The sequence below is a fragment of the Triticum urartu genome, chromosome 7A (assembly GCF_056163025.1).
Source record: "Triticum urartu cultivar PI428250 chromosome 7A, HENAU_Tu73, whole genome shotgun sequence".
In the NCBI taxonomy this organism is placed as follows: domain Eukaryota; kingdom Viridiplantae; phylum Streptophyta; class Magnoliopsida; order Poales; family Poaceae; genus Triticum; species Triticum urartu.
In genome coordinates, this window is record NC_141879.1 from 529,107,700 (window position 1) to 529,178,992 (window position 71,293).

General features: G+C 45.2%; 5 protein-coding genes, 1 non-coding gene and 1 pseudogene across 7 annotated transcripts in view; 3 read left to right on the forward strand and 4 right to left on the reverse strand.

Moving 5' to 3' along the window:
• The first annotated feature begins 4,428 nt into the window (after positions 1-4,428).
• LOC125520689 (uncharacterized) lies at positions 4,429-5,983 on the forward strand. Its single transcript, XM_048685653.2, has 2 exons — positions 4,429-5,593; positions 5,686-5,983. Exons 1-2 carry the CDS (start codon positions 5,282-5,284, stop codon positions 5,704-5,706), a joined length of 333 nt encoding a protein of 110 aa, XP_048541610.1. The 5' UTR covers positions 4,429-5,281; the 3' UTR covers positions 5,707-5,983.
• A 3,893-nt stretch (positions 5,984-9,876) lies between these two features.
• LOC125520687 (Cytochrome c oxidase, subunit Vib family protein) lies at positions 9,877-10,794 on the reverse strand. Its single transcript, XM_048685652.2, has 3 exons — positions 10,635-10,794; positions 10,382-10,519; positions 9,877-10,273 (listed from the first exon to the last, which is right to left on the reverse strand). Exons 1-3 carry the CDS (start codon positions 10,719-10,721, stop codon positions 10,157-10,159), a joined length of 342 nt encoding a protein of 113 aa, XP_048541609.1. The 5' UTR covers positions 10,722-10,794; the 3' UTR covers positions 9,877-10,156.
• A 6,078-nt stretch (positions 10,795-16,872) lies between these two features.
• TRNAQ-CUG (transfer RNA glutamine (anticodon CUG)) lies at positions 16,873-16,944 on the reverse strand. The gene has a single exon. It is a non-coding gene; the product is annotated as a tRNA-Gln (tRNA).
• An 84-nt stretch (positions 16,945-17,028) lies between these two features.
• LOC125520686 (G-type lectin S-receptor-like serine/threonine-protein kinase SD2-5) lies at positions 17,029-22,540 on the forward strand. Of its 2 annotated transcripts, XM_048685651.2 has the most exons (2): positions 17,029-17,251; positions 19,994-22,540. In XM_048685651.2, the coding sequence occupies exons 1-2, from the start codon at positions 17,203-17,205 to the stop codon at positions 22,255-22,257; spliced, it is 2,313 nt and encodes a 770-aa protein (XP_048541608.2). In that variant the 5' UTR covers positions 17,029-17,202; the 3' UTR covers positions 22,258-22,540. The 2 variants fall into 2 exon arrangements, with proteins under 2 accessions (XP_048541608.2, XP_048541607.2); XM_048685650.2 differs by having other exon boundaries at positions 17,029-22,540.
• Positions 22,541-28,491: 5,951 nt separating this feature from the next.
• LOC147960284 (uncharacterized) lies at positions 28,492-29,349 on the reverse strand (annotated as a pseudogene).
• A 7,029-nt stretch (positions 29,350-36,378) lies between these two features.
• Positions 36,379-39,969, forward strand: LOC125520755 (protein BZR1 homolog 3-like). The gene is made up of 2 exons (XM_048685770.2): positions 36,379-36,861; positions 38,605-39,969. Exons 1-2 carry the CDS (start codon positions 36,601-36,603, stop codon positions 39,421-39,423), a joined length of 1,080 nt encoding a protein of 359 aa, XP_048541727.1. The 5' UTR covers positions 36,379-36,600; the 3' UTR covers positions 39,424-39,969.
• A 27,016-nt stretch (positions 39,970-66,985) lies between these two features.
• The window catches only part of LOC125518863 (RING/FYVE/PHD-type zinc finger family protein), a 4,872-nt gene continuing 564 nt past the window's right edge, over positions 66,986-71,293 (reverse strand). The window contains exons 2-5 of the mRNA XM_048683735.2: positions 69,903-70,766; positions 69,492-69,692; positions 69,195-69,390; positions 66,986-67,422 (exon numbers count right to left, since the gene is read on the reverse strand). Of these exons, the coding sequence (XP_048539692.1) occupies positions 67,241-67,422; positions 69,195-69,390; positions 69,492-69,692; positions 69,903-70,766 (1,443 nt within the window). The 3' untranslated portion in view covers positions 66,986-67,240. The remainder of the gene's footprint in view (positions 67,423-69,194; positions 69,391-69,491; positions 69,693-69,902; positions 70,767-71,293) is intronic.

Sequence of the window (71,293 nt, forward strand, 5' to 3'; positions counted from 1 at the left end):
CGCACCGCAAAAGAAGATTACATTGAATAGATCTCCAAGAACATCGAGGAGAACATTGTATTGAAGATCAAAGAGAGAGAAGAATCCATCTAGCTACTAGCTATGGACCCTTAGGTTTGTGGTAAACTACTCATGCTTCATCGGAAGGGCGGCAAGGTTGATGTAGAGGCCCTCCGTGATCAAATCCCCCTCCGGCGGAGTTCCGGAAAAGGCCCCAAGATGGGATCTCACGGGAACAGAAGCTTGCAGCGGCGAAAAAGTACTTTTGGTGTGCCCTCTGGTATAGGGGGAATATTTGAGGATTTATAGTGCAGAGATTAGGTCAAGACGGTCCAGAGGGGCCCACAAGTCAGGGGCACCCCCCTGGGGCGTGCCCCCACGGCTTGTGGCCGCCTCGTGGGTCTTCTGGCCTCCTCTCCAAGTCTCATGGATTTCTTCTGGTCCAAGAAAAATCACCGTAAAGTTTTATTCCGTTTGGACTCCGTTTGATATTCCTTTTCTGAAAAAGTCAAAAACAAGGAAAAAAACAAAAACTGTCACTGGGCTCTAGGTTAATAAGTTAGTCCCCAAAATAATACAAAATAGCATATAATGCATATAAAACATCCAAAACAGATAATATAATAGCATGGAAAAATAAAAAATTATAGGTACATTGGAAATGTATCAGGACGCGGCGGAGGGGCTCAGGGACGGTGGTGGCCGCGGCTACGCCGGCATCGCGTCCATGGCAGCGCTCGGGCTTGGTGGAGAGAGTGAGGCAGAGCGAGGGACAGGGATGTGGGGGAGTCGGGCGAGTGGAGTGGATGAGCGCAGGGGAGAGGACCGAGGCGGCGGGGGCGGGGGCTTATCCACCTCATCGTCTGCGTGGTGGTGCGGTGGAGCCCGCGCTCGCGGTCGCTCGAACAGGGAGGCGACTGGGGGGACAACCTGTTCTGGCTGGGCCGCTCAGGAGGGTTAGGCGGGCCGGCTGAGCCAACCCAGGTGGGTTAGGTCTAGAGGGCAGGGGCATCTTTTTCCCTTTTTTCTACTCTGCATTTTCTTTTCTTTTTAAATAGTTACTATTTTTTCTATTTTCTATTTTTAGTTTTATAAAATATAACACTAGCCCCTAAATTAGTATTTATAATTAGGTTACTGCCAAAATTAATTTGGTACAATAAAAAATAGGTTTGTATTTGTTTATTAATTAAAGGCATTCAATAATTTTTTTTAGCCCCTGTTTTATTCATTTAAAGGCATTTAATTACTTTATAAAAATGTGGGTTTCAACATAACAAATATCCATGGATTATTTGCAACACTTTGAACATTGTAGTTTGCATGTTTGAGAAATTTGAATTTTGAATTTAAACTTGGTTTTGAATTTGAATTGTGATTTGGATCAAATGAAGATTAGCGACAGTAATGTGATGATATGGCACTATTAACATGGGATTATTGTAGCTTAATTATCCGGGCGTTACACAAACCCACGAGAGGATGTGCACTAGGATAAAGGCTATCACAACTCTTTGTTAAGGAATTAAATTCCAATTTTCAACCTGACCTGTAACAACCTTAGGGGTGAAAACAATAGCATGAAAAATATGCATCGGTATGAGGTCTTACTCTCATAACCTTATATTTGTGCTCGGGATCTTAATGATGAATTTGAGCTCTGAAAAACAACTGCTATGATGTGATTGCGACGTGCAACGGATAGGGTCTATGGTTGGACAACTGACTCTTGATGTAGGGCGTGTTCCGGTCAAGACGTAATTTGTACGCATCCCCCACTTAGAGTCATTGTAAGCACATCTTAACGGGTGCCTTCAAGAGAATAAATTAAGATCATGGTGATCCCGATCACAAACATATGGCTGTAAGAATCAAGTCCTCGTACCCATGTCTGTTTTTATTATAAGTGTTTTCAATAGCAAATGTGATAACGATCCGGTCTAAAACTGGAATTGAATTCTCTCACAAAGGCTTAGGTAGAAAACCCTTGTCGTAAGTGCACATCCTCTCATGGGTTCGATAACTCAGGGTCACACATTGGGGAAAGAGGCTGGGAACCTTTATGTTATCCGTTACCGGATTACCAAAGGGACTCATCACCTTCATGGTCATGAATGTTCATGTTTCTCTTCCTCAAGTTGTGTTCCTCGCTTCCCAACGTAGACCAACTCCACTGCGGAAAAATATTAGCAAGAACGCGAACGGAAATCCGCGGAGAAAAGAAAAAGAGCAAGCGAAAGAAAACATTATTTTGGTTTTTTATTTTTTAAATGCGAAAGAAATGCAACCGGCAAAAAGAAAAGTAAAGCAAACAAACAAAAAGCAAAACCAAATAGAAATCAGAGTGTTGGAACAAACCAACACGAGTGTTTGAAGCTCACCGAGCTAAAGTACAACCTTATTACAAATTATTCAAATTATTCATTAGTTAGTAGCCTGCTACTTGTGAGCTGTGTTGGAATGTTTCCTGAAGAGCAAGGAGATGCAGTACAGTAGAGATAAGTATTTCCCTTAATGAGAACTAAGGTTTATTGAATCAATAGAAGAATCATGCAAAGCCTCATGAACAGCACATGCACACACACACAAAATAAAATACTTGTATGGCACTAGAAAAAAAGTCATGTATAGCACTAGAAAATGAAAAAAAAACATTTTATTTATGGTATAGTCCGTTTATCGTTTTTCCCACAAGCAATTGCACATAAGAGGCCTCCATGCAAAAAGATTTTAATTTTTGAGCCTTTTTTATAAAAAAATCATAATTCACAAGTTATTCCAAGTGCATGCAAGCAACTAGATATTAGTCATTCCAAATGATTGGCGCACATAAATCACGAGTCATTCCAACTGCATGCGAAACAACTCGAAATACAATCATTCGAAATGATTTGTGCAAACATATTCAATACGAATTCATACATATTTTATTCAAATAAAACAACAACTTCGAGGCGGCCCTACTCCCAAATCTGAAATTAATCTTCTTCCGCAATCTGCGAGCGGCACACGGCAATGACCTCGTCGAAGCTCGGGCCATTCCACAATGTTAAAGTGCGGCATCGGGTTGGGGTCGTCAAACTGCTGGATCTGAGCGGCACGGTCCTGGCCAAGGATTTGCGGCCAGAATGGGGGCGTTAGGCTCGAAGCCTGGATGCGCCCTCTCCTCCGGCATCAGACGTGCCCAAAACCTACGGACGACACACGCCAAGGCAATCGTACCGAAAGGGAGGGGGGCAAGCGCCACAAGAAGACCCCTCGCACTCAGAACCCATCCCACCGGCAGGCGCGTGTCCAGCGGCACCAGGATGTCGCAGATGGCGAGAAGCTCGGCTTCACGGAGAGTGATGCTGCACAACCACACCATGGAAGCGGAAGGGGTGGAGGGAGAGGAGAGCTAGGGTTTGTGCTGTAGTGGCGCCGGCGGCGGATAAGGTTGTGGAGGCGAGCGGCGAAATGTGACGGGGGCTGTATATATGGCACGGGAAGGGCTGGGTTGCGGCGTTGGCGCGAGTCCCGACATACGAAAGCGCGAGCAGACGCTTACAACAGGCGACTTTGATTTAATTTTGTATGCCAGCGTGAATGCATGCGGCCTTACATATCGGTCCCATGCGTCAGCACCGGCAAAGTAACGGTCAAAGGCTTTGACTAGACGTCAAGGCACTGTTTGGCCTTTTGTGAGGCCCGGGCGAGTGAAAGAGGGCAAAAGTGAGCAAAGTTAGATGGGCTAGAAAAAACTGAGCACAACTAAAAAAGAAGGGACACAGAAATAGAAATCGCTAATACAAACTCATGAAGCAGAATTGCTACTCTTTTTCGAAAGGAAAGAAAGACTATTGGCACTGTAGCCAAGCAAAACAAAATGTCGCACTCATAAGTTGATTTTAAACTACCATATGATCCATTAGTTAGGAAATCAAAGTGGGCTGCAAAGCATCGTGATCGTCATCGGAAAGCAGAAGCTATAACCAGGCTGCCTGAGACTGATTATATGACCCCGTGCCCGCCAAGCCTAATTTACTCAGTCATGCGTTGCGTGTACCGTGTGAGGATAATGAACTAAAACCGCGCTTTCTCCTTCACAGGATGACGTTTGACGCCTACTTTCTAGATTGGAGATTAGGCGACACATTTAACATCCAATTAAGCGCCCGTCACATCTCCCTTTTCGGCAAAAAAGTTAGGGTACTGGCAATTAAACATCTCTTTAAGTAAATTAACTGAAGTGTGCAAATGCAACACACACTCACAAAGTGGCCACATCACTCACTCTCTCGATGCTCCCCACGCCGATTCCTCTTTACTCCATCGAGCGTTGACAGATGGGATTATCCGCTGAAAAGGGCGCACAGAGATTAGCCGGAAGCTCTCTCTTGGCCGTGGCCGTGAGGTGAGGCGTGATCCCCACCCAAACTGATTAGATCTTGGATCTAATCAGCCCCACCACGGATGGACCCGATCAATCCTCAAGGACCAACCTGCCCGAATCGATCCGTTTCGGAAAGGTCGCCCGTCTAATGGTAGGTGGCTCACGATGGTGTCCCGGCGTTGCCTGCCTGCCTGCGGCTGGTAGCATCCCCTTCCCCCACGTTCCATACGGAAAAGCTCGGCTTCATTGCTACTGCTCTGTATATCTCGGCGAACGAACCCGCGGCCGGCCGGGGTACCGGATCAAGATCCGTTCTAATAAAGCCGCCCATAATTGCGGCGAATTATGCAGCAATCGGGTATGGGGTTGCCAATAAAGACCAAGCAGTGGTACTGCGCCCGCCCAGAGAGGTACGTACGAGCACGATCTTTTGGTGCTCGAGTTAACATGGCATGTTGCCACGGAACCTTCTCTGCGTCGCAGCATCGTCCTGGTGCATGAGATGGATGCGAGGCCTATGTTATGTTACGTGGAGGCATCGCCACATGACGGAGAGGTGCGCGGTCGGTTGCCAGAGAGAGACGAGAGAGAGATCAGCTGCGCTGTGCTTGTTGCGAGAGGAGAGGGCCTGCCACCATTAAAGAAAGGGAGGAGGAGGAGATGGCCTAGTCGTGGCCCCCCTCGACGCGGCTGTCTCTTGCGGGCGGCCACGATCCCAACAGGGAGCGGGTCCAAACCGAGTCATTTTCTCCCTCCAACCTCCACAGGATCCGCGGCGAAATTCTTTCTTCTTTCCTGTCCGCGGACAGGGCGATGCTGCAAGTGCAACAGCCCACCAGCCGTTCTCCGGCCGCGTATTTCTCCGCTCGATCATCCTATTCCTAGCTGCTGCCCTGCCCGCGCGCGACAATGCCGGCGTCGCCGCCCTCCCGGTCCCCGGAGATCACCAGCGTTTGCTCTGACTCCGACTCCGAGGAGCCGTCGCCTGTGATCACCAACAGCGGCGGCGGCGGCGGGTTCGTGGTGCAGCTGGTGTCGAGGGACGTCTCGGACGGGCTCCTGGGCAAGTTCGCGGACACCAGCGAGTTCGACTTCGACTACGGGAGGAGCGGGCTCTGGTCGCCGCTGGTGCTGCGGCCTGAGGTCCTGCTCCTCGCCCAGGCGTCGGCGTCGTCGGCCCGGCGCCGGCAGCGGCGGTGGCGGTGGCGGAAGCGGAGGAAGGTGAGCACCGGTTGACGGCCAAACCTTGCATTTCGTGCATGTGATTTGCAATGGGGCAGGCATGGATTTACTTGTCTCTTCTTCCGGTGCAGATGCTCTGCCGCTGCTTCTGACGCGACGTTCGCTTTGGATGCTTCGTCCGAGAAGCAACTGTAGTTCCTCCATGGTTTGCTCTGCAGACCGCTGTACATCCGCATGTAGCATACGATGATGATCGAAGACCAACCAGTAGCAAGAGAGCATGTAAATACGTACGTGGTTACTCTGCACTGTGCACTGCTTTGTGGTTGGTGATGATCCCGGGAAGCACCCCAGGTGCGCTGTAATTGCTACAGGATTCTTCTGATGATTGTACTCTTGGTTGGTAATGTTCCACGCGATGTTTGTTCATGTGCTCTACCTATACCTACTGATTTGAGACCAAATCCATGGGCCATGGCCGTGCCTCGTTGTACTGGTGGAGGAAAGTAAGGTGGACCTTATTATCGATCATGTGCAGCGCGCAACAAAAGTTTCATCTTTTTTTTCTTTTGAGACAGAAAAGTTTCATCTTTGAATAGAGCCGAAAGGAATAATGCATTGTGGGTATGCCCTAAGCATGTTTATTATATATATATAGGGAAGGGAGGTGACTGACAGCACATTGACATGATCGTCTCTACAACTAATTAATTCAGCTGCAAGACAGACAAATTAGATCGTCCTTCATTCCTTGGTGGGTGCTATAATATTGAATAAATCTCCTATTAGCCTAAAGAAGCAGCTAATGCTTTCAAACAACAGCCACCAAGAAATGGAGCACTGGGTTATGCCGACACAGGAGCAGCTTTATAAAACACAGTACGGAAACCTCATTTGATCACGACAGTAAAATCACAGGCTACAGGATCGCCAATTTAGGAGTACACACAACAAGGTCGAATCGTAAAACAAAGGCGGCACGGGCGCGGCCAACAGAATTTAAAAGGAATAGCTGCTATTACTCCCTCCGTTTCATATTACTCGTCACAGAAATGGATGTTTCTGGAACTAAAATACATCTAGATACATCCATACCTGCGACAAGTAATTCGGAACGGAGGGAGTAGAATCAACCATGATAGTACTTACTAAATAGTGCGGTGGCCCCACTTATCAAACAAACCTTACACAGCCTAACCCAGTTCAAAATGTGGCCAGCAGACAACATATATCAAAACCCAGAAGACAGACCACATATACTCCCTCCGTCCGAAAAAGCTAGTCCCTCAAATGGATATATGTAGCACCAAGTTGGTGCTAGATACATCCATTTAAGGGACAAGCTTGGGACAAGTTTTTCCGGACGGAGGGAGTATAAAGTAAAATGGGAACAAAGTAATACCAAAGTCAGAGACTCCCAACATTTTACATAGTGAAAGGCAGACTTTATTTGACTTGATCAACTTGCCACAATCATAGCTTAAGATCAAATTTCTCCCAAGAAAACTAACTATTCTTATACTACCTCAGAAAAGATGTTACCTATATTCATTTACCCAAGGTTTTTTGTATTAAATTTCCATATGGACAGTAAATAATCCACTGTGAGAACACACTATTCATATCAAATATTATCTTTTCTTTTACTAAACTGGGTGATGAATTGCCCCTTGTATGGTTTGAGGAATGAAATGAGTTGCCCAATTACCACCTCCCAACTTCACAAGCATAGGCCTAGTATAAAATGAAGGATTAGCTTATCCCTCAAATCAAACAGCACATAAATACAGCAGGAGCACTTGCAACCCCACCTATTTGAGGTGAATATGACATGATAAATAGCAATTAACAAAGACAGAACAAAAAGCTAAAAATATCCCAGGATTACTCAAAGGGGCCAATGAAGCAGAGATAGAACTTTGATGGGTCATAAAGTGGCCCGTTTATTCTTCTCAAATTATATTTAATGAACCTGGGGAAAATGACCAGAACCCGGTGTTCTCTACTGATGATACATTGAGTGGCTAGCTAGATACATCTAAATCCACGTCGAGAACTTTTTACCATTGTAAAATCCACATCGAATACACAATGACATAAAATAAGGAAGATGATGTTTTCTTATAAGGAAGAGGACCTAGGTTACAGAACGAATCAAAAGAACTTCTAACAATTCATGTTTGGTAGCCTCACTGTGTTAAAACTTTGCTCTGTTTTTTTTAGCATCAAAACTTTGCTCTGTTTACTTGTGCAACTTGCATCAAACATGATAGCTCATTTACAAAAGGAACAAACATGGCAATGATCGCTTAAAAAAAGGTGCTGAACTGTAAAAATGAAAATAAATACTCCCTCTGTAAACTAATATAAGAGTGTTTAGATCACTAGTTTAGTATTCTAAACACTCTTATATTAGTTTACGGAGGGAGTAGAAGAGTATGAAGGAGTCTGAAATGAGCACAATTAGAATCCAGTATGATACTAAGCAGAGTGATGCCACATCATTACCAGGAGAAACCAACAAACCTTTACCCAACCTAACCTAACACAAAAATAAGAACATGCCATCACCGAGTCTATCAGTGTTCACATAGAACCCGCCATAAGAGATAAATACAGACCTCTTATAGAGGATTACAAGATCATCTGAGTTAATTAAATTCCTAGATATGACATAAAATGGCACAAAAGACCCACAAAATTGAAATGAGTAGTTCTTTGTTCTGTGTGAAAGACATACTTCATTCAGAAATAGAGCATTGATCTTCTTGCTGCAAGCATAGCTTCATATCAAACTTATGCAAGGTCCCAAACTCAAGCTCAATTCCCTCAAATAAAATTATCTCAGGCCAAAACTTAACCTAATCATTTTACTTAAGGAAATTTAATTAAGTGCAAGTTGAAAGAATTCTCTATCAAAAGCTACCTATTTGCATCTCATATTATTTTTTATTTCACTGAACTATTTGAACCCCTTTTAGTTAGTCCGTCCATATTTTCTTATCTTTGAAGTCTACCATCATCCCTGCCATCCCCAGTTTTCCAGATGAATATGACAAGGTAAATGATAGTGAAACAACTTTGAAAATTACAGAACGGACCACCTAATAATACAATCATTATCAAAACCAAGCTCAAAATACTACTTGTTCATCAAGTCACACAGAAAGTGAGACAATCATTCATATAACTACTTGTTCGCTGATTCATTCATCACATTCTGATGTTTACATATTCTTATCTACTTACTGATCACAACACCAACTAATTTTAAAAATAAACATGTACACTTGTGTACAAATTAACGCATAAGTTCTTGATAATGGTCTTAAAGCACAATTACCATCCAGAATTACTGGTCACAACACCAACTAATTTTAGAAATAAACATGTACACTTGTGTACAAATTAACACATACGTTCTTATTTTTATCTATCCCATATATCAAAAGACGGTTATCTATAAATAGGTTAAATAATTACAAAGAAAAACAATCATCTAATTCTAGAACATCTGCACACAGAATTACTTAGAGAAAGGGTCAACGAAGGCTCAAACAGAAATCAGATATACCTTTGGACACACACTACTAGATCTTTTACAGACTCACATAAGATGCCCCAAACATTCTAAAATGATATCCTAATAAGGTCCAGGGAAGCTAAGATGGAATTTTGATGGGCTAAAAACTGGCTCATTTCTAATTTAGCGTAATCTGTTCGAATAATCTGATGACAGTCAAAATCACCAAAGCATTCTTCTCTGACAAAATGAAAAACTAGACAGAAATAGCCACACAAGTAAAAGCTACATTGACTCAATGAGTTCATCTGTTTAGCATTGTGATGGTTATTCAAAGAAAAAAAAGGACGCTGAACAAGACAATGACTTCCAAATATAGACAGTTCATAAGGATTAGTTAATGAGGTGTTAATTGAACAATGCTGAAACAGAGATGGGGCAATAGTGACTTCATATACAAACAATGGAAGGTCACCCATAAAGTGAGCACTTAGGAAGTAGGAATTTTCAAATACAGGTCCAAATTTTGGAGTTAAGAATAACATTTTTGTGGATGAACCAGTATAGGCCATTCTATAATAATTCAAATGAAAATTATAGGTTCCACTTTGTAAAGAGAGGAATAACGCATTTTAAAAGTTACAATAAAGAAAATGGCTACCATCGTTTGTCGTGAGTCGTGACACATGGGATGGTACTTTTCTGTTTGGTGGTCACTGTGACGGCACCGAGTAATATTGCCCTTAAATTTATATATGGCAAACTAATTGGTGAAAACTTGCTATGGATGCATTCTAAATGGCACCTGGCAATAACCATCCCTCCGCAATATTATTCCACATCTCAACTTTCATCCATCGAAACAAAGCATGAAAGGCCAGGAGTCACGAGGTCATTAGGATAACAGGAGCACTACAACAACGGTCATGATCGCTACGAAGTCACAGATTCACAGTTTCCTCAACATACTAGGCAGCAGATAAGCATCCATCTCGGCAGGAATGACTAGAGAACAATAAACCAATACCATCTCGGCCAGATTCGGTTCGTACAAAGGACAGGCCCATCGTCAGCGCCACTTATTGCTTGAACGTGTAGGGCTGGGGCAGCGACATGGGACCCCGGCCGTCGTCGTCGCCGTCGAGCAGCCTCTGCACCCGCTTCTTGGCGCAGTGCTGCCGGTCGAAGTGCCTCACCTGGCGAAGGAAACCGAAACCAATTGTTATTAGGAGAAGCAAGCAGAGACGCGAATCATGGAGGGATTGGCGGCTGGCTGCGAGGCGGATGGGGATTAGAATAGTTACCCAGGAGGGGCGGCAGCTGCTGACGTACTGGGCGCGGGACTTCTTGCAATCGGCGGGGAAGAGGAGCCCCATGGTGGCGATCTCGGTGGGCTTCTTGTCCGCGTGCTTCTCCACGCACGCGTAGAAGGCGTCTCGGGCCTTGGGGTGGAGAATCGAAGGGCTTGCGTCAGCAATGGAGAGGAGACGAAGCGGGGGGGGGGGGGGGGGGGGGGGGGGGCGGGCTAGCGGGAGCGGAGATAGGGTTCGGGATTACCTTGTAGCAGGACTCGCGGCCCTTGGAGAGGACGTCGGCCATGATGGTTCCGGCGTCGCAGTGATCGGCGTCGGGGGCGGAGGACATCGTCGGCCGTGGTAGGGGTGGGGAATTTGTTTGCGGAGGTTCCCTTGGGGCAGGGGAAAGGCACTGGGTGGGCCGGCGCAGGCCGCTGGGACGTGTAGGAATCACCTACTGGCGACGACTAGCGGCCCGGCCCATTACGCCGGGACGTGTAGGTTCTCATAGTTTCGGTTTTCTTCCGGTTTTCTTTTTCTTTTTCCGTTTTCTTTCGTTTTTTCTATGGTTTTAATTTATTTTCCACCGGCTCCTTTGGTTTTTTTTTATTTTACTTTCGTATTCTTTATTTTCTTATAAGGTTTTTCGTTATTCTTTCTTGCAACATTATACTTTGTTTTTTTGTTTCTTTCTTTGTTTTCTTTGGGTATTCCTTTTGTTTCTTTATTATCGGTTCTTACCGTTTTAGTTTTTCTCAAACCATGTCTACTTTTTTCCCTAAAGGAAAACACATGTCTACTTTTTTGTCAGTGCACAATGTACATTTTTAGAGCACATGTGCAATACTTTTTTATACAAATTGAGATTTTTCAAATACATGATCTATTTTTTAATACATGTTTTGAAAAAAAATGAATACACGGTAACATTTTCAGAATACACGTATATTTTGTTCTGCTCGGTTTTGGGTGTTATAAAGGCTTTAGGAGTTTCATGGGAGCGGAGATAGGGTTTGGGATTACCTTGTAGCAGGACTCGTGGCTCTTGGAGAGGACGTCGGCCATGATGGTTCCGGCGTCACAGTGATCGGCGTCGGGGGCGGAGGACATCTTCGACCGTGGTAGGGGTGGGGATTTTGTTTGTGGACGTTTCCTTGGGGCAGGGGAAAGGCACTGGGTGGGCCGGCGCAGGCCGCCGGAACATGTAGGAATCACCTACTGGCGACGACTAGCGGCCCGGCCCATTACGCCGGGACGTGTAGGTTCTCATAGTTTCGGTTTTCTTTTTTCTTTTTCCGTTTTCTTTCGTTTTTTCTATGGTTTTAATTTATTTTCCACCGGCTCCTTTGGTTTTTATTTTATTTTACTTTCGTCTTCTTTATTTTCTTATAAGGTTTTTCGTTATTCTTTCTTGCAACATTATACTTTGTTTTTTTGTTTCTTTCTTTGTTTTCTTTGGGTATTCCTTTTGTTTCTTTATCTGTTCTTACCGTTTTAGTTTTTCTCAAATCATGTCTACTTTTTTCCCTAAAAGAAAACACATGTCTACTTTTTTGTCAGTGCACAATGTACATTTTTAGAGCACATGTGCAATATTTTTTTATACAAATTGAGATTTTTCAAATACATGATATATTTTTTAATACATGTTTTGAAAAAAGTTGAATACACGGTAACGTCTTCAGAATACACGTTGTATATTTTGTTCTACTCGGTTTGGGGTGTTATAAAGGCTTTAGGAGTTCCATGGGAGCGGTAGGGTTCGGGATTACCTTGTAGCAGGACTCTCGGCCCTTGGAGAGGACGTCGGCCATGATAGTTCCGGCGTCACAGTGATCGGCGTCGGGGGTGGAGGACATCTTCGACCATGATAGGGGTGGGGATTTTGTTTGTGGACGTTCCCTTGGGGCAGGGGAAAGGCACTGGGTGGGCCGGCGCAGGCCGGCGGGACGTGTTGGAGTCGCCTACTGGCGATGACTAGCGGCCCGGCCCATTGGCCGGGACGTGTAGTTTCGCATAGTTTCGGTTTTCTTTTTCTTTTTTCCGTTTTGTTTTATTTTTTCTATGGTTTTATTTGTTTTTCCACCGGTTCCTTTGGTTTTTATTTTATTCTACTTTCGTCTTCTGTTTTTTCTTACAAGGTTTTTCGTTATTCTTTCTTGCAACATTATACTTTGCTTTTTTTTCTTTCTTTGTTTTCTTTGGGTATTCCTTTTGTTTCTTTATCGGTTCTTACCGTTTTAGTTTTTCTCAAACCATGTCTACTTTTTTCCCTAAAAGAAAACACATGTCTACTTTTTTGTCAGTGCACAATGTACATTTTTAGAGCACACGTGCAATATTTTTTTATACAAATCGAGATTTTTCAAATACATGATATATTTTTTAATACATGTTCTGAAAAAAATCGAATACACGGTAACGTTTTCAGAATACACGTTGTATATTTTGTTCTGCTCGGTTTGGGGTGTTATAAAGGCTTTAGGAGTTCCATGGAAAGAATTTCAATTTCGTTGCTCGTTCCATTCAAATTATTAGGTGCTTCTTGAATAGTTGGATATGATGCTTTTGGATAAGTAGGAGCATACCATTGATTTTTTTATTTCGATTAGGATTATAGTTTTTGTGAGCAATAAAGTTAAGGTTATTAATATCGACATTGATAATGGAGTTTACATTTACTCCCTCCGTCTCAGTTTACAAGTCCTGTGCGTATATCTAGGTTGTCAATTGTATCACCCTAATATAAATTATATAACAAAAAAATTATACCATTTGAAAATAGAACATCTGAAGTTTATATTGATATATTTTTTGTAATATATGACTTATATTAGGTTGGTCAAATTAACAACGACCTAAGAGTACGCGCACGCCCTGTAAACTGTGAGAGAGGTAGTACCTATTCTTTACCACTTATGGTGGTGATTAATTCATCGATCGGCGATCAACTCCTCATTTTTCTCTTCGCAAATAGAATTAGTCTTTATTGTGGGCAGGGTTCTCTTGGATGTCAAGTAATTTCTTAGCCTTCGCAATCGGCCTTCCCATTATGATTTCTCCTACAGCTGTATCAAGCATGATTTTTTACATGGTATTAAGTGCATTATAAATATATGAGGAATTAGCCATTCTTCTATACCATGGTTGGGGAAATTTCTCATAGCCTCCTTCATGTGGTCCCATGCAAGTGTTGGTGGCTTACGTTCTTCCTGCTTAAAACATGTGATCTGAGATCGAAGTTGCATAATTTTTGCATGGGACAAAACTTAGATTAAGACATGCTACAACATATAGTCCATGCAGTTATAATTCCTCTACGCAAAGCTAGAAGCCATTTTGTTTAATTTTTCTCTGAAAAAGAAAGGAAACAAACTCAACTTCAAAATGTTTGGTTCATAGTCTTCGATACGTATCATACAACACAGTTTAGTAAATGTGTATAGATGCATGTCGGCTATACCTCATTTATCCCCCAAGTCACTGCAGAGCCCCCAGTGGGCAAGATATGGCAGCCGCCATACCTTGATTCTGGGGATTTTTTTATACATATGTATGTGTTGTCTATCGTCTCATTCCCTCGTTCAAGTTTTTTCTCGTTCAAGTGTAGAGAGAAAAAGGCCGCTGGCACACAGGCACGCCACACACACAAGTTGGGCCGGCACGCAGGCACACATAAGTTGGGCCTGCTGGCACACACAGAAGCGGTCGAACTCGTCGATTCCATCGAGCGCCAACCCACACGCGCGCGCAAGCGACGAACCCTAGCGCGGTGACGGCGGCTGGTCAGGTCGCGATCCAGGCGGGCAACTGGCGACGGGATAGGCTACGGCGGCAGCGGGCTTGGGGCTTAAAGGGCGGCGGCAGTAAGCTCCAGCGACGGCAGCAAGGTGGCATTTGATGAGCTATGTCCTAAAAATGCCAAAATGACTTCCGCAACAATTCAAAAAGTCCTTGTCATGGCTGATCATTTTTTTAGTGTGGACTCCTTCTATGCTGCTATAGATTCCATCACCATAGAGTTTAATCATCAAAGGCATGTCATGTTTCCTACTGTTTATCACCTCATTGAGTTGGAATTGCTACTACCGATAGTGACGACAACAATTGAAAGGGTCTTCTCATCAATGATAATCATCCAGACTGAGTTGCGCATCAAGATGACAGATGGTTGGCTTAATGACTTAATGGTTTGTTATATTGAGCGAGAGATCTTCAAAAGAACTGATATTGGTAAAATTAAGGAAGATTTCCAGAATGAGCGTAAGCCATTGCCATTGCTTGGGATCTTCTAGACGCCATTGAAAGCTTCATTATTGGTATGTTTTAGGTTGTTTTCCTATTGAAACATGCCTATATTTCCATTGTATTTGGTTTTTTTTGTAATGTGTATTGAATCGTTCGATTTGCATCAAAAGAATTCTTTTCTTAAGACTTCGCCACACCTTAATTTTTTTCGTCCTCCGCCTCTGCCCCAAGTAATTGCTTTCCGCTAACCCCTTCTATCACTATTGTTCAGAATAGTGTTTCATGCAAGGCCTTAGAATGAGAAGAAGACAAAAGACAACTCCGTTGCAGTTGGACACATACAAATAACGTCAAAACGTGCAAAGTGTTGGAAATATGGCCTAGAAGTAATAATGTTGTATTATTTATTTATTATATTTCCATGTTTATAATTAAATTTTTATATTTCATGCTACAACTGCTATGATCTTGAATATGTGATTTGGTGGAAAACTAATATGCACGTGTGAACTGATAAACGATAAAGAATAGGTTCCTAGTATTGCCTCTAAGACTGACTCAAGTGTTGTTGGTGATCATATTTTCCGAATTTTAGGATACCGTTAAGTATAATGATAGTCCTAAAACAACACTAAGAATAAAAATTACAACCAGGTCCATGGACCACCTAGTGACGACTACAAGCACTGAAGCGAGCCGAAGGTGCGTCGTCATCATCGCCCCTCCCTCACCAGAGGTGAGCAAAACTTATTATAGTAGACATTCGAAAAATCGTCGTGCTAAGGTCCCAAAGGACTAGCGTAACAAAGCAGCAACCATCGCTAATGAAAAGAGTTGTAGATTGAAAAGATCAAACCTGTAACCACAAAGACAAACAAAAAAGAATCCAAATAGATCTAGCGGAGACCAGTAGCGACCAAAATCCCGCGAGACGCAACGGACACACACCTCCACATATTCTCCTCCATGCTCTTTCACAAGCTTAGACAAAAGAAACCCAAGAAGATAATGAAGTCTATCACAAATAGCTAGTTCATCGGCTGCCTCATTTTGTTCCATGAGATTGGTTTATAGGCTAAGGCTAACTTTATCATGGGCGGGTGTGAAAAATTTTGTGCCTTTTCAATCTTTTTTTTTCAATTTGTAATTTGTAATAGCTGACCACATTGAGTTGCGCAAACGGGCACCTCATGATTTAGCTTGAGAGCAGAGGAAAGATCAGAAGGTGTCTACGTTTGAAATATGAGATAAAAATTCAATGATGAAGAGCATTACAAATCTGAACTTTCGAAGCATTTATACAAATTAGATAATGCCTCGCGCGTTGCTGCGATACTTAGAAGAATTTCAGTTGAATCGGTGTGTCAACATATTGATTCGAATTGATGAGCTTGACTTTTAAATCTAGCACAAAGTAACATATTGTTTGCTTTGTAGCTGCAGGTGAGGGCACGAACTATAAGTTAGATATTAAACTACTATCAATCCGGCCTGCATGGTAATATTTCTTGTGTGCATTAGAATGATAGGTATGCACAAATAATATTTATGTTTACCCCCAATTTTGGCAAAAAATAAAAATTAAAAATCGAGTAAGATTTATATGAGAGAGAGAGCGCAAACATATAGACTGAATGCATGTGGAACAGTGATGAAAAGATAAGTAAGTAATTATCTTGATGGAGAGAAACTAAGATTTATTTTTGAAAGAGAGCACACCTTCACATGGGAAAGAGGAAATCAACTTGTACGTACCCACGCACCACATCCAGAAGATCCGAGGATAGTAATACCCAAACAACATTGAGTACATGGACCATCAGTATCCAGGTTGCTTAATCAGATCTAACCAAGGTCTTACGAATGATCAACCTGTAGCAAGAGTAGCTTACCTGCTCTAGATTTGCAAATTCAGATCAAAGCTCCAATCTGGGCAGTCTCTAGCTAACTTCAGAGATAACGTAAGGATCTACACACACAAAATCCAACATCGTAATGGTATATATAATGCAAGCTTAATCAAGTAATCGTATGGCGTTGGATTGATACTTAGCGTTGGTGAAGTTCTAGAGGACAATTATATTCATGAGCAACCACATGGAGGTAAATCTCTCCATACCGACGGGGTGGACAACGCATGAAGCAGATGAAGTGGGGACCTGGAACATCAGAGGTAGATTGGAAAGTGGAAAAGTCAATAGCTGGGGAGGAAAGAAGAAGTGAACAAACAGAATAAAATAAACGAAAAATAAAGGTCCCACCGAGACTTGAACTCGGGTTACTGGATTCAGAGTCCAATGTCCTAACCACTAGACCATGGGACCTTCGATGTCTTCAAACTCTTTTTACTTTATTTATCTGATTCCTATATACGGAAATATATTGGCTTCGCCCAGTCCTCTAAACGATCGGAGCTACGGCTGCCCCGCGGTCGCGGGAAGTGCTCGGGTGCCATCCGAGGCTAGCTCCGGCGGCCGGAACACATACCTCTACGTACATACATCGGAGGCAGCGTGCTCTGTTGTTGCCTGCGTCTAGCCGGTATCTAGGAAAACAGTTGCCTCCGCAGCTCCGCCCTAGCCATGCCCGCTAGGAGGTCGGCGCCCACCAGCTGTTCGGCGAAATGCGCAGGTTAGACTGCTGCAGCTTCCTGTTTAATTATCTGCCGCTATGCTCTCCTCATGCCATCTTTTGTTTCATCTGTATCTTTTTTCTTTTTGCGGGGGCTGTTTCCTCTGTATCTAGAGCCATTTGTGATCGTTTTTGTTCTGTTGGTAAAACCACTGGCGAAGCCGCATTGCAATCAGTTTTTGTTCTGTTCTGTTGGTAAAATAGCTTGATAACGTTAGGTGATGAATACTCCATTTTTTTCACATTTGAAATTGGGTGTTTGTTTGTGGTTAGTTAGTAGCAATCAGTTTCAATTGCTTTGATATTTATAAATAAGGGTCATGGAACAATTACACAATACACTAGGTTAGTATAATTAGGCAAACGACTGGCCTATTTTATTTTGATCGTTATTGGCATCGGTATGATGTGCAATCATTTGAGCAAATGCCCAGTTTATCCAAGTGCTCGGGTGCCATCCGAGGCTAGCTCCGGCAGATTATCCAAAACTCGCCCAACAGAAAGGATGGATGAAGCTTCATATGGATAAGGCTCAGGGGATAATAAGAAGTGAAACATCACTTGCTTGGATCACAGCTGTTTCCTGACCTCCAGTAGACATATGTTGCAAAGAATGCGGATGTGAATGAGTCATGCTCCTCAAGTTCTGTCACATCGTTTTTTCAGTCTTTGTGAATGAATAGATGATCTAGTACAGTGATGGCTTTACTGTAGATAGGTGATTTACCCCTTCCAAAATACAGTACTTCCTCCGTTCCTAAATATAAGTCTTTCTAGAGATTTCAATATGGACTACATACGGATGCATATAGACGGAGTTTAGAGTGTAGATTCATTTATTTTGCTCCGTATATAGTCCATATTGGAATCTCTAGAAAGACTTATATTTAGGAACGGAGGGAGTACGTTTTAGACATGGACACTGTCTCAAGGCACTACTTTTACCGATATTTTTCATATGAACATGCTAGTTAAAAAAAGATTATGTAATTATGGATTATACTTCTTGAAAAATGTAATTATTCTTTTACATTCGAATATTTGTTATCTGTATCAATAATCAAGTTAGATAAGTTTGACTAGTGCTCTCTAGGGTGTTGTCTATTTGAACGGAGGTAGCATCTGAAAACATGCTTAGCCTAAAAGTCCATTCAACTGTGGTATGCTCTGCTGTTGCCATCAACTTGCTAGGTGACAGTGTGACACCCTAGACTTCTCTAAGATCTTTAAGTTCATGAATATAATTAATACTATGACATGTGAGCCCGCTAAAATTCATCCAAAAATATGACCAACTGTACCTTGCACACACAAAAAACAAGAGCTAAGTGTTCAGTTTAAAATGTCCAACTCTTGTAATTTGTAAGCTGCAAATGTTCAAAGTTGTTGATGAAAATTGCAGTTTCACATGGTATGCTATTCATTATTACACCCATAGTTCTTTTATAAGTTCTGAAAACTTCGGGGTGCTTCAAACAACATGTTGGGCACGCGCAGTCATGCTCATGTAATCCGTGATAGCTAATAAAACACTAGCAAATTGTCCTTGAAGGCGCTACTTCTACTAGAAGTAGATTGTTGTATCTGTCACTCATTAGCTTGTGGTCAAACAAGTAGAATGGTGCTACAAATGCTGGTCAAGGACAACGCCGGTGCCTGATTGCTTCACTTATTTTTTAACTCGTCTGCCCATTCTTCTTAGAATCATTTGGAAGTTTTATACAAATGGAAGTACAAGTTATTGGCTCCACTCATGAAATTTCCTTTGGCTCAGATCTCTTCTTTTTATTTCCTATTGAAGTACATGCTGCTGAAACTTTCCTAGGGAATTATTATGCCACTATTCAAACGCCCCTTAAATGATTATTCCAGCATTTTTTTATGAAATGTTGTTGATTCAACAGCTGATGTGGTCAACAGAATTTTCACTTTAAGACGTGCTACAGAAAAGTAGTACTAATCATATCCAGAGATTTCAAAGCAATTAAGGAACCTACTTTTGGCTGGTCAATGAAGAAAACTGGCTGGTGCCGGTGGGGCCATTGATTTGAAATGTATCTTTTTATATGTAAATATACTGTAGTGCGCAATCGATAGTTAGGAGAAAATCAAGAGTCTTTGGAGAACCTGCATGGTTCTCATTTTTTTGGTCGTGTGACATTGTTATATCATCTGCTATGCCAGACTGTATACCACTCATCCCCAAGTTCCCAAGTGGCTCTTGTTCACTTCCATTTGCTCCTCACATTCGTTGCTATCTCCCAATCACCTTTTCTTGCTTTAGACCCCCCAAATTTTCTGTTCTTGCTTGCCTCACCTTCATCCTCTTGCAGCTTGCCTATACAAGCTTGCCCACCACAAGCATACCAGCAACACCACGGTGCCCGTGCCAGCATGAGTGGAGAGACTAGCAGGGCCTAAAGGGCAATGTTATTCTGCCATATAGAACCAACCTGTTGAGTTGAATTATTGGTGTAGCCATGTATCCTCCAAAGATCTTGATCCTCCTTCTTGTTCTACCTTTAACTTTTTCTTCTTCCAGATTTGCCATGAGCAAATCCTTTGCTTTGAATGTTGAGCTTGGCACCATATGGCGAAATGATCCCTCCCTCCTCCACAACATTTCTCCAGATGATAACTTCTCTTTGCGCATCATCCTCCCTATGGATGCGTTCACGACTTTTATTAGTGGCTCGTATGATTCTAGCATTCCTTCATTTGCCTGCGGCTTCTTCTGTGCAGGCGCTGTGGCTACCTGTGATGACTACATCTTTTCCATCTTCTTTGTCAGTGTTTACAGCTTCAAAGATGTAGTTTATTTAAATTCGCCTGAGGTGGTCTGGTCTGCCAACCGTGATCGCCCGGTCAAAGAGAATGCTAGTGTTCAACTTACTGAACTTGGGGATTTGGTGCTCTTTGATGCTGATGGAACACTGGTTTGGTCTACCAATACTACGGAGAAGTCTGTTGCTGGCATGAATCTTACCAGCACAGGCAACCTGGTGCTGTTAAATCATGCGAATATGGAGCTCTGGAGGTCTTTTGATCACCCAACTGACACACTTGTCACCGGGCAGGTTCTACAAGAGGGGCAGAAGCTCATGGCAAGCACCTCGATGACAAACTGGGCCAGTGGAAAATTTTATCTCACTGCCCTTCCTGATGGCATGCATGCATTTGCAGGAACTGATACTCCTCTATCATACTATCAGAGCCCCACCGGTGGAACTGTCATGACAAACAGGTCAGCATATGTTGCACTCAAGAATGGCAGCCTGGAGGTGTTCACTTGTTTCCGGGATACAGAGGCACCGGATTACCAGATCCAGCTGCCCAGGGATGACTATGGGCTGGTGTTTGTGAGGCTAGAGTTCGATGGGCACCTGAGGTTATATCAGATGCCAAACAACAGTTGGTTGACTTCAGATGTTTTTGATATAACTGATCCTTGTGCTTATCCTCTAGCTTGTGGCGAATATGGTATTTGTTTGAATGGACAGTGCAGCTGTCCTGATGCTGCCATTGGCCAATCCGGATTGTTTGAACTAATTGATCCAAGGGAGCCTAATCGTGGCTGCTCGCCAATAGATTCAGTATCCTGTGATTCGTCACAGAAGCCTAGGCTTCTTTCCCTTCCCAACATCACTCGCTTCAACGGTGTCTACAATTGGACAACAAGTGAAGAGCGATGCAAATTGTCATGCTTGAATGATTGTTCGTGTAGGGCTTCATTCTTCCAGCAGTTTGACACCTCCACTGGTTACTGTTTTCTTGCATCTGACATATTCTCCATGATAGATGCAAATTCCCCAGGTTACTCAAGCAATTTTAGTTCTCTGGCATTTGTTAAAGTTAACGGAGCTACCCGCAACTTTGTGCTATCTCAAGGAAAATTAACCGTTGCATTGGCCGTTGGTTCTTCAACTTTTATTGCTTTAGTTGTTGTTGCAGTGCTTGTAGTTTTACGAAGAAATAGGGCAGGGCCATTAGAAGATGATGACATTATCGATCAGTTACCAGGGCTACCTGCAAGATTTTCTTTTATGGAGTTGAAGTCGGCAACTGAAGATTTCTCAAAAGTGATTGGGAAAGGAGGATCTGGTTCTGTTTTTGAAGGACAGATTTGTGATAGGCAGGTTGCTGTGAAAAGATTGGATGGCATTAATCAAGGGAAAAGGGAGTTTTTAGCAGAGGTTCAGACTATTGGAAGCATCAACCACATATATTTGGTGAGGCTAATTGGATTTTGTGCTGAAAAGTCGCATAGGCTTCTTGTCTATGAATACATGCCGAATGGATCTTTGGATAGGTGGATTTTCCAAAGGCACCAAGAAGCACCACTTGATTGGAAAACCAGATTGAGGATCATCACTGATGTAGCAAGGGGACTGGCTTATCTTCACAGTGACTGTCGGGAAACAATCGTTCATCTAGACATCAAGCCACAAAATATCCTTTTGGATGAGCAATTCACTGCCAAGGTATCTGACTTTGGTCTTGCCAAGCTAATTGATCGCGAGCAGGGCAGTGTCATGACTAGATTGAGAAGCACGCCAGGTTACTTGGCTCCTGAGTGGCTGACATCTGTGATCAACGAGAAGGTTGATGTGTATAGCTTTGGCATTGTCATCATGGAAATTATTTGCGGTAGAAGTAATTTGGATTACTCACAGCCTGAGGAAAGCTGTCATCTCGTCAGCATGCTGCAGGACAAGGCCAAAAATGACCAGCTGTTGGACCTTATCGATCCGCGCTCCGCTGACATGCAATGCCATTTGGATGAAGTGTCGCGCATGATGAATCTGGCAATGTGGTGCCTGCAGGTTGATAGCCGTCAACGGCCTTCAATGACTGAAGCCGTCAAGATCCTGGATGGTACAATGGATGTTGAAACCGAACTTGATTTGGACCTTGTAAACATAGACCTGATGGTGGCAAATAGAGCAGTTCGCGGGAAGACTGCTGCAACTCTGCAGATAGACTCCGTCCTTTCAGGGCCAAGGTGAGCGCTAGCTCAAGGTTTGGAACATGATTTTACATCTGTCCTGTGCAGCATCATGATTTATTTAGATCCTAAAGTTGTGATATAGATCGCCTCCTGGTATCAATAGTTACACAGTATAATGGGTAAAAACTGTACTTCCCGGGTTACATTATTATTTTTCTTTCTGAACACTGTAATTGCCTGAAGTTTGATATGTATGCATCTGTGGTGAGGTTCTAATCATCTCAGTGAGCTCGGTTTTGCTTAACCAGGCAACTCCTTGTCGTCTACAAATGTTTCGGCAGCATTCTTCGTTATATTAGCTTTCTCGAGGATTCTTTGTTAGCTTTTTTTGGCTAAAAAATGGGTGGAAACACCTTTTTTTCGTGAATTATAAAACCTAATTTCGTGGGATTGACGAGGTGGATCGCCAGCCCGCCAAGCCCGACTTTCAAGAGGTTTCCAGCCCAAAGCAATCAAAGACAGTGCGGAGAGGATCCCTGGAAGATCAGCGCCTCCGCATGAAATTCCGTCCAAAGCAATCAAAGACAGTGCTGTAAAAGGCAAACCCGTTGCGCCTAACAGGCACACGTAAGCCTTTGCTCCTCTGTTACCGCGCGGTGCGCGGTCCAAGCTTTGCATTTTTTCACATACGGGCGTGAAAAGACGTGACCCAACATGCGGGCGAGTAAAACACAGCACCGGCGGTAGGTAAACAGCAGCGGTCGCGAGGCGCGATGCGAACAAGACAGGCGGTAAACGCAGGCAGACATGGGCGCGCGGCCCCCAAAAGGATCCTTCCCAAATCCCGAGGCAGCAGCAGCAGCGATAAATTTGACAATTTTGACCTTGGGACAAAATCAATTCACGAAATGAACTACCCGTGAAACTATTTCACAGCACCGACCCTTTTGTGTAGCGCGTGCCACGCAGGCGCCACACCATACGGTGCAACGCCCAGCTCTGGGGCGTTGCACGTCTGTCCACCGTGGCAGCCCTTGGGCCCGCACCCAGTAGTGCAGCGCCTCCGAGCTAGGCGCCACACATGTAATGTGCAGCGCCCGGCCCGTAGGCGCTGCACTGTGACTTATCCAGCGGCTTGGCCCCCTCCCCCACTCCCCCCACCCCACACACCCCAACCCGAGCTTTGCCACCCTCTCCCCCTCTCAAATCCTCTCCCAAATCTTGCAAATTTGAAGAATTTGTCCGTGGATTTCGAAGTCATACCCTCCCTCAAGGTAATCTTCTCCGATCCCCTTGTTTTGATCCAAGTAATGCTAGTTTGGGGAAACCCTAGTTTTGTTTGGATCTAGAGATTTGCATGGAGATGTGAGATCTTTGTTTGCCAATTTCCTATGATTAGGCTTTGTTAGTATGTTAGGGTTATTCTTATGGGTGTTCTTATGTTGGTGCTAGGGTTATGGTTAGGGTTAGGGTTATTGTTAGGGTTATGGTTATGGTTAGGGTTAGGGTTGTTGTTTGATATATATATTAGGGTTTGTATTCCGTGTTAATCCTTAAATTAGTACTCATGGAAGCAATGTTACGTTGTGTTGTTTGAATGCTTATAGGGATGGGAAGAACATGTGTGTTTGTTCATCATGGGGTAAAGACGCCTTCTTGAAAGGCAATATTGAACCGGATCCAGATGAGCTTGATATGGTGTTTGATAGTAGTCCTAGCTATGCGGAGCTCTTGCAACAAGTGAGGAAAGATTTGAATTGGATGGACCCTAGTGATATTGTTGAGTTGGAGGGAAGGCATAATGTAGGTTTTGGAATGCACATCCGTTGGAAGACAATGCGTATCAACTCGGAGCAACGTTGGGTTGCATACAAGGAAACGGTGGCCGATTCACTTGACAAGGCTCTTGAGTTATTTGCAACGAAGAAGGTTGATTCAAATTTGCATTTGGACTTGAACTGGAAACCCTCCCCTTTGGTTGCTAGTAGCCCCCCACCCTTGAAGCGAGATAAAATTGTTGAACCTCTTTTGACCCAAGAAGTGAGGCCAACATTGAGCCCGTTTACAAACAACGAAGATGAAGCTTTGCAAGAGGACAATGATGAGTATGCGGACGATGACAATGAAGTTGATCTCCATGACAACAATGTGGGTGATCTTGACAAATATCATTTGCAAGAGACAATGGACCATTCCATCCCTTTTTCCCGTGCATATGCATCGGATTCGGATGACGAAGGTCCCGATGAACAAGTTGATGAGGAGGGGTTCACGGTGAAGGAGGCCGAAGCTTTCGAGAAGGTATTCGGTCGGGATCACAAAACACCATTGTTCAAGGATGTTAATCTCGCGGATGAAGCCGTTGTGGATGGTGGCAAATCTATATCTCTTGGGGTTAGGCCAAGCTCTCACCGTGATTTGGGAGACGACAAGAACCGGATTGCTAAAGGGTCTAAGTTCAAAACCTTGTTGGAATTGAAGATGTGGCTCGACAACTACTCGGTTATGCATTATCGTCCACACAAGGTGGTGCACTCGGACGTCAATGTGCGCTACACGGTTGCATGTGCATGTGAAGATGAAATATGTACGTGGATTGTGCGTGTAAGACCATGGAAAGGAGGTCCCGCTTGGCACGTAGTGAGTTGTGTGCCAAATCACATGTGCCGAGGCAAAAGGGTGGATGGCAAGATTGTGTCCCAAGACCACAGACAACTCACGTCCGAGTTCATCGCTTACAGGCTCTCCAACTCAATATCCACACTTCCAACAATGAGCGTCCAACATGTCATTGACCTTGTGAAAGCCATCTTTCATTACAAGGTGAAGTACGGCAAGGCATGGAAGGCGAAGCAAGCCGCATTTAAGATGTTGTATGATACTTGGGAGGAAGCATACAACCGAATCCCTAGGTTGTTGTTAGCCATGGCCGCCACAAACCCGGGCATGGTTCATGTTGTCGAGCCTCATGGGCATCAAACAACGGTTTATGAAGGAAAGAAAGTCCGAGTATTTGGCCGTGCACTTTGGGCGTTCGAGCAATGCGTGAGGGCTTTCGAACACTGTAGGCCGGTCATCGCCATCGATGGCACGTTCTTGACCGGACAATACAAGGGGACCTTGTTGGTTGCGATAGCAAGTGATGCCAATAACCGGGTGTTGCCATTGGCATTTGCTTTGGTTGAGGCAGAGAACAATGACAACTGGGAGTGGTTTTTGCGTCTTTTGAGGACGAAGGTGTTACCCGCTCAAAGAGAAATTTGTGTCATATCGGATCGGCATGCAGGAATTCTTAACGCGGTGGAGATTGACATTCCCGGGCATGCTCCGTTGCACCATCGATGGTGCATGAGGCACTTTTTTTCGAACTTTTATAGGGCATGTGGCCTTAAGGAGTTGGCCGATGATCTTCAAGATTGTTGTCTTGCTTTCTCCGAGAAGCGGTTCGCCACTTTGTTGAACAAATTGCTCGCACACAAAAAACTTGATCACGGGGGTCAAGACTTTATGAATAGGCACGTTCAACACTGGAACAAGTGGGCACGTGCTTTTGATGAAGATGGCCGGAGATACGGTCAAATGACAAGCAATATGGCTGAATGCTTCAATAGGGTGCTTAAAGGTGCACGTGGATTACCCGTGACGGCAATAGTTCAATACACATTTGACAAGATGAATGCGTACTTTCTAAAGTACTCGATGGAAACTGATGCACAGATAGCGGGTGAGAACCCACGTAAGTACAAGTACAAGTTCCCACCCAAGGTTGATGAATGGTTAGAATTTCAATCACCAAAAGCCGGACTCAGAAGAAGCTATATTATATGACAATGAAGAGTGGAAGTATGAAGTGAAAGAGCCAGGAGGAACCACAAACGATGGCCGGCAACATGGAGGTCGGGCTTTCAAGGTGTCTTTAACACAATGTGATTGCTCTTGCGGGAGGCCATTGCTGCTTCATCTCCCATGCTCACATTTGTATACCGCCGGTCGCGTTAGAAATATGGACATCAATCACCCACGCACCGTGAGGGAGTTGGAGTTCTCAATCATGACGGTCAAGAAAACATGGACTCCCCGCTTTCACCCATACTTTGACCAATCACAATGACCGGAGTACCATGGAGTTCAACTATGGCCGGATCCGGAGTTGAAGGTTGTTACACGGGGTAGATGTAAAACAAAGCGTTTTAGAGGCGACATAGACGGATGGGGCCATGGTGGCCGCCGCGAAGCGGGAAACGATCAATTCCAACAGCCTCGTGAGAGCTCCCGTTGTGGGGAATGCAAAGGTCATGGCCACAACAAAAGAAAATGTACGAAACCAAGAAAAAGGTTCAAGAAAAATGATGTAAGCACTAGCCAACAAGGAGCTACACAAGGGAGCCAACTAAGAGGTAGCCAACAAGTGCCAAGCCAACCAAGAGGTAGCCAACAAGTGCGAAGGCAACAACGTGGTAGCCAACAAATGCGAAGGAAACCAAGTGGGAGCCAATTTAGTGGTAGCCAACAAGTGCGAAGGCAACCAAGTGGGAGCCAATCTAGTGGTAACCAACAAGTGCCAAGCCAACCAAGTGGGAGCCAACCTAGTGGTAGCCAACAAGTGCCAAGCCAACCAAGTGTTAGTCAAAGAGGATCTAGGCAACAAAGAGGTCGGCAACTAGGACTTACAAGAGGCCGTGGTGGTGGTACTCTAGGTTGTAACGCTCCGGACACACCCGCCGGTGGCCGTTACTCCTGGCGGGATCTAGACTGGCCCCACAGATCAATACTAGTCTTTTCTACGCACTTTGTCCTCACTCGTGCGCACCCGGGAGCAACTTCCCGATCGGTCACCCATCCTGAAACTACTTCAAGCTGAGCACGCTTAACTTCGGAGTTCTGTCCGAATGGGCTTCCGAAAAATAAGGAATTCCTTACTGATATGAGTAGTCTATCATCCCTATTAAGCCAGGCTATCACATACACCCCCACTCAGAGGAACCGACGTCCTCGTCGGGCCAAAGGAACGTTCCCTCTTTGCACATACGTCTGTGCATCCAGTCCGATACATGTGCCATGTCAGGTGCCACGACGGGTCACAAACGTCATGAACAACATGACCGCGCACCTGTCCGCAAACATCCGTGTGACCGCGAGGGTCGGCTCTGATACCAACTTGTAACGCCCCGGACACACCCGCCGGTGGCCGTTACTCCTGGCGGAATCTAGACTGGCCCCACAGATCAATACTAGTCTTTTCTGCGCACTTTGTCCTCACTCGTGCGCACCCGGGATCAACTTCCCGGTCGGTCACCCATCCTGAAACTACTCCAAGCTGAGCACGGTTAACTTCGGAGTTCTGTCCGAATGGGCTTCCGGAAAAGAAGGAATTCCTTAATGATATGAGTAGTCTATCATCCCTATTAAGCCAGGCTATCACAGTGGTGGTGGTAGAGCTCGTGGTGGTGGTGTTGGCCGTGGTGATGGTCTTGACCGTGGTGATGGACTTGGCCGTGGTGATGGACAAGGGCAAGGTCGTTATAGAGGAATGTTTGGATACCTCGATGGACCATTTCCGTATGTTGCTCACTAACTATAATGTTTCAAATGTTCTTCTTTTACATGTGTTTCCATTTGTTTTTATTGTCTTTACTGAGCTAAAGAGAGGATGCAAAGTGTTTGCAAGCTACAGCCGCTGCAGCGCCTAGCCTGGAGGCGTCACACTGTACAGTGCAACGCCTAGCTCCCGGGCGTTGCACTGTACAGTGTGGCGCCTCCAAGTTAGGCGCTGCAGCGGCTGTAGCTTGCAAGCAAAGTAGTTGCTCTCTGCTTAGCTCAGCCCAGGCGTGCAACGCCTCAGATTTAGGCGCTGCACTATACAGTGTGACGCCCAGCTCTGAGACGTTGCACCCTTGGGCTGAGCTAAGCAGAGAGCAAACACTTTGTTTGCAAGCTACAGCCGCTGCAGCGCCTAGCTTGAAGGCGTCACACTGTACAGTGCAACGCCTAGCCTAGGCGTTGCACTGTACAGTGTGACGCCTTCAAGCTAGGCGCTGCAGCGGCTGTAGCTTGTAAACTTGGTCATTTTCAGGTACATTGCATAATTTCCTAGAATAAGCAGTCAAAAACTTTAAGTTCACATTTCAGTCACAGTTGAACATTATTAAGACAACAAGTGCAACATAGAGGATCAAATTCAACATTGATAAGGCATCAACTCCAAGTTCAACATAACTAAGACATACAAAGAGGATCAAGTTCAACATAGGGCTACCACAACTCCAAGTTCACCGACATAACAACTCCAAGTTCATCGACATAACAACTCCAAGTTCACCGACATTACAAATAAAGGACGATGACTGGTTCCTAAGAAGAGCTAGTTCCTTGAGCGCTTTTTGGCTGCTCCCCCCCTCTTGTTGGCTAACTTCTTCACCTTCCTAGGAAGAGGAACACGCTCCCGCTCCGGCTCCGGTTCCTCCACGTCATCGACATCGTCATCCAAATAGTCATCCAAAGCCGCCATCCGCGAGGTGCCGACCGTCCTTTTGCCTCTTTCGGTCAAGTCTTCAGGTGTGTACTTGTTGATTCTCTTCCTAGGCTTTAGCATGTATGCAGACCTAACCTGGTACGTCCCCAAGGTCATATCATCAGCAGCAACCTATGCATCAACAAAAGATATGGAAAGACCGTGTGTGAGGATATAGTTAGCAATGCATGCTCATGCCATACCTCTTGGGTGACCACACCCACATCCTCATCCTCCAAATGATCACCATGGCTCTGGCCCGAAGCGGGATCTGATGGTGTCGCCGACCTAGACCGTTCTGGTGATACATACTCGGGGTCACGACAACCAAAAAGGTTTGATAGCCGCCTTAACTTTTGGCCCTGGTGCTGCAACATGTACAAGTGAATGAGACATCGAACGTAGCAACACATGTTAAGTGCTAGTTTGAAGGAGATGTGAACCTTGATGAATGCTCGAAGTGCACCTTCTCCATCGCTTTTGCCAGCCGGGGTTGTTTCAAGAATAGTCTCGGTCTCATCAGCTGCTTTCTTGATCTGGGCACGCTATGAACAGAAATGGTATTAACGTATTAGGCAAGCGAAGATGTGAATAGTGTGAATGAAAAGCAAAGAGGGCAAATACCACAAAGTTCATCATTGGAGCTGAAGGGATCACTGAGTTGCCTTTCCTGACTAATGCGTTGTACTAGTGTTGGGCTACCTCGTCAAAAACAGTGGGTTCTTCCAAAATCTCCTCAGCAACGCCGGCTTGCATACCCCCACACGGGTACTTGCAAGAAACCATGTGAGATAGTTGTTGAACGCTACAGGGCAGTGCTCACGAACTGGACTCCTTTTCCAGCCCTAGCTTGCTCCACACTAAGCGCAAACTGTACGACATACTTTCTGTGATGCTTGGCCCAATCCTTAATCTTCCGTTGCCTTTTCCTATCCAACCTGCAAGTTAAAAATATAATATTAGTAGCATCGAAACCACCGAGAAGCTGCTAAGTACTCAAGGTTAATTATATCTTACACGTGTAGCAACTTGTCCGTGTCCCCCCACTCCGGCGGATGTGCCTGTAACAAACCAAACTGACGGCGCACTCGATGTGGGAGGTGAAGCTCAACCGCCCAGTTGCATATGAGTGGGCACCGCATACGCCAGAGATCCCTATCCCTAATGCACATCGGATTCAGCCTGAACTCTAAAGGGTTACCAAAACTATCTCCTGTTTCATACGGCTCCCATATCACCTGCAAAATGGGATAGAATGCAAAATTGATATCGACTTGCAATAGAAGCATCATAATCACTTATGCAATGTCAATTCACCTGCTCAGGCGTGATCACGTCAAGCTCGCTTTGGTACAACTTGTACATGACCGAGGGATCATCTGTCGTCTCATTTATCACAACCCACTTGTAAGCCCAAGTGGGTAGCCGTAGTAGGTCGCCTTTGTCGTCCCAATCATCGTACTTCACCTTCTTCGGACGTCCAACCGGCAAACGCTCCCAGCTCCATATGGAAAGTGCGAGCAAACAACCACCAATACCTCCAGATGACCTACAACAGGCTTCGTCCAACTGCACATAAAAGAGAACATGGTTCAATTAAGAGCAAGATCGCATTCATAATGTAGCAATGAAGTGAAAAGGAAACAACTTCATACCTGTCTATACAAGTAAGCCAGTGTCACCGAACCTCAACTCCAATTGCTATCGAAGACGGTCAACGCCTTCAGCCACATCCATGGAGCATTCTTGCCTGTGCCATCAGCAAACATAGTTCTGGATATCACATACCACATGTAGACACAAGCATATGTCTTGACCGTGTCCTCATCAGCTTCCGGTGGGCAAGTACCAAAGTGCTCAGTAATCCACGTGAAAGTAGCACCGGCTGCGACTCTTTCCTTCTTCTTGTTTTCTGCTGCTGGTTCCGGAGGCTCCGGAGGAACCATACCGATAAGGGCATGCATCTGCGCGCGCCACCCATCGGAATCGGTGCTCATACGTAGAGGATTCCCATCGATAGGAAGATCGGTGATCATAGCAATATCCTGGAGCGCCACTGTCATTTCCCCAGTCCGTAGATGGAAACTATGTGTCTTCGGCCGCCAATGATCAATAAGCGCGGTGAGTGCTCGAGCATTGTTGGGTGGCGTCGACCGTCGACCATATGAATGAAAGGGAGAAGTCCTGTCTCCCTTACATACGGTGTGTATCGCTCATCATATATCATCCACCCAAGGGTGACCCCGTGAGAACGAAGCTTCAAAGGTGCAAGCTCCTACAAACAAACAATTCATAACATTACATATGGGGCATTTGTGTTTGAAATAAATACGAAATTCATAAAACAGGCCACTTTCATTATTACCCGCTGCTCCACCGCCATAGCGTACGACCGATGTTGTTTGTCCCAGTGATCATCAAGAAGCCAAACCATCCTAACAATTTTGAAAGAAAGCTTTTTTGTCAACACGATTATCTTTTGAATACAAATAAACTAAAGTACACCTACTAGATGCAACCGTACCAATCTATGTATCCAACCATATCAAATCAAACAGAACTAATAAACTAGGATTTCACAAATAACTAGGCCTACTTCATAGAAATAACTTTTCCATAAACTATGCCTACTTCATACAAATAACTCTTCCATAAACTAAACTAGGGTTCCACAAATCAAACAAACAAGGGTTGTAATAAATGCAAAGTTTTAATACATGCAAGATTCAAATCTAATCTAATCAAACAAGGATTCCTCAAATCTTCAAAATATCATATTTTCTATGGATAGAAAGAAGGGGATCGGAGGAGAGTACCTTCTAGGATGGATTGGTGAAGAAATGCACGGACCAAATCGTCGGATCTGAAGGATTTGGGAGAGGGGATTGAGAGGGGGAGAGGAGGAAGCCGCCGGCGCGCCTGTTCTGTAACTGCTGGAACGAATGGGTGGGGTGGGGGAGGGGGAGGGGGAGGGGGAGGGGGCGGCTGGCATCTAAGTCACAGTGCAGCGCCTACGGGCCGGGCGCTGCACATTACATGTGTGGCGCCTAGCTCGGAGTCGCTGCACTACTAGGTGCGGGCCCAAGGACTGCCACGGTGGACAGGCGTGCAACGCTCCAGAGCTGGGCGTTGCACCGTATGGTGTGACGCCTGCGTGGCGGGCGCTACACAAAAGGGTCAGTGCTGTGAAATAGTTTCACGGGCAGTTCATTTCGTGAATTGATTTCGTCTTAAGGTTAAAATTGTCAAATTTGCCAGCAGCAGCAGCCTCGCTCTGTCACTCACGACTACGCATACTACTGTGCGTGAACGGGCAGCGGCTTCAGGAGGACGCAGGGACCGAGCGAGGCTGCTTTCCATCGGGCGCCAAAGTCCGTGCCCGCTTTACTTTCTCGGCCCCGTCGCTCGCGTTGCTGCGTCGCGTGGACGGATGCACGCGGTGGGGAGAAGAAGGTGCGGGTGCGAGTGCGACGCGAATCGAATCCGAGGAGGCCCAGAGCTGCTGTTCCCGTGGCGGAGGTGGCCGCGTGCTCGGCCAAGCCGATCATCGCCCCGGGGCGTCGTCGATCGTACTGCTGTTACTGGCGCCTTGCCCTCCGTGTCCGTGGGGCGCACCGCCTGCGTGCTCGCGCTGGGGGCGCCCGGCCGTGTCTGTTGCGCGAGAACGATGCGGCGTGTGGTCGGTTACAACGATCACGTACCGTGGTCGTACGTGTCCTCCAGCTGCCGTGCACTCTCCTTTCCTTTCCTTTCCTTTCCCTTTGGCCCGTGATCTCCCCGGTCCAAGATAAGCTGCGACTCGTCGGCACAGCGTCCTCTTTCCGAAGCTCCTGCACGCCGATGCCATCCTTAATTTCCCAGAAGAGAACAAACGAACCTTGCATTAGTGCAGCAGCAGTGGCATCTGAACCGCATCAGATCAAATCACAGCCCACATCAGGCCTGCTGCTGTTGGTCGCGTGGTGCGCGTTCGATTCGCTTGCGTAATCGCGTACCACTAGCACTGCACTTAATGCGGATCCCTGAACTAACTACACGCAGTGTTATCCGCGGGGACCCCGCCACCGCCATCCACGGAGAAACTCCACGAGAGATGGACCAAAGCCACCAGCAGCATCGCCCTCACCGTGCATCGCCTCGCCACGAACGCCCACATGGGCGTGCCGCCTTTGGACAGGCCAGGACGCGGACAGGTCGGCGGCACCGGCACCCATACGGAGCCCCCCCTCCTCGCTACCGGCCATACGCATGGGGCATCGTCGTAGTCGGACCAGAGGGAACAGTCGGCCGTCAAAGTAAGCAATGCCAGGCTAGGGCTTGCGCTAACCGCCCACTCTCCAGGCAAAGAGCGCCCGATTTGATTAAGCCGGACCGGTCTCCCCAAGCACTCCAGAGACAAATATACATGGCCATGAGGGCAGCAGAGCACGGCGATGCGGCGAGCTGGTGCTACTACGTGCCACCACCTGCCCCTGGCCATGCACACCGGCTCACCCTCACCGGCCTCCAGTTTTGCATGGCTTCCAACTCTGGCCAGGATGACGATGATTGAGGAAAGCTCCTCGCATTTGACCGCCATCATGTCGACCGTCTTGGTAACCTGCCTGCCTGCCCTGATCGTAGTAGCCGTGCATGTGCGCTCTGCCTCTGGGTGGCCTAACATGTCGTGGGGAGAAATGAAATGATGGCTGGCTTTGGCCACCTGCGTCGATCGCTTTGGGCTCGTCATGATTGGGGTCTTCAAAGACCGATGATACATACAGTACCATCCATGCATCCATGCCTTTGGAATATGAGCATTGGGGGGAAATTCTGTTCGGCCGAGGCCCAGTCTCTTTCTCTTTTGCCAAGTTGATCGATCAAACAGCATTTCCGTAGCGGCAGTAGTTATATATATATACTTCTGCTGCCGGTGATCTGCCTTGACTTTCTTTTTAAAGGCAGACGATGTTGACCCGTCTGCAAGTATAAACGAGATGTACATCCTCCTGTTCAAGAATCTGATCCTATTGACAGTTAAGCGCAATCTGATCCGATACCAGTGTCCGGACATTGTTTCGGTTAGACGACATGACAGATGAGAGAGAGAGAGAGAAACACGGAGAATTGCGGCATCAGCGTGCATGATAAACATGTACTACCACAGAGTACGTACTGCAACCGCACATCGCAGGCACTGTTATTTTTTTAGGGAACCTCGGTCTTTATTAATCAAGCAAACAGGTTACACAGAGTCTCCCGAATACATCGCAGGCACTTCCCACCTCGTGATCCGTTCACCTGTGATCCTGGCACTGTTACTGTTACCAGATGGAGCTGGCGGCAGGGGCGACCGAAAAAGAGGAGTGGCCATGAAAGACAGGCCCGGAGTGGGGCGCCTTGAGAGCGGAGGAAAAAAAAAGGAGCGGCGTGATGTTCCATTCCATCCATGGGCTGGAATCCGAAGGAGGAGCAGGGCGCGTACAGTGTGCGGGCGGACATGGACCATCGGCGGTCGGAGAAGGAGAACGACGGCGACGGCTCACTGCGCGCTTGAATGTGCGCGCGGGAGGTGGTACCGAAAGCTCGCTCGTGGATCGGTTCACGCACAGGTTCGATGTACCTGCATGCGGCTTTGCCTTTCACGGCGTGTCGTGCTCCATCCATGCATATGCATGCATGCCTCGAAGTGTGCTAGCATGATTTTGGCTTGGCAATAGGATAGGAGAGGATGCATGGTGCCGGTGCACGAGCACGATGGCTTAGCTAAAACGGGCAGAATTGGTCTGCCCAAACATCAGAAGAAACAAGTAGTACTACTCTTAACTTTTGCTAGGGAGAAAACAAGCACACGTAGGTTGATTATAGTCTCAACTAGCACTAGTGAGGATCGGAGCAGGCTGGCTGGCATTTTATGTGTTTGTCATGTTTTGCTTGTCAGCACCTGCATGCCACCGAGCCTTGACAAATGGACACGGGGCTAGCTAGCTAGGCGGCGGCTACACCCACACACACGTAGAGATTATTCTATGGTGTATGTATAGACGAGATGGTGTAAGTAGAGGAGCACCAGAGTGGATTACATGGGAACAATAGACCATTGAATTCATCAACCTGTCGGAACCATCATCACGTAACTGCTTGTCTTGTTTAATCCAGTGCACATGCAGTGTTTTGCAAACTTTTGTTAATTTGATGGACGGGGGGAGCCTACGTCTACATGGTTGGTCAACCTCACTCATTGCCATCGGGGTTCATAATTCAGAAACACAACTTTTGATCCAGAAACAAAGCAACCAAAGCCTCTGTTCAGAAGTTGCTAGTACTAGGGCAGATACTCGATCGCCGACTGGTGCAACGTCGACCATCATGTCACAATGTCGTTCTTCACTTGGCTGCTAGGGTAAATCAAGCAAACGGCCCGGTCAAACCGCCACGGCACCTCCACTCCACCCAAAGATACTCCACCTTGGTGCGTACATAAGGAGGATCTTCCCTTTGCGCTTCTATATATCTAAGATAATATTGTTCTTGTTCAGTGGCTCTGCCTTAGCAGTAGCAGCATCTGAAAACACCGTCCGAGCGAAAAGAGAAAATCCCACGAGACGTTCGTCACCGCGGAAAGCGAGCGAGCGCAAAACAAAAGCGTGCAAGGAAACCTCACCCGGCAGCACAGCACGTACGTACGTGCTTTCGTGCTCCGTCACGGTGCCGACCGAAAAAGTCCGGGCTAGCTAGGGGCCAGGGCCAGGCCGCGACATTTCCGCTCCGAGTTCCAACAGAGGCCCGAGCAGTACGCTAGTAGAGTAAAACTAGAAACCGCAGGCGCCCGCGCCAGAAACCCCGCGCAAAACGCCCCGGGATCCAAGGCGACGTCGCCGGCGCCGACGCCGAGCAAAGCGCCACCGCACTGCCACTGCCACTGCCACGGCGTCAGCGGGCAGCCCGTAGCCTCGCTCTCGTCGTCGTCGTCGTAGGCTAGGCCTGCCGCCGTGGATCCCGAGGCCGGCCGGCCGGCCGGACGCCGCGCGGGCGGTCCCCACGGCCATGCACGCCGAGGCCCCGCCAAAGAAAGGGGGGCAAAGATTCGGCCGCCGCGCGATCCCCGTCCGGTCCGGGCAACGGCTCGTGTCTGCGGCCGCCCCACCCCACGTCCTGCCCCTTTCCCCCCTTCCGTTTTGACCGCGAAAGCAAGCGCGATGGCGCCTGGGCCCGGCTCGTCAGAGATGTTTTTTTTTACTTTTTGCGTCGTTGTGATGATGACGACCGTGCTGTGCTGGGATGTCGTTACGGCGCGTAACGGGCCGTGGGGAATACCGTGTCTGCCCCTCGAGCCGTCCGTGCCACGCCGGGTAAAGGGTAGTACGGGCGACGCCAGGGTTAATTTATGGCCGGATTTGGTCCTTTCATTCTGATCGTATCTACGCTTTGTACACTACCAGAGGACGCGGTACAATGTTTGAACGTAGCATGTTTGGACGGGAAAGCAAAAACTAAGTACGTACTCCCCTAAAAAAAACTAAGTACGTACTAAATGGCTTCCAAAACCACACAATATATTTATTTTATGCTCCCATGAACGGCGGAGGGCATCCCGCGGAAAAGAAGGGTAAATGCGGGGGGTAAAACGGGAAGGTGGTAAGAGCCGAGCGTAAGATAATAATGGAAGAAAAGGTGGCGATTCCCACTCGTTTAAGCCAGCGGGACAGCGGCATGAGGCAGCAGCTGCGTTCAGACTTCTCCTGCCACTTCCTCCTTCTTCCTCCCCACAAATACTAAACAAAGCAGCCCACAATCGAGCGAGAGATTGAGAGAGCTGCGGCCGCAAGAAACAGCGAGGCAGCAGCGCGGCGAGCCCTTGGCCCTTCCTCGCAGATCCAGCGGCGGCGGGTGCTCCCAGCGGGCGCGCCGATGATGCACGGCCCCGCGGGAGGGAGCGGCGGCGGCGGCGGGCACGGGCTGGGCGGCACGAGGGTGCCCACGTGGAGGGAGCGGGAGAACAACCGGCGGAGGGAGCGGCGGCGCCGGGCGATCGCCGCCAAGATCTACACCGGCCTCAGGGCCTACGGCAACTACAACCTCCCCAAGCACTGCGACAACAATGAGGTCCTCAAGGCGCTCTGCAACGAGGCCGGCTGGGTCGTCGAGCCCGACGGCACCACCTACCGCAGGGTAATCCATCCCTCCGTCCGTCCAATCTTTGCTTGCTCTTGCTCTTGCTCTTGCTCGCTCGCTCCTCCTCGCAATGGCCTCCTCTGCCCCGCCGCCCGATCTCTCCGCGAGACCATGTGGTTCCTGACACCCAGCCTAAGCCAGAGGTGGCGGCGGCGGCTTCGATTTGCGCATTTCTTGAGCGTGCTCGTGTGTTTGCTCTGACCAGCTCTGCTACTTGGGGCGTTCGCGCTCGGTTTTTGCTTGGATTCGGTTGGTTCTCGAGGGAAGTCAGGGATTCTGCTGTGGTCATTTTGTTGCTTTTAGAGGATTGTTCTTGGATGCGCCAAGTGCAATTCCTCCTTTGCTTTTACTTGGAAATTTTCTTGCTTGCTTTTGATTCAAAATTTTAATTGGACTTTCTCCTTTGGTTTCTGCTGTGCTGCTGGGGTTGGATTTAGGCTGCTTCTGGGTCATGTCAGGGGAGCTGGAGCTAGATGCAAGAACTGGGAATCGCAATGTCGCTTCCTCCTCAGTTTTAGCATCCTCTGGAGTTATGATTCGTCAAAAAGGAATACAAACAAGTTTCGAACTGTTTTGCTGCCTTGGGAGATGCTTGTTTTTCTTGCGATTTAGGCAGTTCGGTTGCCATGTAAGGCCAATGGGGTCTAGCTAGATTTGGGAATGGGGAATGCGACGCGGCCTCCTCAGTTTTAGCAAACTCCTGATTTTGGATTTCAATAATAAATACAATGAAGTTTCATAATTACCTACTTAAAAATAGAGAAATTTCTATACTACCTCTCTCACAGTTTACAGGACGTGCGCGTAATCTTAGGTCGTTAATTTGACTAACATAATATAAGTCATATATTACAAAAAATATATCAATATAAACTTCAGATGTTCTATTTCAAATGGTATAATCTTTTGTTATATAGTTTATATTAGGATGATAAAATTGGTAACCTAGATATACGCACAGGACTTGTAAACTGAGACGGAGGGAGTAGTTAGGGGGCAGAAAATATTAATTGTGTTTGCCCGGAACATTTCAATTGCCTGTATATTTCTCTTGCATAAGCTTTTTCTCAAGAACCTGCAGTAGTCTTACTAGTTTCTTTTTTTACATGATCAAACTGTGATATTTCCTTCTGTACAAGTGTTTCACTGGAGATCGCCACATTTCTATTGGTCAATTTATATAGTTGGAAGCTGCTGCGTGAATTATTTAGGTAAATTTTTAGTGGTGTGATAGACTACATTTTTTCCGGAGGTGTCGTAGACAAACATGACCATGCCAGAGTAAAATGCTGCGTCAAACATGACCTACATCCGGGTAAAATGATGTAAATTAATGGTTCATATTAGAATCTACACGCTTACATCCAGGTAAAATGATGTAAAAGGAAGATTCACATTGGAAATTCATGAATCACACTACAATATGGCACCCTTAATGTCCATGTTAATCTGAAAACAACGCTCTTGCTATGATCTTCCTGCCTTCTGCACATGCTACCATTTGCTTTCAGCAACAGAAGTAGATAGTACTTTACTATGCATTTCTTGGTTTCTAATTCCATTAGTAACATATCAGAGTTTCTTTGACGTTAGTAAAAAAAGGCTAATATCTGATAACCATGAAAGCATCTAATTCCATAGCAGAGTTTCTTTGACGTTGTTGCTGTCTACAATAGCTTACAGAGTTTTCTTTGCATGGAATAAACCAGATTGTTGATTGTTCTGCTCTCCATGTTTCAGGGATGCAAACCTCCTCCACAGGCGCGTCCTGATCCAATGAGGTCTGCTTCGGCAAGCCCCTGCTCTTCATACCAGCCGAGTCCACGGGCCTCGTACAACCCGAGCCCTGCGTCCTCCTCCTTCCCGAGCTCCGGATCCTCTTCCCACATCACTCTCGGTGGCGGGAACAACTTCATTGGTGGCGTCGAGGGAAGCTCCCTCATCCCGTGGCTGAAGAACCTCTCGTCGAACCCGTCATTCGCCTCCTCCTCCAAGCTCCCACAGCTCCACCACCTCTACTTCAACGGAGGCTCCATCAGCGCCCCGGTGACGCCCCCGTCCAGCTCCCCGACGCACACGCCTCGCATGAAGACCGACTGGGAGAGCCAGTGCGTTCTGCCGCCATGGGCCGGGGCGAACTACACCTCCCTGCCCAACTCCACGCCGCCGAGCCCCGGCCACCACGTCGCGCCAGACCCGGCGTGGCTGGCCGGGTTCCAGATATCGTCCGCCGGGCCCTCGTCGCCGACGTACAACCTTGTCTCGCACAACCCCTTTGGGATCGCGCTTGCGAGCTCGTCGAGGGCGTGCACCCCTGGGCAGAGCGGGACCTGCTCCCCGGTGATGGGCGACCACGCGCCGGCTCACCACGACGTCCAGATGGAGATGGCCGACGGGGCGCCGGATGACTTCGCGTTCGGCAGCAACAGCAACGGCAACAATGGGTCGCCTGGGCTGGTGAAGGCGTGGGAAGGGGAGCGGATACACGAGGAATGCGCGTCGGACGAGCTGGAGCTCACCCTCGGGAGCTCGAGGACCCGTGGAGAGCAGCCCTTCTGATCATGGCATCGTGCTGCTGCTGCAGTGTCCGTCTCTTCTTCGCCTGGGCTTATCCTTCATCATACCTACTTTGGGCTGCGTTCTGATGTTCTACAAGCCCTGCGTTCTGATGTTCTACAAGTCGGGTGTTCGTCGAAAGAGAGAAGGGAGTTGAGGGATCGTTTCGACGGTCCTCTGCAGATGATATCCATCCTCTTTCGGGGGTCTGGTCTGGACTTATTTTAGCTACATTATGCAACTTTGTTAGCTTATTTCTTCTTTTTTTTCTTACTTAAGCAAAAAAAAAATGAAAGATGGAAAAACGGCAAGGAATGCTGGCAGGACACCCTGGGCATGTTGAAGAAGTGGAATGGCGGAGGCCATTTGTCATCAGTAAGCAAAGCAGTAGATGCAAGTCTTGTGGCATTTGCAATGAAAACCAAGCTTCAGTTGTCCTTGATATGACTGTTGTCTCCGCACTCTGTCAGAAGTGTGTAGTACTGCTACTACATTGTATGTGGTGGACCATTCTCTTCATTCATTGATTCTTTGTGTCTTTGCTGGTTAGAGCTGTTAGAAATTTCCTTGTGTTCATCTTCTTGTTGGATCCTTTCAGCGGTAGCTGGTAGGGAAGCTCAGCAGTTAACCCTTTGGTGCAATGGTTTTACCGATGTGGTGATCACTGGTATCCCCTTTTCCTCAGGGAAGGTGAGCTCCGTTGGTAGCTCAGTGGCTGAAACAAGATGTTTCCAGGTAGAGATTTTGCTTGGATCTTGGAGGTGTTCAAGCAAGAAAACTGCTGTCTTTCTTTCCCTTGCAAACAAAGCTAATCACAGGATCTCTTTCGGCTGCCGCCGTCACTCCTGTTATTGTTGGATTAGGAGTTGTATTGTGTTTAGATAGGATATGGAGTTGTGTCCTAATAGGACACTTGTATCCTAGGCCTCTCTTATATAGCGGGAATAGACACACGATGTAATCTATACCAACATAATAGCACAGGCGCGCAAGGGGGAGCCGACGGCGTGTGCCGGCGCCCGGGTGGTCGGTGTGCGGTATTGTGACGGTGTCACAGAGAGGAGCGCCCGTAGTCAGGTCTCGGGGATGTAGCCATATCGGTGAATCTCGTTAACAAATCTCAGTGTCGTGCTTGTGTGATTGCTTTGTTCTTGGATGATCGACGGTATGCCTCGAATTTATTCTAAAAAATGGTATCATGAACTAGGTTGTTCGGAGGCTGCGGATTGTTGATCTGGAGGAAGAATCGAGTTTGAGATGCAGCCGGTGCGGCGTGGTTCTCGGCAAGATTGAAGAAAGCATATCAGTAAAAGGCACGTGTACGTGCAGCAAGCTTGACGTGTGGCGATGGATTAAAAGGATCAATCAGGCGAGCTTACAGCGGTCACAAACGCGGAAGCGGCGGCAGCGAAAGTGCGCTTCAGAAGGCGGCAGCGATGCATCGATTGGGATTGTGCAGCTACGCCAGGTCGTGGAGCGGCCAGATGATGGCAGCGCTCAGTGTTGAGTATGGTGATTATTAGGAAAGCTAGAATAGCGTAGGATACTATTCTATCTTGCTTTGTACTTCAAAATGATAATGTATTTCTATATATATGTTCATGAGGCTCAAGCAATACAACAACAATTTCATCAAAATCCTTTCTCCCTTTTAACATGGTATCTATCGCAAGTTGATCCTAAACCCTAACCGCCGCCGCTTCTGCACCCGCGCGCCGCCCCCGGGGCGGTCGGCCTCCATGACCGCCGCCGGGGGCCGCGCCGCCCGTACTTAGGGTTCGTCCGCCGGCCCTGTTGGCCGTCTGCCCTAGAGAGTCTTTTTCCCCGATCCTTTGATCTGAGTTTTCTCTCTCTCGCCGGTCACTTTGATCGGCGTCTCTTTTTTGTTTTTTCGGTCTATGTGATCCGGTTTGCGTCGCCCATCGCCGCCGTTGATCCTGTGCGCCTCTACTCCAACACCGGCGCGATCGGCCGGCTTCTTCACCGACCCGACGGCCTCGCGCGTCGTCCGCGCGTCTGCCCGTCGGTCGCCCCGACCGGGCGGCCTCGCGCGGCGTCCTTGCGTTGTCCCGCCGGTCGCCTCGACCCGGCGGCCTCGCGTCATGCGGCGGCTCTACACCGCCGCCCTTCGTGCGACGGCTCGTGCCGGGGTTTCTGATCCACGGGCACCTATGGGACCGGCGGACCGGGTCCCTTTTGGTTCGGCGGGGGGCGGAGGTTGCGCAAAGAGCAGATCGAGGCGAAGCAAGCGGGCGGTTGGTCGTGCGAGGAGTAAATCGAGGTGAAGCACGCGAGCGATTTACCCAGGTTCGGGCCGCAAGGATGCGTAAAACCCTACTCCTGCTTTGTGGATTGGTATTGATTTCTAGCTCGGGAGCGAGCGTGAGTGTGTGGAATTGCTGATCCTCGCGAGAGCTCTCGAGGTGGCCGACCCCTTCTACGTTGCACACGGGCCTCCTTTTATATTCAAGGGGTTACCGATATAGAGCAACGGGGGCCAAGGGCAAAAATGAAAAGGGTGCCGTGGGTAGGCACAGCTAGGTGCTGTAGTAGGCACAGCTAGCTGCTATAGTGTTATCATACCTAACCCTGACGGCAGGGGACAAGGGCATTAAATGCCCGTCTGTGTCGCCTAGACAGCACCGAAAGGGACCGCTAGGGACGCCACCGTCTTGCCACGATGGTTATCTTGTCAGCGCCTGCGTGCCACCGCACGCCCCTAGCTGCACAGCCTCCTGCCACGTGCGCTCGGGAGGGGCCCCGGAGCGACACGTGGGTGGATGTGCTGGAGCGCGGGCGTGGAGTGGGGGCTTGCCGCGGCAAGCGCCTTGCCGCGGCCGTCGACTTGTCGCTTCCGGGAGCTTGTCGCTCACCGGGCCTTGTCGGGGCGCGTAGCGCGCCGCGGCAAGTTCCTTGGAATGCCTCGGACGGCCTTCCCGGCAAGCGCCTCTTGCCAGGGTCTTGGAACGCTTCTGATGGCCTTCCCGGCAAGTTCCTCTTGCCGGGGTCTTGGAACGCTTCTGATGGCCTTCCCGGCAAGTTCCTCTTGCCGGGGTCTTGCCTTCTTCCCGGCAAGCTCCTCTTGCCGGGGCCTTGTCTTGAATACTTTGTTCTTGAATGGTCTTCAGAGGGACCACGGGGAATCTTGGCGGTGACCTGGCAGGCCTTGCCGCGGGACGCTGCGACTGCCCGTGCACAAGTTCGGGGTACTAAGGGTACCCCTACTCTAGTACACCGACAGGAGCCCCCGGGCCTGGGCCAGACACGGTGCCGAGCGCTGTTGGGCCCGGCATCACACAATCTTAGATTCATCTATTCAACCAACACAGAGGACCTCAAAGAGTGCCCCAAAGTTCCTACCAGAGAATCACGACGAAAACATGTGCCAACCCCTATGCATAGGTTCATGGGTGGAACCCGCAAGTTGATCACCAAAACATACATCAAGTGAATCACGTGGTATCCCATTGTCACCACAGATACGCACGGCAAGACATACATCAAGTGTTCTCAAATCTTTAAAGACTCAATCCGATAAGATAACTTCAAAGGGGAAACTCAATTCATTACAAGAGAGTAGAGGGGGGAAGAAACATCACATGATCCAAATATAATAGCAAAGCTTACGATACATCAAGATCGTATCACCACAAGGACACGAGAGAGAGAGAGAGAGATCAAACACATAGCTACTGGTACATACCCTCAGCCCCGAGGGAGAACTACTCCCTCCTCGTCATGGAGAGCACCGGGATGATGAAGATGGCCACCAGAGAAGGATTCCCCCTCCGGCAGGGTGCCGGAACGGGTCTAGATTGGCTTTCGGTGGCTACAGAGGCTTCTGGCGGCGGAACTCCCGATCTATTGTGCCCCCGGATGTTTTTAGGGTATATGGAGATATATAGGCGGAAGAAGTACGTCAGGAGGGCCACGAGGGGCCCACAAGGGTGGAGGGCACGCCCCCTGCCTCGTGGCCTCCTCGCAGGTCCCCCGACATGCACTCCAAGTCTTCTAGGCTTCTTTCCTTCCAAAAATGAGTTCTGTGAAGTTTCAGGTCAATTGGACTCCGTTTGATTTTTCTTTTCTTCGAAACACTGAAATAGGCAAAAAACAGCAATTCTGGGCTGGGCCTCCGGTTAATAGGTTAGTCCCAAAAATATTATAAAAGTGGAAAATAAAGCCCAATAAAGTCCAAAACAGTAGATAATATAGCATGGAGCAATCAAAAATTATAGATACTTTGGAGACGTATCAGGCATCCCCAAGCTTAATTCCTGCTCGTCCTCGAGTAGGTAAATGATAAAAAGAGAATTTTTGATGCGGAGTGCTACTTGGCATAATTTCAATGCAAATCTTCTTGATTGTGGTATGAATATTCAGATTAGGAAGATTCAAGACAAAAGTTCATATTGACATAGAGAATAATAATACTTCAAGCAAACCAACAAAGCAATTATGTTTTCTTAAAGTAACATGGCCAAAGAAAGTTCATCCCTACAAAATCATATAGTTTAGTCATGCTCCATTTTCGTCACACAAGAATGCTCTCATCATGCACAACCCCGATGACAAGCCAAGCAATTGTTTCATACCTTAATAATTTCAAACTCATAAACTTTCACGCAATACATGAGCGTGAGCCATGGATATAGCACTATGGGTGGAATAGAATATAATGATGGGGGTTATGTGGAGAAGACAAAAAGGAGAAAGTCTCACATCAACGAGGATAATCAATGGGCTATGGAGATGCCCATCGATTGATGTTAATGCAAGGAGTAGGGATTGCCATGCAACGGATGCACTAGAGCTATAAATGTATGAAAGCTCAACAAAAGAAACTAAGTTGGTGTGCATCTGATACGTCTCCAACATATCTATAATTTTTGATTGCTCCATGCTATATTATCTACTGTTTTGGGCAATATTGGGCTTTATTATCCACTTTTATATTGTTTTTGGGACTAACCTATTAACCGGAGGCCCAGCCCAGATTTGCTGTTTTATGCCTATTTCAGTGTTTTGAAGAAAAGTAATATCAGACGGAGTCGAAACGGAACGAAATCAACTGGAGAAGTTATTTTTGGAAGGAAACACACCTGATGGACTTGGACCCCATGTCAGAAGATACGGGAGCTGCCCACGAGGGTGGGGGCGCGCCCCCTGCCTCATGGGGCCCCCGTGGCTCCCCTGACGTGCTTCTTCTACCTATATAACTCCATATACCCTAAAACTTCCGGAACGCACAATAGATCGGGAGTTCCGCCTCCAGAAGCCTCCGTAGCCACCAAAAGTCAATCGGGACCCTGTTCCGGCACCCTGCCGGAGGGGGCAATCCCTCTCCGATGGCCATCTTCATCATCCCGGTGCTCTCCATGACGAGGAGGGAGTAGTTCTCCCTCGGGGCTCAGGGTATGTACCAGTAGCTGTGTGTTTGATCTCTCTCTCTCTCTCTCGTGGCATTGATAGCCTTTACTATGCCTATGTTACAAGTATACATGTTGCTGTTTGAAAACAGAAAGTTTACCACTGTTGCAATATTTTCCTAGAAAAGTCAGAATGTGATAAAATGTGGAAACCTTTTGCATATTAAGCTCTGATAAATTTACTACAGTGGGAATTTTATTTCATAATTTTTGGAGCTAGGTAAGTATGCATGTTGCAGCATTCTTTACAGACTATCCTGTTTAGGCAGATTGCTGTTATGTTTGCATTGTTTGCATATGTTTGCTTCTTTAATGATTCTATTTGAGGATATGACTATTAAACATGCAGAGGCATTTAGTATGCAATGTTGAATAATAACTTTAGTGATTTTCTACAGTAGAGTATGATAAGGTTTTGGCAATGGTTTATACTAACTTATCTCACGAGTCCTTGTTGAGTTTTGTGTGGATGAAGCTTTTGAGATTTAGGGAGACCGTGATATGAGAGGAATTAAGGAGACAGAAAAGCTCAAGCTTGGGGATGCCCAAGGCACCCCAAGATAATATTTCAAGAGGTTTCAAGCATCTAAGCTTGGGATGCCCCGGTTGGCATCCCACCTTTCTTCTTCAACAATTATCGGTTAGTTTCGGTTGATCCTAAGTTTTTGCTTCTTCACATGATGCTTGCCATTCTTAGAATGTCATTTTATTTAGTTTTTCTTGCTGTTTGAATAAAATACCAAGATCTGAAATTATTAAATGTTAGAGAGTCTTCACATAGTTGCATAATTATTCGACTACTCATTGATCTTCACTTAAATCTTTGGGAGTAGTTTGTCATTTGCTCTAGTGCTTCACTTATATCTTTTAGAACATGGTGGTAGTTTTATTTTGAAGAAATAGATGAACTCTCATGCTTCACTTAGATTATTTTGAGAGTCTTAAATAGCATGGTAATTTGCTTAAACTCCTAATATGCTAGGTATTCAAGAATAATAAAATTCTCTTATGAGTGTGTTGAATACTATGAGAAGTTTGATACTTGATGATTGTTTTGAGATATGAGGATGGTAATATTAGAGTCATGCTAGTTGAGTAGTTGTGAATTTGAGAAATACTTGTGTTGAAGTTTGTGATTCCCGTAGCATGCACGTATGGTGAACCGTTATGTGATGAAGTCGGAGCATGATTTATTTATTGATTGTCTTCCTTATGAGTGGCGGTCGGGGACGAGCGATGGTCTTTTCCTACCAATCTATCCTCCTAAGAGCATGCCTGTAGTACTTTGTTTTGATAACTAATAGATTTTTGCAATAAGTATGTGAGTTCCTTATGACTAATGTTGAGTCCATGGATTATACGCACTCTCACCCTTCCACCATTGCTAGCCTCTTTAGTACCGCGCAACTTTCGCCGGTACCATAAACCCACCATATACCTTCCTCAAAACAGCCACCATACCTACCTATTATGGCATTTCCATAGCCATTCCGAGATATATTGCCATGCAACTTTCCACCATTCCGTTTATTATGACACGCTCCATCATTGTCATATTGCTTAGCATGATCATGTAGTTGACATCGTATTTGTGGCAAAGCCACCATTCATAATTCTTTCATACATGTCACTCATGAGTCATTGCACATCCCGGTACACCGCCGGAGGCATTCATATAGAGTCATATCTTTGTTCTAGTATCGAGTTGTAATCATTGAGTTGTAAGAAAATAAAAGTGTGATGATCATCATCAATAGAGCATTGTCCCAAATAAAAAAAAGAAAGGCCAAATAAAAAAAGAAAGGCCAAAAAAAAGGAAAGGCCAAATAAAAAATAAAAAATAAAATAAAAGGGATAATGCTACTATCCTTTTTCCACACTTGTGCTTCAAAGTAGCACCATGATCTTTATGATAAAGAGTCTCTTGTTCTGTCACTTTCATATACTAGTGGGAATTTTTCAGAACTTGGCTTGTATATTCCAATGATGGGCTTCCTCAAAATGCCCTAGGTCCTCGTGAGCAAGCGAGTTGGATGCACACCCACTAGTTTCATTTGATGAGCTTTCATACATTTATAGCTCTAGTGCATCCGTTGCATGGCAATCCCTACTCACTCACATTGATATCTATTGATGGGCATCTCCATAGCCCGTTGATACGCCTAGTCGATGCGAGACTATCTTCTACTTTTTTGTCTTCTCCACAACCACCATTCTATTCCACCTATAGTGTTATGTCCATGGCTCATGCTCATATATTGCGTGAAGATTGAAAAAGTTTGAGAACATCAAAAGTATGAAACAATTGCTTGGCTTGTCATCGGGGTTGTGCATGATTTAAATACTTTGTGTGGTGAAGATGGAGCATAGTCAGACTATATGATTTTGTAGGGATAACTTTCTTTGGCCATGTTATTTTGAAGAGACATAATTGCTTAGTTAGTATGCTTGAAGTATGATTATTTTTATGTCAATATGAAATTTTCTCTTGAATCTTTCGGATCTGAATATTCATACCACAATTAAGAAGAATTACATTGAAATTATGCCAACTAGCATTCCACATCAAAAATTATCTTTTTATCATTTACCCACTCGAGGACGAGTAGGAATTAAGCTTGGGGATGCTTGATACATCTCCAACGTATCTATAATTTTTGATTGCTCCATGCTATATTATCTACTGTTTTGGGCAACATTGGGCTTTATTATCCACTTTTATATTATTTTTGGGACTAACCTATTAACCGGAGGCCCAGCCCAGATTTGCTGTTTTATGCCTATTTCAGTGTTTTGAAGAAAAGGAATATCAGACGGAGTCGAAACGGAATGAAATCAACTGGAGAAGTTATTTTTGGAAGGAAACACACCTGATGGACTTGGACCCCATGTTAGAAGATACGGGAGCTGCCCACGAGGCTGGGGGCGCGCCCACCCCCCTAGGGCGCGCCCCCTGCCTCGTGGGGCCCCCGTGGCTCCCCTGACGTGCTTCTTCTACCTATATAACTCCATATACCCTAAAACTTCCGGAACGCACAATAGATCGGGAGTTCCGCCGCCAGAAGCCTCCGTAGCCGCCAAAAGTCAATCGGGACCCTGTTCCGGCACCCTGCCGGAGGGGGCAATCCCTCTCCAGTGGCCATCTTCATCATCCCGGTGCTCTCCATGACGAGGAGGGAGTAGTTCTCCCTCGGGGCTGAGGGTATGTACCAGTAGCTATGCGTTTGATCTCTCTCTCTCTCTCTCTCGTGTTCTTGAGATGATACGATCTTGATGTATCGTGAGATTTGCTATTATAGTTGGATCTTATGTTTCTCCTCCCCCTCTTCTCTCTTGTAATGAATTGAGTTTCCCCTTTGAAGTAATCTTATCGGATTGAGTCTTTAAAGATTTGAGAACACTTGATGTATGTCTTGCCGTGGATATCTGTGGTGACAATGGGATACCACGTGCCACTTGATGTATGTTAAGGTGATCAACTTGCGGGTTTCGTGACATTGGGAACCTATGCATAGGGGTTGGCACACATTTTCGTTGTGATTCTCCGGTAGAAACTTTGGGGCACTCTTTGAGGTCCTTTGTGTTGGTTGAATAGATGAATCTGAGATTGTGTGATGCATATCGTATAATCATACCCACGGATACTTGAGGTGACATTGGAGTATCTAGGTGACATTAGGGTTTTGATTGATTTGTGTCTTAAGGTGTTATTCTAGTATGAACTCTAGGGCTGTTTGTGACACTTATAGGAATAGCCCAACGGATTGATTGGAAAGAATAACTTTGAGGTGGTTTCGTACCCTACCATAATCTCTTCGTTTGTTCTCCGCTATTAGTGACTTTGGAGTGACTCTTTGTTTCATGTTGAGGGATAGTGATGTGATCCAATTATGTTATCATTGTTGAGGGAACTTACACTAGCGAAAGTATGAACCCTAGGCCTTATTTCCACACATTGCAATACCGTTTATGCTCACTTTTATCATTCGTTACCTTGCTGTTTTTATAATTTCAGATTACAAATACTATTATCTACTATCCATATACCACTTTTATCACCATCTCTTCGCCGAACTAGTGCACCTATACAATTTACCATTGTATTGGGTGTGTTGGGGACACAAGAGACTCTTTGTTATTTGGTTGCAGGGTTGCTTGAGAGAGACCATCTTCATCCTACGCCTCCTACGTATTGATAAACCTTAGGTCATCCACTTGAGGGAAATTTGCTACTGTCCTACAAACCTCTGCACTTGGAGGCCCAACAACGTCTACAAGAAGAAGGTTGTGTAGTAGACATCAGCATCCAACTTGCTTGCTCACGAAGACCTAGGGCACTTGAGGAGGCCCATTGTTGGAATATACAAGCCAAGTTCTATAATGAAAATTCCCACTAGTATATGAAAGTGATAACTCAAGAGACTCTCTATATGAAGAACATGGTGCTACTTTGAAGCACAAGTGTGGAAAAAAGGATAGTAACATTGCCCCTTTTTATTTATTTTCTCTTTTTTGGGCCTTCTTTTTTTTGTTTGGCCTTTCTCCTTTTTGGGGGGACAATGCTCTATTGAATGATGATCATCACACTTCTATTTATTTACAACTCAATGATTACAACTCGATACTAGAACAGAGTATGACTCTATATGGGTACCTCCGGCGGTGTACCGGGATATGCAATGAATCAAGAGTGACAAGTATGAAAAAAATTATGAACGGTGCCTTTGCCACAAATACTATGTCAACTACATGATCATGCTAAGCAATATGACAATGATGAATGTGTCATGATAAACTGGATGGTGGAAAGTTGCATGGCAATATATCTCGGAATGGCTATGGAAATGTCATAATAGGTAGGTATGGTGGCTGTTTTGAGGAAGATATAAGGAGGTTTATGTGTGAAAGAGCGTATCATATCACGGGGTTTGGATGCACCGGCGAAGTTTGCACCAACTCTTGATGTGAGAAAGGGCAATGCACGGTACCGTAGAGGCTAGCAAGGATGGAAGGGTGAGAGTGCGTATAATCCATGGACTCAACATTAGTCATAAAGAACTCACATACTTATTGCAAAAATCTACAAGTCATCAAAAACCTCAGCACTACGCGCATGCTCCTAGGGGGATAGATTGGTAGGAAAAGACCATTGCTCGTCCCCGACCGCCACTCATAAGGAGGACAATCAAATAACACCTCATGTTTCAAAAAATTTACACAACGTTTACCATACGTGCATGCTACGGGACTTTCAAACTTCAACACAAGCACTTCTCAAATTCACAACTACTCAACTAGCACGACTTTGATATTATTACCTCCATATCTCAAAACAATCATCAAGCATCAAACTTTTCTTAGTATTCAATACTCTATATGAAAGTTTTTACTAATCTTGTATACCTAGCATATTAGGATTTAAGCAAATTACCATGCTATTTAAGACTCCCAAAATAATCTAAGTGAAGCATGAGAGTTCATCTATTTCTTCAAAATAAAACTACCACCATGCTCTAAAAGGATATAAGTGAAGCACCAGAGCAACAACAAACTACTCCGAAAGATATAAGTGAAGATCAATGAGTAGTCGAATAATTATGCAACTATGTGAAGACTCTCTAACATTTAAGAGTTTCAGATCTTGGTATTTTATTCAAACAGCAAGAAAAGCTAAATAAAATAAAATGACGCTCCAAGCAAAACACATATCATGTGGCGAATAAAAATATAGCTCCCAGTAAAGTTACCGATGAACGAAGACGAAAGAGGGGATGCCTTCCGGGGCATCCCCAAGATTAGGCTCTTGGTTGTCCTTGAATATTACCTTGGGGTGCCTTGGGCATCCCCAAGCTTAGGCTCTTGCCACTCCTTATTCCATAATCCATCAAATCTTTACCCAAAACTTGAAAACTTCACAACACAAAACTCAAAATAGAAAATCTGTGAGCTCCGTTAGCGAAAGAAAACAAAACACCACTTCAAGATACTGTAATGAACTCATTATTTATTTATATTGGTGTTAAACCTACTGTATTCCAACTTCTCTATGGTTTATAAACTCTTTTACTAGTCATAGATTCATCAAAATAAGTAAACAACACATGAAAAACAGAATCTGTCAAAAACAGAACAGTCTGTAGTAATCTGGAGATGTATCAAATATACCATGGAACAATAAAAAATTATAGATACGTTGGAGACATATCAAAGCGTTAGCACAACGCGGTTGATGTAGTCGTACATCTTCACGATCCGACCGATCTAGTACCGAACGCACGGCACCTCCGAGTTCTGCACACGTTCAACTCGATGACGTCCCTCGAACTCCGATCCAGCCGAGCTTTGAGGGAGAGTTCCGTCAGCATGACAGCGTGGTGACGATTTTGATGTTCTACCATCGCAGGGCTTCGCCTAAGCACCGCTACGATATTATCGAGGTGGACTATGGTGGAGAGGGGCACCGCACACGGCTAAAAGATCCAAGAGATCAATTGTTGTGTCTCCAAGGGGTGCCTCTCTCCCCGTATATAAAGGAGTGGAGGAGGAGGAGGGGGCCGGCCACCCTAGGCGCGCCCCATGAGGAGTCCTACTCCCACCGGGAGTAGGACTCCCCCTTTCAATGTGGGAGTAGGAGAGGAGAGGGAAGGAGAGAGGGAGGGAAAGGAACGGGGGGCGCCGCCCCCCTCCTTGTCCAATTTGGACTGGGGGGGAGGGGGCGTGCGGCTGCCCTTTGGCCGCCCCTCCTCTTCTCCATTAGGGCCAATAGGCCCATTAGTCTCCCCGGGGGGTTCCGATAACCCCCCGGTACTCTGGTATATGCCCGAAACTCCCTGAAACCATTCCAGTGTCCGAACACAGTCGTCCAATATATCGATCTTTACGTCTCGACCATTTCGAGACTCCTCGTCATGTCCGTGATCATATCCGGGACTCCGAACTACCTTTGGTACATCAAAAACCATAAACTCATAATATAACCGTCATCGAACTTTAAGCGTGCAGACCCTACGGGTTCGAGAACTATGTAGACATGACCGAGACACGTCTTCGGTCAATAACCAATAGCGGAACCTGGATGATCATATTGGCTCCTACATATTCTATGAAGATCTTTATCGGTCAAAGCGCATAACAACATACGTTGTTCCTTTTGTCATCGGTATGTTACTTGCCCGAGATTCGATCGTCGGTATCTCAATACCTAGTTCAATCTCATTACCGGCAAGTCTCTATACTCGTTCTATAACACATCATCCCGCAACTAACTCATTAGTTGCAATGCTTGCAAGGCTTAAGTGATGTGTATTACTGAGTGGGCCCAGAGATACCTCTCCACAATCGGAGTGACAAATCCTAATCTCGAAATACGCAAACCCAACAAGTACCTTCGGAGACACCTGTAGAGCACCTTTATAATCACCCAGTTACGTTGTGACGTTTGGTAGCACACAAAGTGTTCCTCCGGTAAACGGGAGTTGCATAATCTCATAGTCATAGGAACATGTATAAGTCATGAAGAAAGCAATAGCAACAAACTAAATGATCAAGTGCTAAGCTAACGGAATGGGTCAAGTCAATCACATCATTCTCCTAATGATGTGATCCCGTTAATGAAATGACAACTCTTTGTCTATGGCTAGGAAACATAACCATCTTTGATCAACGAGCTAGTCAAGTAGAGGCATACTAGTGACACTCTGTTTGTCTATGTATTAACACATGTATCATGTTTCCGGTTAATACAATTCTAGCATGAATAATAAACATTTATCATGATATAAGGAAATAAATAATAACTTTATTATTGCCTCTAGGGCATATTTCCTTCAGTCTCCCACTTGCACTAGAGTCAATAATCTAGATTACACAGTAATGATTCTAACACCCATGGAGCCTTGGTGCTGATCATGTTTTGCTCGTGGAAGAGTCTTAGTCAACGGGTCTGCAACATTCAGATCCGTATGTATCTTGCAAATCTCTATATCTCCCACTCGGACTTGATTCCGGATGGAGTTGAAGCGTCTCTTGATGTGCTTGGTTCTCTTGTGAAATCTGGATTCATTTGCCAAAGCACTTGCACCAGTATTGTCACAAAAGATTTTCATTGGACCCGATGCACTAGGTATGACACCTAGATCGGATATGAACTCCTTCATTTGCTGCTTCCGAAGCAACTATGTACTTCGCTTCACATGTAGATCCCGCTACGATGCTTTGTTTAGAACTGCACCAACTGACAGCTCCATCGTTTAATAAAAACACGTATCCGGTTTGCGATTTAGAATCGTTCGGATCAGTGTCAAAGCTTGCATCGACGTAACCATTTACGACGAGCTCTTTGTCACCTCCATAAACGGGAAACATATCCTTCGTCCTTTTCAGGTATTTCAGGATGTTCTTGACCGCTGTCCAGTGATCCACTCCTGGATTACTTTGGTACCTCCCTGCTAAACTAATAGCAAGGCACACATTAGGTCTGGTACACAGCATTACATACATGATAGAGCCTATGGCTGAAGCATAGGGAACATCTTTCATTTTCTCTCTATCTTCTGCAGTGGTCGGGCATTGAGTCTTACTCAACTTCACACCTTGTAACACAGGCAAGAACCCTTTCTTTGCTTGATCCATTTTGAACTTCTTCAAAACTTTGTCAAGGTATGTGCTTTGTGAAAGTCCAATTAAGCGTCTCGATCTATCTCTATAGATCTTGATGCCCACTATATAAGCAGCTTCACCGAGGTCTTTCATTGAAAAACTCTTTATTCAAATATCCTTTTATGCTATCCAGAAATTCTATATCATTTCCAATCAACAATATGTCATCCACATATAATATCAGAAATGCTACAGAGCTCCCACTCACTTCCTTGTAAATACAGGCTTCTCCAAAAGTCTGTATAAAACCATATGCTTTGATCACACTATCAAAACGTTTATTCCAACTCCGAGAGGCTACACCAGTCCATAAATGGATCACTGGAGCTTGCACACTTTGTTAGCTCCCTTTGGATCGACAAAACCTTCCGATTGCATCATATACAACTCTTCTTCCAGAAATCCATTTAGGAATGCAGTTTTGACATCCATTTGCCAACTTTCATAATCATAAAATGCGGCAATTGCTAACATGATTCGAACAGACTTAGGCATCGCTACGGGTGAGAAGGTCTCATCGTAGTCAATCCCTTGAACTTGTCGAAAACCTTTTGCAACAAGTCGAGCTTTATAGACGGTAACATTACCATCAGCGTCAGTCTTCTTCTTGAAGATCCATTTATTCTTGATGGCTTGACAATCATTGGGCAAGTCAACCAAGGTCCATACTTTGTTCTCATACATGGATCCCATCTCAGATTTCATGGCCTCAAGCCATTTTGCGGAATCTGGGCTCACCATCGCTTCTTCATAGTTCATAGGTTTGTCATGGTCTAGCAACATAACCTCCAGAACAGGATTATCGTACCACTCTGGTGCGAATCTTACTCTGGTTGACCTATGAGGTTCAGTAACAACTTGATCTGAAGTTTCATGATCAGCATCATTAACTTCCTCACTAATTGGTGTAGACGTCACAGGAACTGGTTTCTGTGATGAACTACTTTCCAATAAGGGAGCAGGTACTGTTACCTCATCAAGTTCTAATTTCCTCCCACTCACTTCTTTCGAGAGAAACTCCTTCTCTAGAAAGGATCCATTCTTAGAAACGAATGTCTTGCCCTCAGATCTGTGATAGAAGGTGTACCCAACTGTTCTTTTGGGTATCCTGTGAAGACACATTTCTCCGATTTGGGTTTGAGCTTATCAGGTTGAAGCTTTTTCACATAAGCATCGCAGCCCCAAACTTTAAGAAACGACAACTTTGGTTTCTTGCCAAACCATAGTTCATAAGGTGTCGTCTCAACGGATTTTGATGGTGCCCTATTTAATGTGAATGCGGTCGTCTCTAAAGCATAACCCCAAAATGATAGCGGTAAATCAGTAAGAGACATCATAGATCGCACCATATCTAGTAAAGTACGATTACGACGTTTGGACAAACCATTACGCTGTGGTGTTCCGGGTGGCGTGAGTTGCGAAACTATTCCGCATTGTTTCAAATGTAGACCAAACTTGTAACTCAAATATTCTCCTCCACGATCAGATCGTAGAAACTTTATTTTCTTGTTACGATGATTTTCAACTTCACTCTGAAATTCTTTGAACTTTTCAAATGTTTCAGACTTATGTTTCATTAAGTAGATATACACATATCTGCTTAAATCATCTGTGAAGGTGAGAAAATAACGATACCCACCGCGAGCCTCAACATTCATTGGACCACATACATCAGTATGTATGATCATCAGTTGCTCACTCCATAGTTCCGGAGAACGGCGTTTTAGACATCTTGCCCATGAGGCATGGTTCACAAGTACCAAGTGATTCATAATCAAGTGATTCCAAAAGTCCATCAGTATGGAGTTTCTTCATGCGCTTTATACCAATATGACCCAAACGGCAGTGCCACAAATAAGTTGCACTATCATTATCAACTCTGCATCTTTTGGTTTCAACATTATGAATATGTGTATCACTACTATCGAGATTCATCAAAAATAGACCACTCTTTAAGGGTGCATGACCATAAAAGATATTACTCATATAAATAGAACAACCATTATTCTCATATTTAAATGAATAACCGTCTTGCATTAAACAAGATCCAGATATAATGTCCATGCTCAACGCTGGCACCAAATAACAATTATTTAGGTCTAAAACTAATCCCTAAGGTAGATGTAGAGGTAGTGTGCTGACATCGATCACATCGACTTTGGAATCATTTCCCACGCGCATTGTCACCTCGTCCTTAGCCAGTGTTCGCTTAATCCGTAGTCCCTGTTTCGAGTTGCAAATATTAGCAACAGAACCAGTATCAAATACTAAGGTGCTACTGCGAGCTCTAGTAAGGTACACATCAATAACATGTATATCACATATACCTTTGTTCACCTTGCCATCCTTCTTATCCGCCAAATACTTAGGGCAGTTCCGCTTCCAGTGACCAGTCTGTTTGCAGTAGAAGCACTCATTATCAGGCTTAGGTCCAGACTTTGGTTTCTTCTCCTGAGCAGCAACTTGTTTGTTGTTCTTCTTGAAGTTCCCTGTCTTCTTCCCTTTACCCTTTTTCTTGAAACTGGCGGTCTTATTGACCATCAACACTTGATGCTCCTTTTTTATTTCTACCTCCACAGCCTTTAGCATTGGAAAGAGCTCGGGAATTGTCTTATTCATCCCTTGCATATTATAGTTCATCATGAAGCTTTTGTAGCTTGGTGGCAGTGATTGAAGAACTCTGTCAATGACACTATCAACAAGAAGATTAACTCCCAGTTGAGTCAAGTGATTATGATACCCACACATTTTGAGTATGTGCTCACTGACAGAACTATTCTCCTCCATCTTGCAGCTATAGAACTTATTGGAGACTTCATATCTATCAATCCGGGCATTTGCTTGAAATATTAACTTCAACTCCTGGAACATCTCATATGGTCCATGACGTTCAAAGCGTCGTTGAAGTTCTGGTTCTAAGCCATAAAGCATGGCACACTGAACTATCGAGTAGTCATCAGCTTTGCTCTGCCAGGTGTTCATAACATCTGGTGTTGCTCCTACAACAGGTTTGGCACTTAGCGGTGCTTCCAGGACGTAATTCTTCTATGCAGCATTGAGGATTATCCTCAAGTTACGGACCCAGTCCGTGTAATTGCTACCATCATCTTTCAACTTTGCTTTCCCAAGGAACGCATTAAAATTCAACGGAACAACAGCACGAGCCATCTATCTACAACAAACATAGACATGCAAAATACTATCAGGTACTAAGTTCATGTTAAATTTAAGTTCACTTAATCATATTACCTAAGAACTCGCACTTAGATAGACATCTCTCTAATCATCTAAGTGATCACGTATCCAAATCAACTAAACCATAACCGATCATCACGTGAAATGGAGTAGTTTTCAATGGTGAACATCATTATGTTGATCATATCTACTATATGATTCACGCTCGACCTTTCGGTCTCAGTGTTCTGAGGCCATATCTGCATATGCTAGGCTCGTCAAGTTTAACCTGAGTATTCTGCGTGTGCAAAACTGGCTTGCACCCGTTGTAGATGGACGTAGAAATTATCACACCCGATCATCACGTGGTGTCTGGGCACGACGAACTTTGGCAATGGTGCATACTCAGGGAGAACACTTTTATCTTGAAATTTAGTGAGAGATCATCTTATAATGCTACCGTCAATCAAAGCAAAATAAGATGCATAAAAGATAAACATCACATGCAATCAATATAAGTGATATGATATGGCCATCATCATCTTGTGCTTGTGATCTCCATCTCCGAAGCACCGTCATGATCACCATCGTCACCGGCGCGACACCTTGATCTCCATCGTAGCATCGTTGTCGTCTTGCCAACTATTGCTTCTACGACTATCGCTACCGCTTAGTGATAAAGTAAAGCATTACAGGGCGATTGCATTGCATACAAGAAAGCGACAACCATATGGCTCCTGCCAGTTGCCGATAACTCGGTTACAAAACATGATCATATCATACAATTAAAATATAGCATCATGTCTTGACCATATCACATCACAACAAGCCCTGCAAAAACAAGTTAGACGTCCTCTACTTTGTTGTTGCAAGTTTTACGTGGCTGCTACGGGCCGAGCAAGAACCGTTCTTACCTACGCATCAAAACCACAACGACAGTTCGTCAAGTTAGTGCTGTTTTAACCTTCTCAGGGACCGGGCGTAGCCACACTCGGTTCAACTAAAGTTGGAGAAACTGACACCCGCCAGCCACCTGTGTGCAAAGCATGTCGGTAGAACCAGTCTCACATAAGCGTACGCGTAATGTCGGTCCAGGCTGCTTCATCCAACAATACCGCTGAACCAAAGTATGACATGCTGGTAAGCAGTATGACTTGTATCGCCCACAACTCACTTGTGTTCTGCTCGTGCATATAACATCAACGCATAAAACCAGGCTCGGATGCCATTGTTGAGGAACGTAGTAATTTCAAAAAAATTCTACGCACACGCAAGATCATGGTGATGCATAGCAGCGAGAGGGGAGAGTGTGTCCACGTACCCTCGTAGACCGAAAGCGGAAGCGTTAGCACAACACGGTTGATGTAGTCATATGTCTTCACGATCCGACCAATCAAGTACCGAACGCACGGCACCTCCGAGTTCTGCACACGTTCCACTCGACGACGTCCCTCGAACTCTGATCCAGCCGAGCTTTGAGGGAGAGTTCCGTCAGCACGACAGCGTGGTGATGATGTTGATGTTCTACCGTCGCAGGGCTTCGCCTAAGCACCGCTACGATATTATCGAGGTGGACTATGGTGGAGAGGGGCACCGCACACGGCTAAAAGATCCAAGAGATCAATTGTTGTGTCTCCAAGGGGTGCCTCTCTCCCCGTATATAAAGGAGTGGAGGAGGAGGAGGGGGCCGGCCACCCTAGGCGCGCCCCATGAGGAGTCCTACTCCCATCGGGAGTAGGACTCCCCCTTTCCATGTGGGAGTAGGAGAGGAGAGGGAAGGAGAGAGAGGGGGAAAGTAAAGGGGGGCGCCGCCCCCCTCCTTGTCCAATTCGGAATGGGGGAGGGGGCGCACGGCTTCCCTTTGGCCGCCCCTCCTCTTCTCCATTAGGGCCCAATAGGCCCATTAGTCTCCCCGGGGGGTTCCGGTAACCCCCCAGTACTCCGGTATATGCCCGAAACTCCCCGAAACCATTCTGGTGTCCGAACATAGTCGTCCAATATATCGATCTTTATGTCTCAACCATTTCAAGACTCCTCGTCATGTCCGTGATCATATCCGGGAGTCCGAACTACCTTTGGTACATCAAAAACCATAAACTCATAATATAACCGTCATCGAACTTTAAGCGTGCGGACCCTACGGGTTCGAGAACTATGTAGACATGACCGAGACACGTCTCCGGTCAATAACAAATAGCGGAACCTGGATGCTCATATTGGCTCCTACATATTCTACGAAGATCTTTATCGGTCAAACCGCATAATAACATACATTGTTCCTTTTGTCATCGGTATGTTAATTGCCCGAGATTCATTGGTATCTCAATACCTAGTTCAATCTCGTTACCGGCAAGTCTATTTACTCGTTTTGTAACACATCATCCCGCAACTAATTCATTAGTTGCAATGCTTGCAAGGCTTAAGTGATGTGTATTATTGAGTGGGCCCAGAGATACCTCTCCGACAATCGGAGTGACAAATCCTAATCTCGAAATACGCCAACCCAACAAGTACCTTTGGAGACACCTGTAGAGCACCTTTACAATCACCTAGTTACATTGTGACGTTTGGTAGCACACAAAGTGTTCCTCCGGTAAACGGGGTTGCATAATCTCATAGTCATAGGAACATGTATAAGTCATGAAGAAAGCAATAGCAACAAACTAAACGATCAAGTGCTAAGCTAACGGAATGGGTCAAGTCAATCACATCATTCTCCTAATGATGTGATCACGTTAATCAAATGACAACTCTTTGTCTATGGCTAGGAAACATAACCATCTTTGATCAACGAGTTAGTCAAGTAGAGGCATACTAGTGACACTCTGTTTGTCTATGTATTCACACATGTATCATGTTTCCGGTTAATACAATTCTAACATGAATAATAAACATTTATCATGATATAAGGAAATAAATAATAACTTTATTATTGCCTCTAGGGCATATTTCCTTCACCCACACCTTTATAAAGAAGGAGTAGATGGTGTTATTACACGTTGTGTACCTGAGCATGAACAGGAACAGATCCTACACAAGTGTCACTCTGAGGCTTATGGAGGACACCATGCTGGAGATAGAACTGCACATGAGGTATTGCAATCCGGTTTTTATTGGCCTACTCTCTTCAAGGATGCCCGTAAGTTTGTCTTGTCCTGTGATGAATGTCAAAGAATTGGTAATATTAGTAGACGTCAAGAAATGCCTATGAATAATTCACTTGTTATTGAACCATTTGATGTTTGGGGCTTTGATTATATGGGACCTTTTCCTTCCTCTAATGGGTATACACATATTTTAGTTGTTGTTGATTACGTTACGAAGTGGGTAGAAGCTATTCCAACTAATAGTGATGATCATAGCACCTCTATTATGATGCTTAAAGAAGTTATTTTTCCGAGGTTTGGAGTCCCTAGATACTTAATGACTGATGGTGGTTCACATTTTATTCATGGTGCTTTCCGTAAAATGCTTGCTAAGTATGATGTTAATCATAGAATTGCATCTTCTTATCACCCACGGTCTAGTGGTCAAGTAGAATTGAGTAATAGAGACCTTAAATTAATTTTGCGAAAGACTATTAATAGATCTAGAAAGAATTGGTCCAAGAAACTTGATGATGCATTATGGGCTTATAGAACTGCATATAAAAATCCTATGGGTATGTCTCCATATAAAATGGTTTATGGTAAAGCTTGTCACTTACCTCTCGAACTAGAACATAAGGTATATTGGGCCATTAAAGAGCTCAACTATGATTTCAAACTTGCCGGTGAGAAGAGGCTTTTTGACATTAGCTCACTTGATGAATGGAGAACCCAGGCCTATGAGAATGCCAAACTGTTTAAAGAAAAAGTTAAGAGATGGCATGATAAAAGGATACAAAAACGTGAGTTTAATGTAGGTGATTATGTATTATTATACAACTCTCGTTTAAGATTTTTTGCAGGCAAACTCCTCTCTAAATGGGAAGGTCCTTACGTCATCGAGGAGGTCTATCGTTCCGGTGCCATAAAAATCAACAACTACGAAGGCACAAATCCGAGGGTGGTGAACGGTCAAAGAATCAAACATTATATCTCAGGTAATCCCATAAATGTTGAAACTAATGTTATTGAAACCATAACCCTGGAGGAATACATAAGGGACACTTTCTAGAACGTTCCAGACCCCGAAAAGGAAGAGGTATGAGGTACGGTAAGTAAACCGACTCCAAAACAGTTCTAATAGCAAATTTTCTTTGTTTTGGAATATTTAAGAAAATAGGAAAATAAGAAGCAGCTCGGGAAGGACACGAGGCATCCACGAGGGCGGAGGGCGCGCCCTACCCCCTGGGCGCGCCCCCCTACCTCGTGGGCACCTCGTGTGCTCTACGGACTCCGTTTTCTTGCACGATACTTCTTTTGGTCGGTAAAAATTCACTATATAATCTCCCGATGGTTTTGACCACCGTATCACGCAAATATACTCTGTCTTTGTTTCGAGCTATTTCTGCTGCAGATTAGAGCAATATGTCATCCCAAGATTCGGAGGGAGAAAACTATGTGGCTGATTACCTTGCAGATCATAAGGTCTACGGGGACTTGGAGCATTGTGGTTGGACCATGGAGGAAGAAGAAGAGTATGAGCCTCGGGGAAAGGAGGAGACGAGCTCAGATGAAGATGAAGTCCGATTACCTCAACCTGTGGACATGCATGTGGAGTTCAAAAAGTCAAGCCTCCCCAATAGAGCAAAGAAACCTAAGATCAAGTTTATCCCTTTTCGTTTCTTGTAGGAGAACAAAGAAGAACTATGCAAAAAGGTATTAAGCCTTGAGCGGGAGATCGAGGACCTAAGGGAGCAAAATTCTATTCTCAAGCGCAAATTTAGGAAGAAGCACACGCCATCAACAACTCCATCATCACCATCCCCAAAGAAAGAGATATAAGCACATGGGTATGGGCACTCCCCTTGGCAACTGCCAAGCTTGGGGGAGTGCCCTGGTATCATATCACCATCACACTTTTATCTTTACCATTTTCTTAGTTCGATCCTTTTGGTAATATCTTGATCTAGTAGAATAAAGATTTAGTATGATCTAGTTTTGATTTTTGCTTTATGATCCTTCTATATAATCGAGTCTGTGAGCTATATATAATAAAGATTAGTGTTGAGTCAAGGGATTGATTATTTTGCTATGACCTTGAGGGAATAAAATAAAAGAGAGAGAATAAAAAGAAATAAAGAGATCATATGGATCTTATGGAGAGTAATGACTTCACATATAAAGAGTATGATGCATAAAAGTTGTTGAGAGTTGACAAACATAGTTTTGGTCATCGTTGCAATTAATAGGAAGTAATAAAGAAAGATGGGTTTTCACATATAAATATACTATCTTGGACATCTTTTATGATTGTGAGCACTCATTAAAATATGACATGCTAAAGAGTTGACGTTGGACAAGGAAGACAACGTAATGGGTTATGTTTTCTTACATCTGAAATAAATTATATTGTCATGGATCATCCAACATGTTGAGCTTGCCTTTCCCTCTCATGCTATCCAAATTCTTTGCACCAAGTAGAGATACTACTTGTGCTTCCAAATATCCTTAAACCTAGTTTTGCCATGAGAGTCCACCATATCTACCTATGGATTGAGTAAGATCCTTCAAGTAAGTTGTCATCGTTGCAAGCAATAAAAATTGCTCTCTAAATATGTATGACTTATTAGTGTGGATAAAATAATTTTATACGATCTTGTGATGTGGAAGAAATAAAAGCGACGGACTGCATAATAAAGGTCCATATCACAAGTGGCAATATAAAGTGACGTTCTTTCGCATTAAGATTTTGTGCATCCAACCATTAAAGCACATGACAACCTCTGATTCCCTCTGCGAAGGGCCTATCTTTTATTCTTGTCTTATACTTCATACAAGAGTCATGGTGATCTTCACCTTTCCTTTTTATATTTTATTCTTTGGCAAGCACAATGTGTTGGAAAGATCCTGATATATATAGCTAATTGGATGTAAGTCTTCATGAACTATTATTGTTGACATTACCCTTGAGGTAAAAGGTTGGGAGGCAAAACTATAAGCCCCTATCTTTCTCTGTGTCCGATTAAAACTTCATACCCATAAATATTATGTGAGTGTTAGCAATTGTGAAAGACTAAATGATGGTTGAGTATGTGGACTTGCTGAAAAGCTCTTATATTGACTCTTTCCTATGTTATGATAAATCGCAATTGCTTCAATGACTGAGATTATAGTTTGTTGGTTCTCAATGAAGTTTCTGATTCATACTTGAAATTGTGATTGAATTGTTACTTTAGCATAAAAGATCATATGACAATATATGTATATGTTGTTGTTCTAAGAATGATCATGATGCCCTCATGTCCGTATTGTATTTTATCGACACCTCTATCTCTAAACATGTGGACATATTTTTTGATTTCGGCTTTCGCTTGAGGACAAGCGAGGTCTAAGCTTGGGGGAGTTGATACGTCCATTTTGCATCATGCTTTTATATCGACATTTATTGCATTATGTGCTGTTATTACACAATATGTCACAATACTTATGCCTATTCTCTCTTATTTTACAAGGTTTGCATGAAAAGGGAGAATGCCGGCAGCTGGAATTCTGGGCTGAAAGAGGAGCAAATATTAGAGACCTATTCTGCACAACTCCAAAAGTCCTGAAACTTCACGGGAGCACGTTTCAGAATATATAAAAAATATTGGGCGAAAGAAGTACCAGAGGGGGGCCACCCACCGTCCACGAGGGTGGGGGGCGCGCCCTACCCCCCTGGGCGTGTCCCCCTGCCTCGTGGGCCCCCTGGCAGCCCTCAGATGCCCATCTTTGGCTATATGAAGTCTTTCGTCGAGGAAAAAATCATAAGCAAGCTTTCAGGAAGAAACCCCACTGTCACGAGGCGGAACCTTGGCGGAACCAATCTAGGGCTCCGGCGAAGCTGTTCTGCCGGGGAAACTTCCCTCCTGAAGGGGGAAATCGTCACTGATGTCATCACCATCGATCCTCTCATCGGGAGGGGGTCAATCTCCATCAACATCTTCACCAACACCATCTCCTCTCAAACCCTAGTTCATCTCTTGTATCCAATCTTTGTCCCAAAGCCTCAAATTGGTACCTGTGGGTTGCTAGTAGTGTTGATTACTCCTTGTAGTTGATGCTAATTGGTTTATTCGGTGGAAGATTATATATTCAAATCCTTTATGCATATTAATACCCCTCTGATTATGAACATGAATATGATTGTGAGTAGTTACGTTTGTTCCTGAGGACATGAGAGAAGCCTTGCTATAAGTAGTCATGTGAATTTGGCATTTGTTCGATATTTTGATGAGATGTATGTTGTCTTTCCTCTAGTGGTGTCATGTGAACATCGACTACATGACACTTCACCATTGTTTGGGCCTAGGGGAAGGCATTGGGAAGTAATAAGTAGATGATGGGTTGCTAGAGTGACACAAGCTTAAATCCTAGTTTATGTGTTGCTTTGTAAGGGGCTGATTTGGATCCATATGTTTCATGCTATGGTTAGGTTTATCTTAATACTTCTGTTGTAGTTGCGGATGCTTGCAATAGGGGTTAATCATAAGTGGGATGCTTGTCCAATGAAGGACAGTACCCAAGCACCGGTCCACCCACATATCAAATTATCAAAGTACCGAACGCGAATCATATGAACGTGATGAAAACTAGCTTGATGATAATTCCCATGTGTCCTCGGGAGCGCTTTCCTTTATATAAGAGGTCGTCCAAACTTGTCCTTTGCTACAAAAAGGATTGTGCCATCTTGCTGCACCTTATTTACTTTTATTACTTGTTACTCGTTATAAATTACCTTATCACAAAACTATTTGTTACCGATAATTTCAGTGCTCGCAGAGAATACCTTGCTGAAAACCGCTTATCATTTCCTTCTGCTCCTCGTTGGGTTCGACACTCTTACTTATCGAAAAGGCTACGATAGATTCCCTACACTTGTGGGTCATCAAACGTCTACTTCTTTCGAACCAAAGATGAAGAAAGAAGAATGCAAAATCAAGAATCCGCAGATCAACAATGAATGCATGGAGAAGATATTAGTCCAACTTGTGGGAGCAATTATGGAAGTTGGAAATCTTCTGAAATGCATACTTGTGGTTCTTGTTTTCTTTGGTTTTGCTATTCTAGCAAAGATTTGGTGATGTCTTTTGTGTCTAATGTTGTTGCAAAAGTAAAGAAATGCATTATGCTAGATCAATTTAAGTTGCAAATCTAAATTTTGCGGGCCGGGAGGAGCTGCCCCAGATCAGACGCCGCAAAGCCGACCTGTAAAAAAGGATATTCCGTCCATTATGCGGGGCCTGCAACTGCGGTCGTCCGCGCCGGCCCGCAAAGGCGTTTTTGCGTGAACTGCAAACACGTTTTGTGGGCCGGGAGGATGCGGGGTCTGCTAGAGTTGATCTAACTGCGGGTTTGCGGGGCAGATGCGGGTCGAAACCCTATCCCCTGCAGCCGCGTTCCCCTCCAATTCCCCACCGCGCCGCTCGATTTGTCACCGCCGGCGAGCCTTGGACCGCCATAGACGACTCGGGGGATGAGGCGGAGCGCCGCCGCCGCGCTAGATCTGACGGCGCACGCAAGCGGAGGGCTCGTCGGTGGCTTAACCACAATGCCCGGCCGCCGCCGGCATTCAACCGCCGCGAGCTCGAGGACTTCGATCTCGAGCTCGCCCGTCGCCGCCACACCTCCTCCGGCAACTGGTCCGCGGGGAGCTCATCCGGCCATGGTTCCGTGGGGTGATCATCCGCGGGCGCATCGAGCTCGTGGCTCGTTTCGGTGAAGAGGGAGCCGGAGGAGGCCATGCTCGATGCGCCGTCGCGCCGAGGTGTCATCGAGCGCGTCGAGCTCCTTGGGGGCAGGAGGAGCTCCTCGAGCGCGTCGTCCTCGAGCGGTCGGCGAGGGAGTAGGAGAAGATGGAAGAGCGCATCCGGCGCGAGCTCGAGTACGAGTGGCTCTTCCTCGAGACGGGCGTCACAACATTGCAAGCGCACGCATCGAAGGAGGCTGACCTGCGCGTGATGAAGGCGGAGCAGGCGAAGCTCCACATCGAGGTCGACTCCGACTCCAACTGATCGCCGCCGGTGGGCAGCTACCGCAGGAGCTCCGGTGAGCTCAATTTTGTTGTAGTGGTGCGGTAGCGTAGGCCCTGTCTAGTATATGTGACCTTAATATGTATGTATGTGGAGTGTACGAACTTATTATGTGAAGAAAAACCATCTATGCAAGCGAGCTCCGGCGAGCTGCCGCTTAAATTTCTCGCACGAAATAACTTATAAAAAAATTACGGGTTTGTTTGCGGTTTCTGTTCTACCGCCGCAATTTTCAGCCTGCATAAGCTTCCCCGTGCGACCTGCAAACACAGTTTACAGATCGGCAAAATGCGGGGTCTGCTAGAGTTGCTCTAACCTCATACCCCCAGCCCCAGCTGATCATGACTCTTGTCTCAAAAATTAGTGCATCAGATCATACTCGCTAGTCCGATTTAAACCCATGATCGGACGCCCGGCTTCAAAGCCTTCAATAGCTTGTTATATATAAGATCTAAAACAGCAACCTGCTGAGTGTTGACTGACAATTTGTCCTCTTTTTAGATCAAATGTATAAATATATAACCTCAAGTTTTGTTGAGTGTGAGCAGGGTCTGTGATGATTATATGACCAGATTGATCCAAGCATGTCAGATCGGAATCTGAGTAGCACACAACACATCCATGGCACAATCTCCATGCAGGCCTGCCGTCATGATGGGTCAGCGGCAGCCAACTGAAAAAAGCTGCCCGCAGCCGCAAGCCCCAGAGAAATAGTACATACATGCACACATAGCACATGCTGCTACTATCATCTATTGCCATCATGATGAAACTGGGTAGCAAAAATTACTATCATCCCAGTGCATGGTCATGTACGGCACCGCCAGAAGCAAATAAATTACCCCATCACAGGCTTCAAACTGAAAACACGGAGTGCTGCGGTACAAAAGATGGTCACTTTTCATGAACCTAGAGGTCCTTTTGGCTATACTTCCAGTGATCTATAGAAATTGATCCCTAACATAAACCTAGCTGTGATTCGTATAAGACAATTACACATTCATTATAGAATATCAAGAAAAATGCCAGGAGTCCATAAATGGTCTAGGTTTTTTTTTTGAGACAACCATAAATGGTCTAGGTGAAACAGAGACGAGTGAGCGCTCATATTGCAACAGTACGATGCCAGGCAAGTTTCAATCAAGGGCAAGACTGATGAGCAATATTTTTCTTTTCTTTTCACTTTCATTTCTCGCGCAATTGTGATCATATGTACAACATTTACAGAGTAGTTTCTGGCACAGGATAGATGACCTGTTTGACGTACCAACGAATGGCAGACTATACAGTTGCTTGACTGACACCCAGGAATTAGCAAACAAGCAGATTACCTAGAGACACTGAAGCTCCAAGGGTCACGACCAACAGGGAGGGACACAATGTGTGTCACCACATAAAAAGACCAAGACTATTTTCCGATCTTATCAAACAGTGTGGATAGAGCTTTATAGAGAGTGGCGGCGGCAGGTGGCTTGGCCAGTGAACCAAGAAGGATTTCTGATGCCTTGACTGGACCGCCATAGAATCGGGCATTTTCGTTGTTTCGGGTTGATACTACACTTCCATTGAGTGCGCATCCCACAAAGGCGCCTGCCAGAGAAAGAAAAAGATGTAAACATCACAAGTGAGCGAAACAGAAACTCTGTATGACCGATCCAGTACAGATTACCAGATGTACTCATCATTGTCACCAATGGTACAAATGTAACATTCCAAACAAACATTATAAAAGAACTACACTTGGTTGGACATCAGTATGCACCCAGCTTTTGTAATAACTGAAATCATAAGAGGTTATATATGCTATTACCTCCGTATCAAAATATAGGACGTTTTTGTAGGCTAAACTAGCCAAAAAAGGTCTTATATTTTGGTATGGAGGTGGTACAATATTGAACATATCATTGTGAAATGATACCCAATAATTATACTAATAACTGTTTACAGAAGCAAATAATAATTACACAGCTAATACTGATAAAACGGTCCAAAGTACAACTGCACTTTTTTCAGTTCAAGAAGTCAGAATTGAGCAACATAAACTGCATGCTATGTCACGGTTTTCGGCCACAAAGATGCACAAATACATTTTGCAAGTTATAGCACATGTTGGTGCATTGCTAGACTTAAAGTACTCCATGTTTAAGAAGATTGTACCACTGTCTGTGCAAAGTTAAAACCATCCATACATGCTGTCATCCTAACCGTTTGTGCCAAATCCAACAGGTGATGTAGCCCACCCCGAATGCAGTACAACTTATATGTAACAATTTGTTACTCAGATACTTCTATACCGCATGTTAATTTAACAAGTGGTCAGAATGTACTGTGGAAACCAGCAGTTGTTAGACTTGACCATCACGATTTCATTTTGTTCAACTGCCCAGAGGACAGAAGTACAAATTTGAATACACTAGTGTATATTTGGCCATAGGACCAATAACCAGGGTATGTGGCCACCACATATCGTACCATGGCTAAAGCCTAAAGGTCTATAGACCATTTTCTCAGGAATAAAATTCTTGGTCTAGATCACAAATTATCATAAGAAGCTAGAGCCTTCAGGAATGTTGTATATACGTGTAAACATCAAACTACTTTTACAGACAATCACAATAAAACTCAGTAGTATCTGATTATATATTGGTTGGTGACTAATACTAGTTCCCGAGTTACAAAAGCAATTTGTAAAAGCTACTCCCTCCATACCGAATTACTTGTCGTAGAAATGAATGCATCTAGGCGTATTTTTAGTTCTATGTACATCCATTTCTGTGAATTCGGGACAGAGGGAGTATATACTAACCAATTTGGCGGAACCAACAATACCAAGTTTAATGTGAAATAAGGAGATGATGGTTAACAATGTAAAACACACACATATTAGTATTCATCATTCAAAACTAAAAAATAAGGACCCTGAATCCCTGATAAGTGCCACACGTGTGGCACGAACACCTGGCAACTCCAAACGTTTTTTATGGCAAGTATAGTGACGTGAGGATGGCAGCTTTTAGTTGTCAAGCATGGCAACTTTCTTTTCGGATGGCAAGTTTCAATCTTTTGGGGGGGCTTGTTTTTTCTTTTTTGATGGCAACTTTAGTTGTAAAAAACATCAGGGCCGGAGTGCTTCGTGCCACGTGTGGCATTTATCATTTGGGAAAAAATAACGGGACCTGGCATAGTGGCATCTACTCTAAGAACTAAGTGGTACTCTAGAGAAATTGTTTCCATTTTTTTACCGCCCTGTTTTTTAAACAGAATCAGCAAACTGGAAAAATATTGTCCAGGAGAAATTTGAACAGATAAAATTAAAAGAACAAAGTCATGTCCTGCTCAGCTACTGATGATTTCAGCCATACCTTTGCTACAACTGTATGTGTAACAGGCAGCATAACCTCCATCACCGGCACGGAAATCAGCCTCTGCCACCCTTCCAAGATGACCAGCAGAAGCACCGAAACCAGCACCAAGTGACAGATGTGCATTTCCACTGAATGTTTTAATTGCATCAGTGTTCCTCAGAACAATGATGAAGTCAGCTAACTCAGCGCCAGCCTGAAATGCAGAATGCCGGGAAATATTCCATACGCTATCAGGACTTTATAATAATACACAAGATTCTTTGATGGAAATAGAACACTTGAGAGGCCACTGACCTGAGCTCCATATCCAACACCACAAGTAGATATGGCTGAAGGAGGGGACCAAGAACCATCAGCTCTGCGAGCAATGACCAGCCCAGTACCAATTTTGTACGTGACCATCATTCCAACCTTTACCACAGTAATTATAGCAAGCCCCTTTGCTTGTCTAAGAATTGAATCAGGAATGGACTTCTCTGGATTCAGCTTTCCAACCTAAAAAATGCATTTAATCATGAAAAGCTTGGTGAGTAGTGTTCTAGTTGATCCCAAATACTAGCTGGACCAAATTAGTGAACATAAACAGGCGCTCCCTCCGTCTCAGAATAAGTGCCTCAACTTTGTACTAACTTAAGTACAAATTGTACTAGAGTTGAGAAAGTTATTTTGGGACGGAGGGAGTACTAAATTATAGGATAGGCATACCTTACAATACCCATGTATGGAATTTGCAGCCTTGTATATCTCATACTCCATCGTTGGTGCCCATGGGAGGTTTAACCATGACCTCAAGGTGCTCAGGTCTGTCAAATCTTTAGTCGGAAGTTGACAAGCACGACTTATCTGGCTCATCAAGTAAGGCTGAATACACTCAAGACGTACTCCACAAACATCACAGACCCTTTGAGGATCTGAAGTTCCGAATTTTGGAGGCATCAAGCTTCTACCCTTTGAACAGCCGCCACAGAATATCCCACCACAAAAACGACAATGATGGCGAGAGCAAATTACTGGATGGAAGCGTGCTCCACAAAGCATGCAAGAAGGAGCAGCACTATCAGGCAACCACTTTGTCGGTTCTGTCTCAAGCAGAGCATGTTCAGAACCAACACTGGCCTCTGCAAGTGTTTGAGAGTTATCCTCCAAAGCCGCTTGAAGAAGGAAGTGTGAAACTAGAGACATGCTATGCCTCCCAAAATCATATGATGCAACAGATAATAATTTATCTTTTCCTGCAACAGCCATCTCAGCGAACACATCCCACATTGTCATCTCCCTAATGTCTTCATCTATATCCCACTTATATTCGTCTTCTACGAAGTAGCCAGCATTTGAGACAAAGCCCTTTTGCCACTCCTCATGATCATGCTTTGTCATCGGTGGAACAGAAGGAGGTACCCAGATGCCAGTTTGTTGACGAAGTGGGCAATCAGAATGGACGTTTTCTCCTGATTCCTTCAAGGTGGTCATTTCATCATTGCTCTCATAAATATTGACAACACTAAGGTGGTCTTCCGTGTCATTTTCCTCAGGATCATCTTTTACCCCTTGCTCGCATATGTGGGTTCCCTGATTTAACAAGAAATCAGAGCATTTTTTAAATATGACCACAGTAACAATTGCATACAAATACGATTATGGGCATGAATTGGAAAGAAAATGAGTTCCAGTCAACTGCTTACTATTGCAAGGAACTCTCATTTATTGATGGTAGGCAAGGCATGCATTTCCAAATATATGCATCCATGTTTCTAAACATAGAACATAAGACAATAAATTTATCCACCCACATTTCCTTATAGAGTGGCATATACAACATACTGCTCGCCACTCACGTACTAAACTCAGTACAGAAAACAGACTATAAGACCAAAACCTGATTGGAAAAGATGCATTTTGTGCGTCAATCCCAATGGCAAACCTTCAAACCGCAGACACAACAAACTTCAAACCAAAACGCAGGTGCAAAGGCAAGAAATTCAATCGCTCAGACCCTCGACATCCCCAACAACACGTAGAGCTGCTACTCCCCGCACCGATAGAACTGCAGGTGCAACCAGCATAAAATCTGTACCTTTTCACGAAGTGTTCTGCCC

Bases quoted from the DNA above. Each gene is read 5' to 3' on its own strand.
- LOC125520687 (XM_048685652.2), bottom strand. From the start codon at position 10,721: ATGTCCTCCGCCCCCGACGCCGATCACTGCGACGCCGGAACCATCATG. The intron at 10,520-10,634 runs GTAATCCCGAAC...CTCCACCCCAAG, and splicing joins GCCGCGAGTCCTGCTACAAG to GCCCGAGACGCCTTCTACGC. The intron at 10,274-10,381 runs GTAACTATTCTA...TTCCTTCGCCAG, and splicing joins GCAGCTGCCGCCCCTCCTGG to GTGAGGCACTTCGACCGGCA.
- LOC125520755 (XM_048685770.2), top strand. From the start codon at position 36,601: ATGATGCACGGCCCCGCGGGAGGGAGCGGCGGCGGCGGCGGGCACGGG. The intron at 36,862-38,604 runs GTAATCCATCCC...TCCATGTTTCAG, and splicing joins ACGGCACCACCTACCGCAGG to GGATGCAAACCTCCTCCACA.
- LOC125520686 (XM_048685650.2), top strand. From the start codon at position 19,732: ATGTATCCTCCAAAGATCTTGATCCTCCTTCTTGTTCTACCTTTAACT.
- LOC125520689 (XM_048685653.2), top strand. From the start codon at position 5,282: ATGCCGGCGTCGCCGCCCTCCCGGTCCCCGGAGATCACCAGCGTTTGC. The intron at 5,594-5,685 runs GTGAGCACCGGT...CTTCCGGTGCAG, and splicing joins GGTGGCGGAAGCGGAGGAAG to ATGCTCTGCCGCTGCTTCTG.